Below are 72089 nucleotides of genomic sequence, written 5' to 3'. Positions count from 1 at the left end.
TAACAAAATTTAAACAGACTTTAAGCTTTTACCGCTTGCGATGTTAATAAAGTATTTGAAAAAGCAGCCGTTTTAATGGCCCACAACAACAGCAATTTTATGAGTTGCACGCAAAAGTATGTAACTCATTATGATGTGCATAAAAATTAATTAATAATATAATCAACGCATCAGCAGATTTTTATATTTTTTCACATTTTTCCAACGCAAATGGTTTATACCTGCGTAAATATGTATAGACATTTTTTATATGCACATATACTTATATGTGTAGCTATGACTATTAATTATTATTACTTGCACCTTTGTTAATAATATTCATATATTATTTATTTACATTGGCTTAAATGCTTGTACCATAAATAGCATATGTGTGGACACACACACACACACTTCCATATGTAGGTGTCTGTGCATGAAGCCGCTTGCAACTAGTTACAAAGTGGCATGTGTCTTGGTCAAATGCCATTGGCCGTCAATGAGAAGTTGTTTTAAATGAATTCATAACATCATCCATCAAGCAATCAAAAGTCAATGTAATGTGTAGTTAAGCTGCCAGCGATCAGCGTGTGCGGCCTGCATGCATCGTCCATCAATTACTTAAATAATACACGAGCATGTATTCGTACATTGTACCCTGCAGGTAAATTGTAAATTGTTGAAATTAAACGACTTTGCCAAGACGCGGGCGGCTGCTGCAATGAAAATTGAATCGCCGTAGGATAGGAAACGGAATTGGATTTTCTGATGACTGATGCGTAAAAAAATGTGCTAACATTCGATTAGTGGTTACTTGAAGTCTCGTAATAGAGGGTAAATGATTGGACAGATGCTTAAGCGGAGGCTTTCGTAAAAACTCAATCTCAAGACCACGACAGTCGGGTCTACATAACAAACGTAACGGTCCGAATTTTTCGCCCGATTAAGGACTGTCAATTCGGCAGAATTCTGCCGGTACAACAACAACATAAGGTACTGAAATAATACATGCTAAAAGGGGCTTATTTAAAGGCCACTATCTCCATTTTGAGCAGAGCTTTAATTTTATTGGTTAAATTTGGGCTTTTTTGTGAACTTCCGGGTCAATATTCTTCCATTCTTAGAAATAAAATATAACATATATGAAATAAAATATATATATAATGCGAAAAAATTTGAAATCGATATTCATCTGAAATATTGTGTTTAATATATTGGGTAGTCGAAGAAGTCTTTTCGTATTTCTAATTAAACTTGAACTTATTTTTTTATATTTATAATGAACTTTAATGACCAAAATTTATACCATTTTCGCCGACCACCTTTTGCCATTTTTTCGCTATCAGTATAAAACTTTTCTGGTTTCTCGGCGAAAAACTGCGACAAGTAATTTTCACATCCTTCTATTTAAGCCAACCTTACTCCATTAACGGAGTTCTACATTGACCGAAACCAATGGTGGTCAGATGGTCCAAGGTCAGCGCTATATGGTGGATGCATTAAATCTTCCCAGCTAAGCTCTTCCAGTTTTTTCCTAGTCATCAAAGATGTGTGTGGTCTAGCGTTGTCCTGATGAAAGACGAAGTCCTTCTGTCAATCAGTTCTGGCCATTTTTTCGATTGCATGATTCCTTTCCAATCCCACCAAACACTCAACATAACCTTTCGAGGCGCCAATCCTGGTTTTGGACCATTTTTCTCACCACCAAACACTCAATCATCAATCAGTTCTGCCATTTTTTCGATTTTGCTTCAATCTCATTTGTTTATGGTCAAATGTAAAACCAAGCTTGGACCATGTTGGATATATATATATTTCTCACATCCTGGTTTTGTTGGACCATTTGATCAACTTTTCGTCTCCTGTTACCATTCGCTTCAGAAATGGTACGATTTTATTTCGTTTAAGTAAAGAATCGAACATGTTAATACGGTCCATTAAATTTTTCACAGACAGTTCATGTGCTACCCAAACATTGAGGTTCTTTTTGTAGCCAGCCTGGTTTAAAACCATTTGATAATGAATGTTTAGTTCATGAACTTTGTCATGGCTGCTTATGTGACGGTCCTGGTCAATCTTTTCCATAATTTCATCGACTTTTTCAACGATAGGTCGACTAGAGCGAGGTTCATCTTTCACATCGAAACTTCCAGAACGGAAGCGAGCGAACCATTGTTGTGCTACACGAACTGATATAGCATCGTCTCCGTAAACTTCACAAATTTCATTGGTGGCTTGAGGGGCATTTTTCCCTTCTTTATACAAAAATTTCAATATATAGCGAATTTCTTCATTACTTTTACTCATTTTTGAACACTTTTTTTCAAGTTCCTCGAATTTTTATTTTTAGCTTAAATGAAGCTTGAAATCTCACCTTTCCAACACTATATGGTATGACACAATGTGATTGGTAGCACAGGAGATATACGACTGCAACGGCATCTATTGACAAAATAATAAATTACTTTTTCGACTATCCAATATATAAATCTATATACCATGTATGAAATTTTACTAAACCTAAAAAACTTTGGAGACCCTGTTAATACATACATAATGTATATTATTACTGAAAATGAAAAATAACATCATGTATCATAAGTGAAAAACGAGATATGTAATAGAAACCACTCATATTGAAACAAAATTTGTGTTTTGGTTATAAAATGGTTATATAACTGGTTATGTCTGAGAGCGGAAGCTTGAAATTTTATAATATTACATATACTTATAATATGATGCAGTGAATCGTAGGCAATAAAAAACGCAATTCCGATTTTTTTGATGATACGTTGTTATGCATTTCAGATGACGATATAGAAAGGATCAGCGTCAGGGGCTGAGTTGTTCTAGCCATGTCTGTCTGTCCTTTTGCCGGCTGTCTACATATAAGGCAGCAAGTCCTTCAGTTTTCGAGTTTTGAAGTTTTACACACGTCCCTTTCTCTTCAAGAAGCTGCTCACTTGTCGGAATCACCGCTCTTGGACCGCTAGATCATATAGCTGCCATACAAAAAAATGAAACCTTTGTTTCTTATTTGACAGGATCTTTTATTTGACATAGATTATTTTTGAAGATAACACCACATTTTTCAAAGAAATTGCTCAGATAGGACTACCATAGCATGCAGGCGCCATACAACGCAACCGATCGCAATCAAGGAAAATATCAAAACCGAAATGAAGATGTGTTCGTTTCCAGATTTGGATGTAATTTTACTCATTTCGCATTTATTTCTCCACAGTCGAACTACTTCATTTATTTGATATTATTATTGTTTACAAATATCCCTGCCAGGTCATATCCGACTCATTCGATTGTGTGGCCGTGTGTCTTGGCGTTCACAGGCGCTTGTAACTGACATGTTTACCAACGGCTCCGTGTCATCACTTATAAATCGTATATTTCGTTAAAAATTTGGTTTAATGGTGCACGCACACATGCATATAAATTTATATACATGCATACACATTTATGCGCTGGGAAATACCTTTTATCTCATCACCGCTGAGCCGCTACGCCGCTCGCGCCACTTAAATGCAATTTAACGTTAATTACTTAATGCGAAAAACATAAATAATAATAAACAATGCGTTGAACAATGGAAAAGTGCGCTTATTTTATTTTTTCGCTTTTATTTTGGTTCTTTATTTCCGTAATAAATTTTACAATAAATGAGCATTAAATTGCATTTACTCATCAGCGATAAAAGCTGCCAGCGGAAACATAATATATATACATATATATATGTATACAATTCTTCTTCGCATTTATATGTTGGCCATGCCTTTCACCGTTCGCTCAACACTCAATCGCTACGGTCGCCACTTGAACGATTTCGGCCACTTAGCCGCCATGGCGTATGAGTGATATTTAAGGCGCTCGCTCGTCCATAACCACCGCACCGTATGAATGCGTTTGTATTGGTGAAAATTGTAAAATTTATTCCACTGAAATATTTACCTGCGGTTTAAGATTACTGCAGGCATTTTTACTGTACGCGCACACGCTGGCGTTAATCCTCCGGCCCGCCGCCTAAGGTTGTAGCATTTAAAGTCCATGGCCAGCCGGTCTGCAGCTGCGACTGCGACTGCGACGCCAGCTACGTTTGCGGCGGCATTGAGTGCCCTCGAGCGCACGTGTGAAGTGCACATTCGTTTGGCTGTGAGCGGTTTTGCGTAAAAAACTTTACATCAGCCTCTTAAAGCTCACACACACACACACACATTTTCTCATAGAAGAGTCGTGCGTCGTTTCATGCCTTTTTGCTATTATTTATGTATTTATTTATTTATATATTTATTTTTAATGCATTTAAATCATTCTCTACTCGCACTTTGGCAGGCAGCAGAAAAAATAGTTAAGTGGAAGAATTGCTGCCTTTGGCCCTGAGCCGTCCTTTTGCACTCACTTGCGCAGCGATGCAGTGAATACACTCTCAACGACCAACGCACAAGGGCGAAACGCTCGCCTGCCAGCGTGTGTGCGGCAAGCGATTGTGCACATATGTATATGTATGTGTGCTTTAAATACTGCTGCATTTCGTCGACTGCATAATACTTTAAACTGCATAAGTTCACGTGCTTCCATAACTGTCAGTAAGATTTTCAGCAAAGCTCTAACATAGTTTAGTTTATAAGGCACCTAAATGCACACATACCTAAGTACCTAAATACCTAAATATCTACGAGCATATGCAAATGTGTTAAAATACTCACACACACTCACACATTCCTGTGTATGGTTAGTCGTGCGATCTGCTCACTGCCCTCCTTAGCTGCTGAGTCACCGCACCCATCGCTTCCTTCTTGTGTGCCTTTAATGCAAATGTTGTGAAAACATCACCTTTTACTGGGTCACATGTGCATCTGGAAATCCACTACCATTTGAATTTGCATTGTTGTTGGCATTTCATGGTCACTGCACGTTTGTATGATAATTTGCATTGCTCATACGCCCTGTACGCCGTGCGAGCACTCAAGCAGTGAACACCACAAAAGCTAAGCATCAGTGGCGAAGTAATGAGCTGTAGGGCTTATGCCTTAGAATTGATGCACTCGAAATAGAAAAATAGAGTAAATTAAATGATTTTCCTTTGTAATTTATGCTATTTCGCTGCAGAATGGATACACAGCTTTACTTTGAGGTAGTATTTAAAAAATATTTAAAGGCTTTATTTATATTTAGAGCTCTGCGGTAAGACTACAAACGGTATTTCATAACTGTATTTATGTTTCCATACTTCTGTGTATTTTATATACACACTATATACTAACTCCTCATGTAAGCAGTAGTACCCGGCAAAAGCACTCAAAACACTCTAAATTTGACAATATATTCTGGAACTTAGGAAAAAAAAGACGATTTTATTTTTTAAGCTTTATTTAAAATTTATTTGAATGTTTCAAAAATTTCATGGCGATATTTCGATATAAAATGGCTGCTAAAGGGCCTGTCTGTGGAAACAATCTTCTCCCTCACGGGCGATGGTAGTTCAGAACTTTTTAAATATAACTGTTTCTGGGGGCGCCACCTATTGGTGGGTATATGAAATAAAAAGTTTGATCTCTTGTTGACATTTCGTAAAAATTTTAAGACAATTGGATAACTACAATCGATGTTATCGATCAAAAAGTGACAGCAGCTTTTGGTCATCGCTCGTAAAATGCAAAGAGCAAATATTATATTTTGTTTTAAACTTGGGAAAACGTTTACTGAAACATTTCAAATGATGCAAAAAGTTTATGGTGATCAGTGCCTATCCCGTAGTAATGTGCATGAGTGGTTTAAGGGATTCCAAGAAGGTCGTGATTACCTCTGTGACGATCAGAAGTCGGTCGTCTTCAGAAGTCAAAAGACAATGCTGATTTGTTTTTACGATTCCGAGGGTATTGTGCACCGAGAGTTCGTCCCACCTGGCCAAACGATTAATGCTGCTTTTTACCTTGGTGTTATGAAGCGTCTTTTGTCACGCATTCGTCGTGCTCGACCACAATACCGTTAGGCAGGGTTCTGGCGCCTGTTGCACGATAATGCGCCGTGTCATTGGTCGACGCTTGTCACTGATTTTTTGACAAAAAACTCCATATTAACGTTTTGGCACCCTGTGATTTTTACCTATTTGGAAAACTTCATTTGAACATGAGAGGACACTGGTTTCAGGACATTTCAGCTATCCAAAAGGCGACGACCGATATTCTCAAGAGCATTCCGAAAAATGACCTTAAACATTCATTTAAAATGCTAATTGACCGGGCTAAACGCTGTATCGAAGCACAAGGAAACTACTTTGAATAAAAAGATATAACTTTTGAAAAATATTAATTTTTTGTTGTTTTTTTTAACAGTCCTGTTTCTTTTGCGACAGACCTTGTACTTACATAACATTTGCTATTAAAAAGAAGATAAGTGTTTAGCTTTATCTGTAATCTTTGAAAAATTAGAGCAATATCAAAACAGTTTAAATTTTGTAACGAACAAATTGGCATTATAAATGACAAACTTCGGTCGCATCGAAGCTATAATATCCTTCACAGGTGCATTTCTTATCGAAACTATAAGCAAATGGTGAGCCTTTCCAAGGTTCCCTACTTTTATAAAGAAAAAACACATACACTTCCAATTTAATGTTTATTACATTCAAAATAACATTCTTTCGCATTTATTTTTGAAGATAATCTCTTTCAAATGTTGACCGCGGCTACGTCTCAGATGCTCCATGGGCTGAGTCCAATTTTCGATGACTCGTTCGAGCAGTTCGACGAGTAAATGGCGAATGACAAACGTGATGTTTTGCTCCGAGGCCTGAAGCGAAGCGGGGCTGTCCGTATAGACTTTAGACATTTCATATCCTCACAGGAAAAAGTCTAATGGCGTGGTATCACATGATATTGGTGGCAAAACGACCGGCCCAAAGCGTGAAATTATCTACTCACCGTAGTTTCCCCTCAATAAATTCATTGGTTGATGCGATGTGTGGCAAATAGCGCTGTCTTGTTGAAACCAAATATCGCCGAGATCCCGGACTTCAATTTCAAGCATCAAATAGTTTGTTATCATAGCGCGTTAATAGTCGCCATTGACGCTTACGTTCTCATCGGCATCAGTTTTGAAGAAATATGGACCGCTGATTCCACCGGCCCACAAACCACACCAAACCGGTGCTTTTTCTGTATAAAATGGCAGCTCGTGAATCTCTTTAGTTTCCTCTTCGTCCTTAATGTAGCAAGTTTGCTTGTTTACATACACATTATGTTAGAAATGGGCCTCATTGTTGAACAAAATTTAGCTGGAAAATGTCGCATCTTTTTAGAAATTTTCAGGAGCTCATAGAGCGAAGCGATGGGAAGGTCAAGCGGCTTCAGTTCTTGAACATGCTGTATTTTGTACATTTTCAATTTAAGATCTTCATGTAAAATACGCTAAGTCGTTCCATACGTCAGTCCGAGTTGCTGCGAACGGCGCCGAATCGACTCTCCACGGTCTTCGTGTACACTCTCAGCTAAGGATGTTATATTTTCTTCAGAGCGTGCTGGACGTAGTCTATGCGGTCGAATATTATCCAATAATGAATGCTAGGTCGCAAAAAGGATGATGATGTTGCGAATGACACGCTCAGTAGGCCGATTATGTTGACCATAAGTTGAGCGAAGCGCTCGAAACACATTCTTTACAGAATCCAAGTTTTCGTAACGAAATTGGACGATTTATAAACGTTGTTCAGCCATAAATCCTTCCATGATGAAATATCAAATAATACTGAAGAAAAATAATATGACATCTTGACATGACTCCCGCGTGATCTTTCAAAAAAAGGCTATTGACAAAAATACCTCTATAAGAAAAATCTGAAAACGCATCTGACCGATGGACCGATTCAGCCAAGGAAAAGAGTTTTGCTAGTTTTTTTTTAGCCACGTTGTTTCATATAAACAACCTTCAAGTCGAATTAATGCTACTTAATAAGGAAAAAATATCTTCAATAAATATCTTTGCCTTGATACTGAGTGGTCAGTTTGAATGTTATATATATAAGCTACATATGTATGACAAAATTCACTTTTCAATATGATCACAGTAGTATTACTAGATAAAGTCACTGGCAATGTATGAAATGTAGTTTCAAGAAAAATAAGCTTTATAGTTTCACATGCTGAAGCTCTCTGTTCCAATCTTCAACACATCCGCTGTTGTGTGAACATTGACAATTTTCTTCAATCAAATCAGACTAGTCCTTGACTGGCTCAACCTCTTTAGAATAAGGCACGTACGATCGAAACTACAAGAGAAATAGGTCTAGCTCAGTCCAGCCAGACAGTTATAGCAAACATTTTTCTTCTGAACCTGAAATTTCATGTCTTCTTCCACTTCTTTGTAGGTGTTGAAAGTGTCAAAAAGGTTTCGATAGGGTGGAGAAGAAAGTAACTTGAAAATCAGCGTCTACTGTGCGTTAACAAAATTTTTTGTCGGTATAACGTCTCTGGAACAACTTAAAGCTTTAGCGAGTCACAAGAATTATTTTGCTATCAGTAACACTCTTAAATGCATACGTCACCCGCTTGCATTATAAAATTAATGAGCAAATTCACCAAACGAAGATGGTTTATGCAGCCTGCCAAAATTTCCGCTTGCACTCCCGCTTTTACACGCTGCCACCTTGCTCACAGACAAGTGTATATTGGCAAGACAATTGAGCAGTTAGTGAAGTGGCCAATCAGCGCTGACCATGCGCTGGAGTAAGAGCGGCAGTAATGCAATAGGACAATGCAGCGATGCCTGCCATAATAACTAAGTGGCAGTAATATGTGGCAGGCATCTGTTTTGGTCCGCTCATTGGCATTGGCATGCTCAACGCGCCATCGTCATCGTCATCATCATCATCATCAGTTGAAGTCATCATGCATTCGTCTGTGTCAACTCATTTGTATATGTCGACCAAATACGAGTGAATCCGAGTATAAATGCATATGCCGTTAAAATTACCGTTGCGCTTGCATACACTCAGATAAGTGCAAGTGAAGTGTATTGAGGTGAAGCATACGTGCCGTTGTCCTCTTGATATGGTAACGTCACAAACTTCAAGCAACAACACGAAGGTACACACATACATACATACAAGTATATATTGTGCATATATGTATGTGTGTTAATGCACTCATACACGTTTGCATGCCAATATGCCAAATGTGATGTAATAAAATGACAAGCGCCAGGCACTTGGCTAGCCAGCTGCCTGCCTACCGCCTGCCCGATTGTGGTCGGCTGGTGACCCGGCCAGTAAGCCAGCCAGCCTGCCATATCTGCAACTAATTTGCTACTACATTGGCTCGCTAGCTCACTAACTGCCACTGCTGCTGCTGCTAGTGCTGCTGATGCTGGTTTTTGCGGCCGAGGCAAATGTAAATTAGCATCAGTTGAGCAAATTGCACACTTCATTGTTTGAGGCGACACATACTCATACAGCTATCGCACACACAAACAAATCGAGTATTTGGTCGGACACACGACAGCGCTCTCAAGTGACTGCTGTGGGGTGTTTAATGTGCTAATGCCACACGACACTTACAAAGCAGCTCCGCCAGCTCAAGGCTTGCATGTCTGGCCAGAAAGCTCCACATGCACACACACACACATGCAAACATACGTAGAGGAGCAGGAGTGTGCACAGGCATGCACATATTTAATGAGTGCATTGGCAAAGATTATGTTAATTTTATGTAGCATAAAATTGTTGCAAGTTGCAAACAGCAATTGTATGCCGTAATGCGGAGATTTTGGCTCGTCAACTGTGTGCCAGTGTGTACAATAATTGATGATTAATTAGGCAAATGAATGACGATTTGGGCAATTACGAGTGTTGCGTGCGGCATTCTTATGCTTTTTACCGACAAACACACACACTCACACTTAAACCCACACCAAAGCGCATTTAAATAAATTTTAATTTATTAAGTAATTTCGCATTTCCAACACGAATGAACTGCGCTGTCAAGTTGTAAGACGCTTGACAAATTGATCCGTGCAAATGTGAGGGGATTAACGATTTTCATTTCAATTAATTTACTGTGGATTTGAAAGTAGAGAATTTATTCGATTGATATTGAATATGAAAATTTGTGTTTTTTGGAAAAATTAGCGCATATTAAGATTTCATAAGAAATTACTATTAAGTATTTATGTATATAATTTTTGCTTGAGCCCCCACATTCCTAATATAAAGATTTTCGAACTTCTGCATATATCAGCCAATATATGAGTTATCTCAATGAAAAGTACAAAACGTATTTAAGTCATAACAGAGTATCTTTGTGCTTAAAATAGCTAAAATTGGACGAAAACTTGACCTAGACCTCATATAACTATTACCAGGATTTTCGCACATCCACTTAACTTTGTTCTATATGATTGGTGATTGTATGTAAGGTACCTTAATGAAATCCAGGGAACATTTTTTAAATATGTGGCATATTAATAGTATGTGGGATGAGCAAAACTATATAAAATCGGGTCGGACTACCTCCCCCTCCCTCCACTTACATATACTACATATAATTATTTTCGTTTTTCTGAATAAGCTTATGCCGAATTTGTCAGTCAGTTATGAGATACTATATATATACTGTATGTAAAGTTGCTTGAATTCCGTTCCTCTGGTTGGTGTTTTACATCTGAAGGTATTTCCCTGGCTTTGATTCTTGCAAGTTACAGGAGTATGAAATGTTCGGTTGTACCCGAACTTCTTTACTTGCTTTACTATACATGTTTTTATTAGTTATTTTGTAACATTACAAGAACACAGGAAAAAAACCACGATACCAACCCTCCTAGCAATCTGAAACCAATAATTACAACTTTTTAACTGTTTTGACTGTTTTGAGTTTTTTGCACATAGCTAAATTTTAAAAAGACAGTAGAACTAGAGAAATTGTGGATATGCTTTTAGAAAAGACAGTTTGGAAAAAACACCTTTAAACTTTCAGATACGGCCGAACCAGTTTAGATGCTGGATCAGCATAACACCTACAATATCTCCGAAAATAATTTGAATTTAAAGATCCTTATATAGGCATATTTTTGATTATTTAAACTTTGAAAATAAAAAAAAAAAGATTTTTTTGGAATATTTATTTATAAAATAATCTACATAAATTTTAAGTCTAAACCTTAGGCCCGAATATAAATTTATGTAAATAAATTTACATCTACTGAAACTCGTCGTTATTTATGACCAAATTTTTAAAGTAAATTATGATTTAAGAACTATGTAGACTATAGCCTTCTAATAATAAATAACAGTAAATTACTTGATATAAAAAAAAGAAAAAAGTTAGCTTCGGTTGCGCTAAGGTTATTATACCCTTCATTCAAATTAGCAAAGATAACTTGTGAAACAAAAAAAATCATACAAGAACTAGATTATGATTATCCAATTTGTATGGTAACATAGTACTTATGTTATAATGCCCGATATCTGAGATTCAGACAAATGAGAAGCTTCTTAAGTAGAAAATAAGATGTGCAAAATTTTAGATTAATACCTCATAAAAAATTACTAGTACGCATATATACACGTAGACAGACGGACTGACATGTCTAAACCGACGCATCTCATCACGTTAAGTAAAATTTCAGAGTCTCCGACGTTTCCATATGGATGTTACAAACTTCGTGGCAAATTTATAGCTTTTTCAAAAATTCTAAAAATTATTCCGAGGAGATATTCGGAGAATCTTTACAAATATACAATATAAGAAATATCTTACCAAAACAAGCTTTTACTGTATTAGAATACACATAAGTACATATGTACTTATACTATTACTCACAATCGCCCTTGTCAAACAATTATGACAGTATAAACAGTATCCTTCACTGAAACCAAAAGTTGTTTGAGAGAATGTTCTGACGACATTCAACTGGTTTAGATAAAAAAACGAACATTGAAAAGACGTCTGAAAAAATAAAATATTATTTTCAACAAAAGTTAAACCTTTTATCAGAAAAAGTGCAAAATTTTTTAACACTACGTTTAGGTGACTTTATTATCGATGTAATAATATTAAAATCTGCGACTTAAAGCCATTATCTCATTGAAAAATATTGTTCTCCAAATTCTCGAACAAAATTCCTCAATGTTTTTTTTTTTTTAAGTTCAAAAGTTTGTGGAATAGGTAAATATTTTCTTATGTCACTTTTCAAAATGAAAATTTTAATTACTATTTTTTTTTTTGTATTAACATCCTTTTATTAAAATATTATTTCCTTAATTACAATATATATAAATTTATTACTTACTTAGGATATATAGTTATTTTCTAGAGGGCAGGATACCTTTTTTTAGGTTTCTTGAGTAACATCTAGTAAGCATACTGCCAAAGTAATACTGTGATTACTAAGTATATGGTTTATATAGTATTTAACTGAATTTTTTGGGGGAATCGGAGTGTCATTGTATATGTAAAGTGAAGTGACTTGCCAGTATTCAGTTTAACATTCCATTTTTACATTCATGTTTCTATTCCCTTCAGCTCAGGTTGGCTAAGTAAATTAGCATTAGATGAGGTTTCTCTCATCACAATAAATCACAATCAGAACCTCCCTTTGGTTGTTTGAAAGTCAGAGGTGAATATGGTATAAAGAATAAAGGAATTTCTAGAAACACTCCAGAGCAGTAGATACTTTTTATTGTCTAATGCGTCAGTAATAATATTGACAACTCGGTGACATTGCTCAATAGTTCCGTGATTTTTTCTAAACCCAAATTGGTGCTCAGATATGACATTGTTTATTTCAATAACTGATACGAGGGTGCTATATATATTCTGGCCTAGGGCAACACTAAGTGTTGCTAGGTGCAATCTGACATTTCCATTGGAAAGTTTGACATTTTTTAGCATAACAACACTCAGAACGTTTTGTCATTTAATCGTGAATTGTTTAATTTACAGGGAATTAAAAAAATTCATATCGGCCAAAAAATGGAATTAACTCGTGAACATTTCGTGCGATCATTTTTCACAACTTTCGACGTGGATTATAACGACAAGAGTGCATCGATGAACTAAAATCTTTGTATGGCTATGAAGCACCATCCTACAGCACTGTGAAAAACTGGTACAACGAATTCAATCGTGGCCGACGCTCGCTCAAAGACGAATTCCGTGAAGGTCGTCCAAAAACAGCCGTTGTGCCAGAAAACATCGATGCCATACGTGACTGATAATGCAAGACCGTCATGTAACATACCTTCAGATAGAGGCATGCCTATGCATTTCTCCCACCAGCATACATTCGATATTGCATGAACACCTGGCCGTAAAAAAGGTTTGTTCTCGTTGGATCCCGCACAATTTGACAATAGCTCAAAAAAAGGCTCGTGTGGATTGGTGTAAATAAATGCTGAAAAAATACGATCGCGGAGCTTCAAAAGACGTTTATAAGATCGTCACAGGTGACGAATTATGGATCTATGCGTATGAGCCCGAAACAAAACAGCAATCGACAAAAAAAAAAAAAAAAAAACAAAAAAAAAATAAAAAAAACATTTTCGTTGATAAATATGCCTATTTACATTATTAGGCCAGAAATATATACAGCAACCTACGTAGCATTCTTCTCAGAAGTGCTCTTTCTAATATTTTGGAAAATGTCACCAGCAAACTAATTGAGCTATATGACTTAACATCATTTACTGATTTATTAGGCTTCAATACCATTATTATCTCTGCACATTTCCACAACGTTGGAAAGTGAGAAAGACGAAAAATTGTATTGAAAAGGAACCTTCAAAATTGCGTGCATTTTCAAAAAACGCTTTGATCGTTTTTGCATCGATACCATCATATCCTGTTGCTTTCGAGTTTCTAAGTGCTTTTATTTCTTCCTCAACCTTTAATTGTGCGATCTGTTTTATTAGAAGGTCCATTTGGCAGGCAACATCTACGAATCCCACAACTTATACCTCATCTGAATGGCTGTTGAGTGGAAGCGATTTGAAAATCTATTCAGTTATTCACAAAATACTTGCGCTTTATTTGTGTCAGACTTACACCATGAACCATTAGAGTTTCTTATACATATCAAAAAAAAATATTTTTTTTTTATCTGCTAAAAATCAACACCAAATAAATGACTTTGAACACTTAGATAGCTTTTAGGTAATGACAAAAAAACCAATAAAAGTTTTCTTCATAAGGCAGACGAATGTTAAGGAAATTTAATATATTATTACGTATAGTTTTGCGTTGTAGGGATATGTTCATGCCACACGAAACGTCGTTAAAAATATATAAGGCACTTAAGATACACGATAATTGCTTTGCTCCAATTTTCTATCTGATATAAAGATACTTATGCACTTTTGCATATAAAGTGACTTATTTTTCCCCCGAACTTGCAACGTTCAGTCTGTTATTTTTGAGTTAACAGCAAGGGATTGCAGATTTTTTTCCTTAGAAAATCTGAAGAATCTTAAGAGGAAATCTGTTATTAAAACAAAAAAAAAGTACCAAAGCAATTTTTAAATAAAATAAAATTTACCATTCACTATAAGTTTTGAAAAAATATTTTCATCGTTATATTTTTAAGTTTAACATTTTGCTTGATTTATACACTCCAGGTGCATTGTTGCAGTTCAAATTGTTATTAATTAAATAAAAAGTCAGAGAGTTGTGAAATTATTCTCGTAGCACTTAATTTTGTGATTGTAAATAAAATTATCATTGATGCGCAACGAACTTCGGGGCTCGCGTTTGGCATCTACTGACAGCTGCATTCCACGGCAATTACGTGAAAGCTCTGCACACATACACACAAAACTAATAAAAAATTGATTGCTAATTAAATATTTCGTACGCCGCAAAATCTTTTATCATATTAGCACATATAGTATATTTCTAGATAAAGGCTGTACAATAAATGCAACAACAATATTTAACAAATATTATCAGCTTCACTGACTTAATTGTAATGATTTTTTTGGGCGTTTTAATAACTTTTTTTAATAATTTATTTTTTTATGTATTTTTTAATTATTTTTTTGTACGCATTCCCTGCGGACGCAACCGCTCATTAACCGAACAAGTGCAGTGATGTGTCGCTCGACAAGCTCTTAGCAACGCCAATTAATCACTTTACGCAACTAAACTTACATTACATTTACGCTGTTTTACACACACATATCTGCGCCATTACATAAGTATTAATTTGCGCGCTTTTTACGCAGCGTTTGTGTAGAAATTTCACATTTTAAAAATGTTTATTTTTTTCAAATGCTTTTCACTTTTAAATAACTTTCCACCAATCAATTCCATGCGACCGTTTTTTCGTGGCACTTTTTGCAATTAATATGTCAATAAATGTGCCGTAAAAAAGCATATTTATATTTATGTGCGTGCTTAAGTAGCATAATTAATTAAATATATTGAACTTATGCGCTTATATAAATAGTTTATATGTTTATATACACGAGTTATGCATATAGGCAGGCAGTTAGTGTGCGTGTAAAAAGCGGCAAAGCAAATATTTTTCAACCGTAAAACTACTTTACAGTTATAAATTTAAATGAAAAAGGCGAAAGTTATGCTGCAGCGCTCTTTTTTTGTAGCAATTTTTAATTAAAAAATTTATGGCGACAATCAGTATACGGTCAGTAGTGGCGCCACTTCCATTAAGCATACACACAGGCGCGCAGGCATTGAAAAAAAAAAACAAAGTGCAAGTTGTTGAGTAATCCTATTTGACAAGGCTTTGGTCATGCCTTCGCATTTAATTCGCTTAATTTTTATACGAATTTTGCAACGCATTTTTTCGAGGTCCAGCAAAAAACAGAGAAATTATGCGCTTATATACAGTGTATACGGTGTATACCTAAATATATATACTATATATGTATATGTATTAATTGTTGCCCTGTAAGAAAAGTACATATTGCATGAAAATGCGGATATCATGAAAGATAGAATAGTTATTTTGGTAACTGCGTAATTTGGTCAAAGAAAGATAGTGAGAAAAATGTTATGGAATTTTGAGTCTTGATGCGCCTAAGTGTAGGCAATGCAATTTTTTTACTTTCAATACTATAATATATAAATTATTTCATGCTTAGATATAGATATGGTCAAAAATATTTTTTTATATTATGCCGGAATGTGTGAATATAGGGATAGCTAGACGTGACAGTTATTTAAAAGACAAGCATTAAACATTTATTTATCGATCTAATTAATGAAAAAACGGTTCTTTAGAAGTCTCTTGACTATTATGATAAAGTTTTGGAACAACTTAAAATTCAAAAGTCTTCATTTATTATGAATTTGAAGTGAGCTTTTCGCGCTTTGGCGGCAGTGTTTGCATCGCTGATAGGAATTCCAACTTCTTGGCTAATTCTCTAGGAACAGTGTAGAAAGCCCTGAAATTATCGCCTGTGACGAGCATGATCGAATAAAATTCTTCATGTAGGTCATGGTCGATGGTCGCATTGACCTTTTTTACAATCAAGTTTCTTTCATTGATTGATTAATGGATTTTGTATAATATGGAGGCCATCAATACGCATTTAAATTTACTCAGATATTTCAAAATGCCATCAATATCCCGATTAGTTTCTGCCGTAAGAATAAGTTTTTCAACTTCTTTCAAAGTATTTATCAATATGAGAAGATCTTTTGCAAGTGGCTTGACTCACACTTTTTACTAGAAAGATAGTGAATTGGATATTTTGGATTTCAGAATATCAAAACGTTGTGTACTAATACTGAAAACGTTGAAAAATGTTTGAACGCCAGCAAAACAAATTAATGCAGGATAGCATTTGGTCGAGTCGGCTACAGTCAAATTCAGTTTATGGGCACCAGAGGGCAAAAGAACTGTGAAACTGTCCAACAATCTAACAAATGGCGCTCCAAAAGTGGTTCGATACCGAAAAAATCAAAACTCGCTTAAGAACATCACATTCGAGACTTACTGGCTCAGATATCTAGGCGATTATAAATAATTGTATTAAAATACGAGGCCAGAATATACCTAAGTTCCCGGTGCAATCTTCATCTATTTATCGTATTAAAATACGAAAAAAATTTTTTCAGTCCGGTTTAAATTTGATCAGTTGGTAAATTGCTTATTTAAATACTTCAAATAACTTAAATAAACTTTGTTGATATCAAAAGCCACACATTTTCCTATTGGGTAGCTTTTATTGCATTACAATGCCAGTTTTCATATTAAATGATTTTGCAGCTATTTAATTCTGATATTATATTTACGGTATGGTCGCTCATAGGCGCCAACGTTGCTGCGGTTATGGGTAAAGTTGTATAGTTAGAAAAGCATGAATTGCAAATTATTAAACGTAATTAAAATAAACCATAAATCAAAAATTTCATTATATAAATTATAAGTAGTAAATTTTTTCTTTAAAAAATATTTCAGAAAATATTAAATAGTTTTTCGGTAGAAATTTTTTAAAAAATGGCGAGAATTTATTTTAAAATCTTTAACAAAACTTATTGATACAGAATTAACACTTTAGTATCGTTTTCAAGGTGTTATTACATCTTTAATGTCTTTGAATTGTGAAATTGGAGTTTTAAGTATGAGCACACTAAGTTCGGCTCACTTCTTTCAAACTCTATCAATATAAGTTTTGCGACTAAATTTCATGACTCATTTTTATCACCAAAGTTATTTTTTGATACGTCGCTTTTTGGACGTTGCAAAGCACAAATTTCATCCATTTACAATATCAACACCCTGATTACACAAATGTAAGAGATATGTGAACTAATTTTAACAAATATCGCATTTTATATCCTGCACTGACGGATCACAGAAATATATTCTTGCCGTTACTCGATTTTTTAAAGGTCCTATGTTCATACATATACGAACATACAGTTGCAATCAAAATAAGTGATAATAATGGCAACTATTTGATTTATAGCTACATACTTTAAATTCCAGCTAACTAAGGCATGTTGTGTTTTGCCACTTAAATTCATTTAAGTGCGAGTTATCCATGCATAAGTCAACAAAGTGAAAAATTGATGTATCATAAATAAGTGAACAAGCAATATTTTTCCAATTTAAATTGTGTAAAATCAGTCCGAAGTTCGAAACAATGGTGAAACTATACACTCATTAGTAAAAACTATTCATGAATGAGAATCAAATTGCTCGAAGGAATTTCTAGAATCACATCAAAACGTGTTGATTTCAGGATTAAAAATATTTCTAAATCGAATAGGTTTTCTACCGCACTGTGGAAGGTCTTTGCCTGATTTAATAGACGCTTACACGAAGAGGATCCATGGTACCATGGAAGATTCCTTCTAAATATAAACAAGGTCAACTTGATAAAACGTATGAAATTTTATGTAGACTATGTCTTGAAACCAAAAAATTTTTGATCGGACGTATTAATGATAAGGATGAAGTTTAGTGGTGGAAAAATGTCTGTGTGACGTAAAAAAAGCGAAGCATTGACATTCAAGTATGTACTTAAAATCTACACTTAAAGAAGACAATAGAGGCGTCATGGTATCGGGCTGCATTACTGCTGAAGGAGTAGGCAAAACAGTGGTACTTGAAGGCAAAATTCATACTGAAGTGTATCTCAATTTAATGAAAGAAGTCATCATACCTGAAGACAGACGATTGATTGTGGAGGATTTTATCCTTCAACAGAACATCGCTCCTATCCATAAAGCCAAAATTGTTAGTCAATACCATGCAAACACGAGATTGCTAACCACAAATAACCGAATAAAAGAGAATGCCTCGGAGTATGGAGGAATTAAAATATTTGAAATATTTGTAATTTAGAAATATAGCCAACTTTTTCTATACAAATGTTCGCTTAATTTTGATTGCAACTGTACTACTTACTTATATACTCTAAAACAATTTTTTTGTCAGATTGAATGCAAATTTTGATGGTTTCAAGTGTCTAGATTAAGAATTTATGCATAAAATTATGAAATTGCTCTCGCTTTTATTATATAAGATATACAATCTTATGTTTTATTCGATTATCGCCTAGTTAATTATAAAATTTATTTTTCCAGTCATTATTAGGGTTCTGCGTATTTTTTTCGCACTTACAAGCATAATATGATGGCCACTCTTAGGCTCCATACCGATAATACGCGAAAAAATATTCGGTAGGTTTTAATTAAAATCATACTTGGAGATATCTAGACTTAAAGTCTATAAAATGTCCTGTTTTACTCAAAAAAAACTGTTATTGGCATGCCCTCAAAATCAGTGATGTGATCAAATTCCCAGAAATTGGCACAGTCTACCAGTGGAAGTGAATGGCAGCGTGAAATATCTACGCCAAAGTTATTAAATGTTATTTAAAGTGTGATCAAGTCAGGTATTATAAATCAATTTTTCAAAGCGGCGGACATGGAAGGATTCTGTTTTAATTACATTTATAATATATTTCCAAAGCATAGTATGGAAGAGTTGAAAGTTGGAATGCTAATAATCCTCAAATACGGCAATTATTGAAAGATACAGATGTTATCAAGATTATGACTGTTCGGAAAACTGAAGATTAGAAAACGTTTTGTGTGGGTGGGATATTTTCTATTTCCATAAAATACAAAATTATGAAGAAATTGTGAATAAGTTTTCGGATAATTTTGGAAACTACAGTGAGGAACAGAAAGAGCGGTTTTTCCAGAATCTTAAAGTGATAATGACAGAGCACTGCTAGTTCTTAAGAGTTAAAGAGACTTCCAGCTAAAAAATTATTATATATAAAATTAACATATGTTTTCGATACCTTTTTCTCTATTTACTTTAATGTATCATTTTTTTAAAGATTTAGAAATAAATGAGAGCATATCTTATAAGAATCATTGTTTTCGTGAGATGTGAACACAAATACATACATACATCTTGTGCTCATATAATTAAGTCATTCAGTACTTTTTTACAACATGTAAAAAAACAAGGTATACTACTTTATGCAACATTCCTAATATTGCGCGAGAAAAAAGTTCCGTTATTCTAAGAACGCCACCGCTTTACATCGCATTCAAGTATTTTCGTTTGGGAGAGTTTTAGTCATTTTTCGATTTGTTGTCAATAAAAGTGTGCTCACATAATTAAGTCATTCTGTTTGAAACGGGTAAATTTAAATTTTTTCCCCACAATTTACATCAATATTGTTCTTTTTTACTAAATTTGGTTATTTTTAACAAAATTTGTAGTCATCGTCGTCATGGGCAAGAATAAAAGCACAACTTCATGCGAAAGAAAGGTCATATGGTCAAAATATTGCCAAAGTTGTAGATGTTTTAGGATTTTCTCAGAGGCAAAATTAATAACGCTGTTCAATTTTATAAAAAAAAATAAGACTTTTGAAAATTTACCGCGTGAAAAGCCAAGAAAGACCACCCGCCCTGAAGATAGGGTCTTAGTAAGGCTAAGTAAGTCTGATCCATTTTTAACCTCCACAGAAATTAGGGCTCAATTAGAGGAATACCACGGCGTACAAATATCTGCGCAAACCGTACGAAGACGATTACAAGAAAATTCATTGAATGGCCGTTTAGCAAGACGAAAACCTAACGTTTCGAAAAAAAATATTGAAAAGCGAAAAGCGTTTGCTAAAGACCGTTAGCTTGGATTTTCCAGCACGATAACGACCCCAAACACTGCTCGCGGGTCGTTAAAACTTGGATACGTAGTCGAAATATTAAAATTCTGGATTGGCCAGCTCAAAGTCCGGACCTAAACCCCATAGAAAACCTATGGGGGATTATAAAAAGAGCCGTAGCTGCACGAAAACCTCGCAACAAAGATTCTTTATGGGATATAATACAGACAGAGTGGTACAAAATAAGTCCCGCTCAATGTGCTACTTTAGTCCAAACAATGCCTAAGCGATGTACTGAAGTGCTACGTAATAAAGGATATCCAACTAAGTATTAGCCTTAGGTAAGGTAAAACTGCAAAAAAATGCCGTATACTTCGAATAACTACATTTTTCTTTAGGTGACTTAATTATATGAGCACAACAACTTGGATGTGCTAAGCGATTAAACGCAAAATTTTTATTATTTTATAAGTTAAATAAAAAATAAGTATTCTGTTTTGAACTAAATTAAAATTTCTTGCATTTTTTGTAAAATTAAGTTTCATTCCTGTACCATAGGAGTTGCTTTGAATAAACTTTCGTTCTGTTACTGCCGTGACTTAATTATATGAGCACAAGTGTATATCCAATATCGATATTATATCTGGGGCAACAAAACCACTGTAGACCAGTGTAATGTATAAATATATATCAGAAATGTTATTATTATTCGAATTTTAGTATAAAAGTGCAAAAGTAAATCACATTAACCCATGTTCTCAGCCGCACAGGAAGTGTTCATACCAGTATACTTATACAAGAAGTGTATGTAAATATATTGTCAGAAATACAACAACCAATATACATACTATATGTACATACATACATAAGTAGTCGATAGAGGACAAAAACCAAATGAGCGGCGAATGATACAAAATTACATAAAGCGCAGGAAAAATAAAATTATTTAAATCTGATTGAGTAAAAGTAAATCGAATAGCGGTAAATCAGTGTGGCCAGACTGGAATTAAGAGTCTGCTGACATTGTTGTTGTTGTTATTGGAGCGGCAAAAAGAGTTGCAGTTTAACTATTCAACACATATTACACATTTACAGAGTATTTTTTGTTTTAACACTGAACAGAGCCTCAGTTCGAGCCAATCCAACAACAATAAAAATTTTGTTCTTTGAACGGTCGTCTCTTGACAGGCAATGTTAGTTTCTGAACGTAGTTCTTTCATGAAAAATCATTATAAAAATATCCGTAAACTTTTTGAAGAAAACCTATAGGTATCTCTATTTGTCAAGGCCTGACTGCCATCATCTCGTGTTAACTACAGAAGAAAGAAAGGCACGTTGAGTGTCTGTCATGTAAACGAGATACTATATTTGTACATATGTATGTATATACATAGCAAGAAACAACAATCAATCAAGCGATATTGAAATAGTTGTGTATTTTAAACATTAAAAAAAATATGAGCTCAGTAAACGAAGCAAATTTTATAAACTTAAACTTTTTACCTACATAATAAATGTATTATTCAATAAAAGAAAAATATTATTTTGCGCCCAACGTGGGGCTCGAACCCACGACCCTGAGATTAAGAGTCTCATGCTCTACCGACTGAGCTAGCCGGGCAGTTGTGTTATTTGTGTCAAATCCATTACTTCAAATGCCACTGAGCGAGAAGCAAGTTAATAATCTCAATTTAATTTTGTTGATCACTTCCATTTATAGATCAGCATTGTGCTGCCATATCGACTAAGAAGTTAACCTCAAAATATTATATATAAACACGTGAAAATAAATTAATGAAAACCTTAATATTATATGTGTTTATAAATAAATATCAAGAATAAATAAAATGACATAATATGTAGTTGTAGATATGTAGCAATAGCAACAAGCATTTATAAGATAATTTAAACTTGCAAAATTTTAAATATCTCCATCAAAAGTTACACTAAATTAGTAACCACTTCAACCCTGCTGGTTTTTCATTCGCTTTGAATGGAATATGAGCTAAGAAGTACAACTGATTTCCTGAAAATGATTAAAAAAATCTATGCAAAAATAAGATTAATTAATAAATAATTAGTAAGAGTTATAATTAGTTCCTGAATTACCAGTTTTATTTCAATTCACTTGATGCTCTGTTATACGCCCGAATATTGTCTCAATTATTGCGGCATAAACATATGTATATACAAGGATTTTACACACTTTTTAGTCAGCCTGCGATATAGACACGCCATATGTATTATTTACCAGATATGTATACGAAACCTGTTTTCTCCTTTTCAGTCGAGGTGTTTTATACGTGGCGGGTCCCAAACCCAGCGCACAATCTTGGCGACTGATGTTTTGCCTTTTCACTTTAACGCGCCTTCCCTAAACAGAAGATACTTGGTTTAAGAACTTTGCCATATATAAAATAATCGTTTTCAAGTGAATCGCGCCCAGAGAACTCCCTCTTTTCATGAACTTCTACACATGGCTCCATCTCCCACGACGATATTGACATAGTTCGGCGAATTAAGAGACAGTGGCTACTACATGGCTAGGTCATGTCGTCCAAATGGATAAAAAACACTTCAGCTCTGAGAGTAATGGACGTAGTACCCGCCGGGGGAAGCAGAAGAAGAGAAAAACCTCTACTCCGTTGGAAAAACCAGGTGGAGAAGGACCTGGCTACACTTGGAATATTCAATTAGCAGGTAAATCTGGTAAATTTGATTGTATATAACCAAGTATATTTGTGCATAAGAAATATTTTTTTTTAATATTTGATTATTCTTTTTGTAGTTGTATTCTTTATTAATTTTTAAATTCAAAACTTTACGAAATTACTAATAAATCATTAATATTACTTCATATTCACAAAATAAACCAAATATTAACAAAAGCTTAATACAACATTGTCCAAAATATTTGTTTTTATTTTTCAGTAACACCATCTGGCAACACGGCATTTCAGAATTGCGTAAACAATAATCAGCTGTTCTCATTGCGTATCCTGCAAACACGAGCATTTCATTTTAGTTGACAAAAAACATAATACTTATGTTTATTGTATAAAAGTAAATGTGAATTTTATAGTCACACACAAATAATAAGACAATGGTGCATTTGCTTAGATATACTACGAAATATTTGTTAAAAAATGCTCAACAGCTGCCAATTAAGCGAAGCATTTCTGCGCTCTATATAACCGGTGATAAGGCGAAAAAGAACTATGCACCACTTCAGCCGTACATGGATTTTGAGGCGACACTCAACCAACAAGAACCATTGGAAGAAAGCATAAAAGCACGTAAATTGCAGATAAATCTAGATGAATTAAAGACAAAATATGCGAAATTTCAAAGTATGAAAAAACAAATAAAGCAAGTGGAGGAAGAACGTGAGTCAGTATCGAAAAAACTGAAGGAGCTAAATAAAGTATGTGGAAAGCGGTATGAAAGTGTGCGCAAATTCATTAAAATATATATTTATTTTAATTTTTTTTTTCAGCTGGACACTGCCACAAAAGAAATCGAGCAATTGAAGGAGAAGGGAGTGAGTTTGCGTAATGCTTTGAAGTCACTTAAGACAGAAAATTATCCAATTGAAGAAGACTTTGTACACTCATTTCTAAATTTGCCAAACCATTTGCATCCGCGATGTCCACAAGGCAATGTTGAGAAGTTGCTTTACCGCAGTCCAACTCCACGGTGTGAAGAGCAGCGCCCCACGCATTTGGCCAATAAAGAACTCATACGTTTCTTCAACAATAATCGCTACTATATGTTAGGCACACTAGCAGAATTCGATGTATACAGCATGCAAGCGTTGACGAATTATTACGTGAAAAAAGGTGGTTTCTTACAAATGGCTAACCCGGACTTTGCGCGTCTGGTGCTTTTAGAGGCGAGTGCAACACCTTTGGAAAAATATCACTTGGTGAAAGAGGAGGATTTAATCAGTGAAGTTAACCGTGCATATTTAACCGGTGGTGCAACTTTTGAAGGTTTCTTAGCAGCTTTTGCGCGTCTGGTGGTTTTTCCTAAATCCTTACCTATACCTATGGTGGCTCCCGGTAGAAGTTACGTGAAAGTAGCAAATAAAGAAGGGCAAGTTGAAAATCTTTTCACTGCCACACAAACAAATGCTGTGCAAACGTTTGTTGCCACCAAAAGTGCAGACGAGGCAGAGGAGCAAATGGATAAGATCTTAAATTTAGCCGTAGATTTCTACAAAGAATTGGGTGTGCATTTTCGTGTTATCTATGAGGACGCGAGTGCGTTAACTAATGCCGAATGCCTACGCGCAAGCATACAAATATACTCACCGGCAGAACAACGTTACATATGTGTGGGAAATGTTAGCAACTATGGTGATTTCGTGTCGAAACGTATAATGTTTTGTATTCGTGAAAATAAAGGCTATACTTTTCCACATATAGTGAGCGGCAATGTGCTGCACGTAACGCGACTAATCGCTTTATTATTGGAAAATGGTGTGAATCTCGAGAACTGTAGGCTGCTCGGTGATCCAGATAGTGAAAAGAGAGATGTAAATGCAGCTGTCAATGAATTCAAAGATTTATTTAAATAAAAAGGTGTTGAGTAAAAACGCATTTAGTGAAGTTTTTCATGGTATATATGGTCTGTTAAGTTTTTTACCATATAGAAAATGGAAATGGTGACTAAATCATAAAATGGTGAAAGATGATGAAAGTGCTGTTTACATTCAAGTTTATTTCAAAGAAATTTATTTGATTATATAGTCGACACGCTGCGCTGATTTCCATGAAAAGTTTTTAATTTCTTTATTTTTATTATAGATTCATAATAAAACTGCCAAACTGAACTTAATAAATTAAAAAACTAATATAATTTATAATAAATTATTAAGATAAATATACGATTTGCATATAAAAAATCATTAAAAAATAATTAAATTTTTTTATTTTTAAATTAATTTTAAGAAAAATGATACAAACAAAATTATCTAAAAAAAATTTTAAACAAAATTATCAAAAAAAAATTATATTTTAAACAAAATTATAAAAAAAACAATATTTTAAACAAAATGATTTAAAAAATGTTTTAAACATAATTATTTAAACAAATATTTTAAACAAAATTTTATATTATAATTATTGTTTTCTCTTTGATGATATACCTTATTTACCAAAATGCCGTATGGCAGAGAAAAAAAACTTGTTGAAAGGCAAATCTCGGGTTCGGCTAAAATTCTCGCGAAATGCACAATTAATAACAAACACCTCACCATCACCCACTGCAACCTACACACCCTGCGCTTAATGCGCGCCTGGGAAGTTCCCAATCGCACTAGCAATGCATTCTTGTGCGCAGCAATGATTGAGAGTTGTTAAAAGTAACATACTTTTAGGCGCTCCCAAAATGCATATCACAGGGTGTGACTATGTTATTATAAAAAAAAAAATTTATATTTTTTTGTTTGTAATTAAATATTAGCATATTTATTTGAAAATGCACTTGTTTGTGGCGTCCATATTAATATTTATACTAGATAATGCTGCGCTTTAAAGTAAGTCAAATGCAGATTACATGAGGGATCCCCAGATAATTTTTTTCACGTCACGTGATCATATTAAGAAAATTTCTAGGCAATAATACCTAATTGTATATAAATATTTCTAGTATATAAGTGAGTTAGCTTCCATATGCGCTCGTGTAATATATGTAACTCCATAGCCCTCTATTAGGAAGCAAATATGCCCAAATGGCAGTCAATAGTCGTCATAGCCATAGTAATCGTCTTCTTCGCCATCGTTCAGCATATCCTTCAGCGAGGAATATTCACGTTCCGGTTCCGGCTCCACCTCAGCATCGCCGTCGGCGTCAGCATCATCGACGAACTCATCCAAGTCATCTGCGTAAAAAATTAACCGTTATTAATACATTAAAATTCAAGTAATGGCCAATTGCTCACCATTCTCGACAACCACCGGCTCCTGCTTCGTTGGTGTCGCCACTTCTTCTGCCACGGGCAGACCCATCTCTAATTTAGGCACTTTGGCTGCCGGTCCACCAATTGTGTAAGCTGGTTTTGCGCGACTGAAGAAAAATAGTTTAAAATTTCAGTAAATCAATTGCAAAATCACATTAAAAGTTCAGAACCCACCTATTCTTCTGCTTAATCGGCCCCGTTTCAATGATTGGCACATTTTTCACGTCCAAAGCTTCGTTTGCCGCAACCTCTGCGGCTGTCGTGCTGGCAGCAGTTACGCTACCTTCCGTCAGCGTACGCAAAATATCATAATTGATTTTGCTTGAGATCTTCTTTTCCTGCAGCATTTTCTCGATAGCCTCCCCTGCGCTAGTTGAGGGACCGATCGGTTTACGGCGTGGCCGTCGCTTTTTCTTCTCCGGCTTACCCTCTTCGCGTTCTTTGGCCAGACGCTCCTCCTTTTCGCGCATTTCTTTCAAATACTCGGCATTTAATGCATTCCACATGTTGTTTTTGTACTCCGCCTCTTCGTGCGTGAGTATGTAATTGTTGATTTCCTCGTCGTCTAGTCCTTCCAGGTCTAAGTCCTCCATTACATCATTCTCTTTGGCCTTTTCAACTTCCAGCAGTTCGCTCGGTGCTGGACGGCACATAGACTCGATGTCCGGCTTAAGACCGCTTAGCACAATTTTCTTTGTTTTTTGTGGTCCCATAACATCGGGGGTATCAGCGAGGCATTCTTTGATGGCCTCGAGATTGGACTCTTCAATGAAGTTCGCCGATTCGACTTCTTCGAAATTGGTGTCGGTTCCTATGTCGCCAAGACCACCAGTCAGACGTTTGATGGTGTTCTTTTGTATGCGCTTGAGATCTTTTTCGAGATGTGTATCGATTTCCTTTTGCAATTTGGATAACTCATGTTCGCCAATCTGTGAAGGATATAAGTTTTATTAGTAAGAGCAATTTATATTGGAATATATTTATACTAGAAATAGTGAGTAAATTAGAAAAAAAATATTAAAATTTAGAAAAATTAATCAAAAAATTGGATTTCGCCCAACGTGGGGCTCGAACCCACGACCCTGAGATTAAGAGTCTCATGCTCTACCGACTGAGCTAGCCGGGCACTTACACATACTTTGTCCAATATGACACATCAATGTCAGGTAATGCTTTTGAGTTTATTCTTAAGTGACACGATCATTTAGGAAAATGAGATTCATAACGGGAACCACAAATGCTCAATGTACGAAATCATAACTTTAAATAAAACTCACATCTTTAATGCGATCGCGATCCTTTTTCCGTGCCGCCTTGAAAGCGGGTGGATCTTGTTCCGCTTCCAGATCGACAGACATGAATTCATCCAAGGTGAGTGCGCTGGAGGGTGTGTCCGCGAATTCAATTAAGCGCTTACGCACTGTAGATTCGTGTATTTTCACGATGCCCACAATGTCGAGGATCGTGCGGCTGAACTCGTGCATGCGTGCGGCGATCAGCAGAGCTACAATTAAACGTAATGAAATAGTTTAGTGATTGATTGTTGAAAGATGTTTATTTAGTGCTCTTTTAGATAATTACTTTAGTCTTCATACAAGGATGTATAAGGAATTCATAAGTTTTACTTTTTACTCATAGATTTCCTACTGATTCTTTACTTTTAATTAACATTCATTTTCTATATGGGCATTTTCACAGTAACGGACGCGACATTCGTCCGTTTAAGTGCGTCCAAAACAAAGAAGACAAAGGAAAAGTTTATATATATTGACATTGTTTTGAAGGGCTGACGCAGTACTAGATTTTAATATATACGGGAAGGTTCTACTACAAATAAGTACGTAGTTATAAGCAATTATAAAGTGATACGGACGCGACAAAAAATAGAAGTTTTTTTTAGGCGCATTCAGAAATATACAAAATTCAGCAAACTAAGGATTTATATATATATAAAAATATATATATTAATAAATGCGAACAGATGTCTGTTTTTCGTAGGTTTATGAAATATGTTAATTTTCCCTTAGTTTTTTTTAATTGAGTATAGAAGAAATACGGACGCGACATAACGGACGCGACAAAATCTTCCAAGAACAAAGAAATACAATTTTTTCATTATAACACTTCAATTTTATTGAAAATTAAGCAAAACAATAACGTAAATTAAAAATTCAAGTAACATTTTAGTAAAAATGACTTAAAAAATTAAGAAGAAAGTTATTAGTTTTTAGTATGGTCTATTTTAATTATTTTCTTTAATGAATAGGCGGTCCGAGCAACTTCAATAAATTTACTGTCGAAATATGAAAACCAATGCAAACTCTTAACTCCTTTGATATTTGGAATATTTTGCCATAACTCTCACAGTTGATTACAAAAACTATCAATTTGTGTTCCAGAGATATACAAAATGTTAACTCCATGAATGTTGTTCTTAGCACATTCATAGAAGCATGAAGCATCACCGAGAACAATATTTTTTGCTTTAACGATTTGCCAGACTTTTCGTTTAACTACGGCACCTATTCCGTCTACAGCACCTTTGCCATGTGAAGTGGCAAAAAAAATTCCACTCTGAGATTCCGCAATTAAATTCAGCTGCAAGTCTTGGAATACTAGAAAGAATAAATTTATTTTTGAATTGGGAAGTGCTTCCATCAGAGAAAATATAAATGCTGGTAACTCCTTTGTACTGGTTTTGTAATATATTGATAATTTTGGAAATAAAGCAATAAACGTCGAATTTACTGTGGGTCAATCTATCACTGATAACAGCAAAAGACTTGGTTTCACCAAGAACCCAAGCTACGCACGTAAACACTGTTACTTGGCTATAACTAAAGTGGGCATCTTGAACTTCGTTTTGGAATGTCAAGCGATCATTTTCAGCAAAATCAACTTGCATAACAATTTCATTAGCTGCTACATTTTTTTTTTTAGTTTCAAAGTAATTGTGTTGGTGACGTTTAACAAAAAAATGCATTTTAAAAGCTGGTAGCTGAATCTCTATATCATGAATTAAGTCGATTAATGGACCAATAGTGTAGTTTAAAGTTATGCGATCATCTACTTTTCTCCACTGTTTCCATTTGATTTGCGTATTAAATTTATTAATAAACTGTATTGGAACTAGATCGTCTTTAATATCGCGTACACAGCTGTCACAATTATTAACCATGCACTTTTCATTCATAACGTCGCAGCAAACTGATGTAAGAAGTAATTCAGCTTTGGCAGGAATCTGCGGTATAATCTTTGCACAGCCTTCTAGTAGAAAAATAAAATTTGCATGGTACTTACAGACACACATATTGTGTCGTAAATTATTGATTAACTGAATGTAAGTTGGCTTAGAACGAATAAAAATAGTTTTGCAGACTTTTTCTTCGGTATATTCGGCTTTGAAAAGTTGATATGCTTCTGTTAAGGTCATAAGCATAAAACGTTTTGAGGCTACTTTCCCATTGATTATAATTGTATCCTTTCTCCCAGGAGCTTGAACGCTGATTCCATCTTGCAAAAAGAATTGTTCAATTAATTTTTCGCGCATCTGGCTTTTTGATGACTTGGTTGTATTTTCATTCATCGTTTCTGTTGGCTTAATATATTTATTGCATAAAGATTTGAGGATAGCTATTTTTCTATTCAGGTTTTTAGGTAGCGCAGCCTCAACTTTTTTAATTGCTTTTCCCATCGTTTGTTTACAGCTGTAAATTTCGCAATTCAAATTGTCAATATTATTTATGCTCTTTTTTTGCCGCAAAACTTGCTGTCTAACACGGTCCTTTTCTTTCTTCTTTTCTAATAAATTGCTATCACTTTTCATTTTTTGCGATAATCTTTTTCGGTACTCTTGCTTTCGTTTTGCTTCTTTCTTCTTGTATTCCTGCCATTTCTCGACGTTTTCTTTCATTTTCTCTCTATACTTCACTGTTATTACTTTTCTTGTTTCTTTTGCCGTTTTTGCCATCAATAAAATTTTAATTTTATGCAATTTCTACAACTTTATTTAATATTTAAGGTTTACGGTAACGGACGCGACGAATTTCAAACACCAATAATTTTTTTTTATCGTTTTTGCCGAGAGCCAATTATTACTTTTTTTAAGTGAAATGATGTATCTGCTTTTAGTCTGAAAGCAATTTACACTTCAACACTTTGTTCACTAATGAGAACAATAAATGATGTTTTTCGGTAACGGACGCGACATACGAATATAAGCAGAAGCAAACACAAAAAACTACCGTTATTCGATCTCCACTCAGTCTGTCTGCTTGTTGAACATTATGTTACTATCAGCAGAAGATTTTTAAATGATAAAAACATCATAGTATTACTTTGAATTAGGGAATATAACAAGGAAAAACGTTGGTATATTTGGTCAAAAAAGTCAGATTTTTGTAAATTTTGTGAATTCGTTGTATATTTCGGCTCAAAATTAGAAGAAAATAAAAATTCCTTTATATTTATAAAATAAACACATTTGAGATTTATTATTCATCAACAGAAAGTTTTCAGGAACTGTTTGAATTTTGCACGCGTGGTGGACCTTTTTGTGAAAATGCCCATATGCCTAATTGAAAGAGTTCTTCTTCTTCATCTTATATTCAATTAATAAAAAATTTGTTATCGCCCGAGCAGGGACTTGAACCCTGGACCCTTGGATTAAAAGTCCAATGCTCTACCGACTGAGCTACCCGGGCACATGTCGGCATAGGCAATTCTATTTGTTAAGAACGCGGAGTGATGAGTCATATTTAGTCATTTTTCTTGTCATTTTCATTTTGCCTAAACAATTTCAAATTTATAGAACTGCAAACTCGTGAACTACTTATAAGTATTTGGTATGAATGTGTGTCCAATTTATGAGTTTTTGTTCACACAGACATATTTTCGGCAAAATGTAATATTTACATATATTATGTATGTATATTTGCTACTACAAAATAATAGGTAGATAAAACTAAAAAATATATTTGAATGGTTTTGGCATTTTTTTGAGAAAATTTCCCATATGTATGTATGTATATGTAAGTATATCCTCACCTAAAATGCAAAATAACGTAACATCACTTTTCATAAGTTTAAAGGCGAAGGAAAAACGTTATAATAAAAACAACTCATGTTGAAACAAAATTTGAGTTTGGGTTATAGAATGGTTATATGTATATTGGTTATTATATCTGGTTGGAATGATAATAATCAATATACATATTTATTACTAATTAAAAATAAGACAACAGGAATACGTTGAAGTTTTGAAGAGCTTTGAAAACCTTCTAACTCGGGTTTATTTTTCATCATTGTACTTTTTCAACCCCATACATTTTTAGGAAAACAAATTAGTTTAACATTGACACTGATTTTCCTTTATAAGTATTATGAACTTTTACCAAGAACACCGAACGTACATATAATAAAAGCGACAAGAGAATCAATGCCAATCGATACCTATAATGATTGTTTCGTCTGAGTAGAAACGCCGGCAAGTCGCTTAACACATGAGAACCAATACACGAAAGCATAATAAAAGCGGTAATTTATTCCAAAGCTAGAAACATCATAATCAATGAAGTTGACGCGTCAACTGAACTACAGGCACTGGATTGGAACACCCATGGAAGTCTGAGAGAGGCCGCCAATAAACTACGTTGAATATAGATACTTACAAAAAGAAATCGATGAATGTGAACAAACATGGATGAAATAAAGATGCTAGCAAGGAAACAAAAAATGTATAAAAGTCATGACAATAAAATTTCTTGGGCAGGTAGATAAGTATATGTATAACGTATTGATATATTGAAAAGTTTGATTTTGAAAATTTTTGAGTTGTGTCTTCTGAAAATGATCACTTTACCGATACTCACAAGAAAAAGTCTAACAGTGTGATATCGTATGATCTTAGGCGCCAATCGACGGGCTCAAAACGTGATTTTTATCTGCTCACCGAAGAGTTCTCTCACTAAATCTATTGATTTATGCCATGTGTGAGAAGTGGGGCCCTTTTGTTCAAACCAAAGCGACGCGTCGCCGAGATCACGAGCTTCAATTTCAGGTATCAAATAGTTGGTTACGTTTTCACCGATATCATTTTTCAAGAAATATGGATCGATGATTCCACCGGCCTACAATCCACACCAAACCGTTGTTTTTCCTGGATAAAATGGCAGCTATTGAATCTTTTCAGGCTCTTCGCCCCAAATGGCGCAATTTTACTTGTTTACATAATAAGCCATAAATTCATCACTGAATAAAATTTGGCTCCAAAATGTTTTTGTACGCTTTCAATATAAGATCTCGACGTAAAATGCTCCAGGTCGTTTCATACGTCAGTCCGAGTTGCTATAATAGGCGCCGAATCGACTCTCCACGGTCTTCGTGTACACTCTCAACTACGGCTGCTATATTTCACTGATTATGTTGACCATGAGTTGAACGTGAATTTTCGTAATAATGTTGACCGATTTTTAAACGTTGTTCAGGCAAAAGTCTTTCCTTGATGAAACGCCAAACAATACTGAACAAAATCACATGACAGCTTGACACAACTCACGCGTGATCTCTCAAAAAAAGACTATTGAACAGAGTACTTCTACTTGGATCAACCGTTATAATGATTCGCGGCTTTTTGTCTTTATGCCGAATACAAACTTTTGTATTTGTCAAAAGAATTTCTTTAACGTTTTTTATAAATTTTTCTTAGAAGAAATTCAAAATTGCTATGGATACCAAGGAACTGGGAAACGTATACTGCAAAATGTGTATATGTATGTACATATGTATATGTATATACATATATCTATGTGTTGGTATGCAACCATATAAAAATATGCCCACAGTCCTATCAATCCAATTAATGGCCTTCCGCAAAACAACCGGTAAAGCAATCCAATTTAAACGCAACATGTTGCGCTATAAATAGATGAGCGACTCAAATATTTGCATACATGTATACTCTTATAGGTTAAGTATGCATAAAATCGCGATCATAAACCTACCTGCGCCACACAAACCGGTCGGTCGGCGACCCGAGTGCAACGAATCCTTCTTCATGCGTTGGACAATGCGCAAAGCGGTCATGGAGACCTCGTGGGTTTTGGCGCCGAACTGCAATTTATTGGCGAAGCGCATAATGTATAAGCAGGGATCTAGAAGAGAAAACAACAAGAAAGGAGCGTGGTTAATTGAGGAAATGAAAAATAGATTTAGAAGTTGAAAATATATACAAATGAGCGGAGAAGGAAGTAAATGCGGAAATTGATTTTTAAGGCAATAAAAAAGTTTAAAATCGATATACAAAGGCACAAAAGAAAATGCGAAAAATAAAAAAACTTAAATTCAATATAAAAGTCACAAAAGAAAATGCTATTAGTAAGCGCTATAAGAGCCATTTGAGACAAAAAAGAATAATAGAAAATATATTTGCGTTGTATAATAAGCAAATTTTACGGCAAAATGTTATAAGTCTTCTCAATATTATCTACACATATTGCAGATTTTAGTAAGTAAACAAAAAAAATCAAAATTTAACAGCTATTCACCTTAAATTTGCCGCTGTCTGTCAAACGTGTAAAAGACAAGCCGAGACAAGTAAAGAATTTGACCTTGAAATATCAACAAAAATACTCGTAGTCGTCAAGGCATTCACTCGTACGACGACACGCCGCTATGGCCGGCGGACCAACCCACCGGACAGGCCGCCTGTCAGTGAAAGAGCAACTTGCTCAAGCAAGCTGCCGTCTGTGATGACGTGCAGCAGTGCGCGGGCCGGTTTGCAGTGAACGCTTAATCCAAGCTGAGTTTGAAATTTCGCTGCCGACTCTTGGCTACAGTCGCAGCCGCTGTTGGCGACGCAAAAAGTCTTGAACCCGATCTTGAGCAAGTGCACTGTCGGCAGCCCGCCGCCGAATCAAATACGTGTGCAACAGCAAGCGAAAGGAATGCTGCAGCAACGAATACTGGTTTTGCATTTTTTCGTCTGCTGGGTGTTTTATCTTTAATATTTTTTGTTTTTGATGTTTTGTAAATTAATAGCAGCAAAATGTGTGTGTAAAAGTAGTGATTAAAATGTCAGTGATTAATTTACAGAAAAAAATATCAAAAAATTTTTAGAGGCAATGAAATAATTAATTTGAATATCGATATCGATAATAATACATATGTATATTATATAGTAATCTTTGTTTGTATATAATGTGCATGAGTCGAGCACAAAACGAAAGACTTACGCAACAAACTCGCATTCAAAGCAACCATCAAGTGATATTCAATACTCACACGCCGGCCGGTGGGAACCGCAAAAAGTCATATTTATTATTGTTTACACGAAATTTCGCAAATACGTTTTTATGCCTTTGTGTTGTTGTTGTAGATTTTTCACGGCTTCGTACTTTAATTTTCAAACTAAGTATTTGTTTTGTATGTAGTTTGAACTAAAAAATGGGACAGTAAATTTATGCAAATACGCGAATAGGATACAGGGTGCGATATCGATTATGTGGGTATAGAAATATTGAAAAACTTAATATATTTTGATATACTCTTTATGTGGACATGAAAGTTTGACATAAGCTCATTAATAGTCTGTTGATTACTAGCCTATATTTTGCTTTTAAAATAAGCCCACAAAAAGAACTCAGCGTTAGTAAAACCTGGAGATCTGTGTGACCCGTAGACGTCAGCTCTTTTTGACATCAGTCTCATTCAGAGAATTTTGTGGTAGAAATGATGGTTTCGGTGCATACATTAGCTTACTTTTTGGTTACGAAATAGCATTACATTGATTACGAATGAAGTTCTGCTCTGGGATTACTAGTGCGAAGTAGGCTCTTTGTTTAACCCTGCTATCTAAAAACAAATTTCTTTAGCGCCTCATTTCGGTTGTATTTTAATGTTTATATCCGGATATAAAAGATGACGCACTCTTTATGCACATACAAATCTAAGTTGACGCTTACGTTGAATAGGTTAGGTAGCGGTGCATGTGAGACAAGTAAAGCGTTTTAAGTCGTGAAAGAAGTAGGCGTTATGAAGTAATAAGCAATAATATAGCGGACGCGTTTTATATTTTTTTTTATAGAAGAAACAACAAAGTAATACAAAATCATATTTTAATTTGTTGGGAGTATGTGGTAAAAATATATAAGATTTATATAAATTAAAGAAAAAATATTGTAAAAAGGTCATTATTAAAGCTTGCGAAAGCTTCAAATCGAACTTCTTTGTTGTTGATAACATGATATAGCAAACATATACCGAAGAAGAAATAGTTCTGTGAATAAACCATTCATCTCATGTTCATAGATATAGATACTCGACTTTTTTTAGAATGACAAAGGCTTACTGTTTTCTACTTTTTCTCAAACGACTTATTTGAAGCTAACTATCGGTTTAATTAAGAGACTAAGGTGTTACGTGGGTTTACGTTGTTTTTTTTTTTGTCTTATTAAATTCTAAAACACCTCTAGAATATTGTCCTAAATTTTCAATATGATCCGAGTAATAGTTTCGGAGATACAGCCTTGAGAACTTGTGCGCTCGAGGCTAGCTAGGCTAAATGCGCCGACTTTAAAGGCGTTTTTCTCGAAACTATTTTTTTGTAGTCGGTTGGCAAATTTCTCGAGAACTACTCAACCGATCTTTATGAAATTTTGCACAGGTCTTTGAGATACAATTTTTAAGGCTTTGGACTCAGGATTTTTTTTCGAGTACAACTACAAATTGTCGCAAAATCGAATTTTCAGTTTCTTGTTTTTATCTTCGTCCAAGTTCTTAGTTAAGGTTTTAACTAAAACACGTTTTTTTCCCTTTAGATGATCCTGTAAGGAATTATTCTGAAATTTTTAAAAAAAAGCTGTTAACCCCTTAAATTGCAGTTACTCATTGTTTGGACTCCCTAACCGTATCACAATTTCTGTCGCCTGTTTAACAGTTTATTTGGATTCTTATATCTTAGACACATGATTTTGTAAACATTTTCATAAAATTCTGCGACATATTTTTTACATAATACATATTAAGGGGCTATAATACCAGTGTGACGCATGAAAAATTAGGCGATTTTCGTGAATTTTGAATATTTCGAACTTCTTTGAACGTAATAAGGTATACTTTCAGCTATATTTTAAGATTTTTGTTTACAAAAATGTTGAAAAATAACGAAGTTGTGGGCTGTCTTCGGAGGTGCCAAAAAAAAAGTGCCAAACTGCTGGCGTGATTCCGGCCGAATGAGTAGCTGAAACAAAAAAAATTTGAAAGTTTATTAAACTTTCGAGCGGTCGCTCTTTAGAACGCTGCCATCCAAAAACTATTCAAGATACGACCTTCCCGATTTCATAGGATATTTATGGAAATATAAGCTATCGAAAAAGCAAATAAAATAAATATTTTTTTGAAAGTGTCACACTGGTATAGCCCCTTAAGGTGGGTTAAAAAAAGTTTTTTTTCTACAAAAGTGGGAGTACTTCGATTTATAATAATTTTTTTTCCTTTGTTATAAAATTCATAAGGATTTTCCTTTATTTTATAATAATAAAATTTAAACCTATAATATATTTTAAACGGTTAGGCTTACAAAAATATCGTTGAAGACCCTTTTTGAAGAACATTCAATTTCCTACAAAATATACAAAAAATAATTTTTTTTTCAAGTAGTTGGAAGCTAGATAAAATTTTTTTATTTGATAATAAAAAAAAGTAGAAAACTTATAATTAAGAGCTAATACTTGGAGAGCCCTTCTTAAAGGTGTCTAGCTACCAATTTTTCGAAAAAAAAATTCGGGTTTTTGACCCAACCTAATGTATATACATATATTCATATATACAATACTTACATATATAAGAAGTACAATGTATATAATTCCTTATTTTATTTCAAAGAACAACAAATAACCACTCAAAGCGGAAACATTCGTTCACCTACTCGAATGTGCTTTTTCATGTTCTTGTACCAGCATCGAAAACCATAATCTAAACTGACCTTGCGCAACAATAGTACTTGATCCAATGACACACATACATACAAACATATACAACTACAGAGGCATATTGGCAGCCAATTGGTCACAGTAATAATTTTATCTCTCTTTAATGACTTTTGGTCCGCCGCAATTTGCGCTGCGCACGCACAAATTAATCCAAGCCCAAACAAAGCAAAGTTGTGCTCGATTCTAACGCGCATATATTTATTAATAAATATTTTGCTTTAATTCTTCGACTTTAGTAGCGCGTTTTAAGCAAAGAGCAGCAAACAGCGCAGCCTCCAAAGAACACAAATCTCTACCTTTGTTGTTGTTTTATTATTGGCATATTTGGCTTGCTGCGTGCGTGTCAAACTCTCATGCATATGATTGAATTTTTCAGGGTCACCCCTGTAGCCGCAGCAGCAACACAAGCAAATGTAGCAAAGAACAGTGTTGGCAGCTGATCGCTACCAGTTGGAATGCATTTGTTTCGAAAGAAATACAAAATAAATTGAAATTTGTTTTAGACAATATTTAGAAAAAAATCAACCATTTTCTGTAGATGTGTCTGCACCGCTATTATTAGTAATGTGCTTAACGGTAATTTTTTATGTAAGTTAAAATCATGTTTGGAAAAGAAGCAATTATTGAAATCCATTAGAATAACGGCGTTAAACCCGTTTCTATTAAATGTAATTATGCATAAATTTGGGCAATTGATTCACAATTGTCTTGTAAACTGGAATTTGTTTGCATTTCACTGATTTGCTTCGTTAATAATGAAGCAGATACCATAAATTTCGCTTAAATGATTATTAAACCCACACGGCGACACTTTATAAAAAAAAAACATTTATATATTTCGTTTTTTAATTTCGGTGTAATTGATTTTAAAATCAAAAACAAGATATTTTTGCGCATTCAAACCGTGTCTTTTTTTGTGTTAGAGATGCGCGTGATATTAAATAATTGACCTTGATCGTATCCATACTAAAATTTAAAGAAGTTTATGAAACATTTTAATTGGTGATTTTATCGGAATTGTATAGAAATCCCAGCCTCTTCACAAATATTTGTAGACTTTCTCAAATTCACCTAACGTAGTAGTTTCAAAACAACGCGTAAATAAGTTTCGAATATGTTTTTAGTTTCTATATATCACTCTGTTGAAGTTCCTCAGCCTGTGAATGTTCTTCAAATTATGCTAAAATCATAATTTTTTCTTCGCAAAATCTTTATAAACTATATATTATTACTAGCACTGAAAACTATGAACGATTCGAAAAGTTCCCGCAGCCTGTTCCCAAAATGCCTGACGGACATCAAGGAACACAGCAGAGCAGTAATTCTTATTTTCCATAGCATCAGCTGTAAAGCGTTCTTCCCTATTCCATTGTTCAAATGTGCCATGAAATTTTCTGAAGCAAAACTGTTGATTCGGAATAAGCAGTTTGTCTTCCTACATCGGCAAAAGCTTGCGTAAAAATATTATTTCGAATACCTTGCAGATAATTACCAGTAGATTAATTGGTCGCTAAGAATTAACCAGATGTTAAGGTTTTTCGGGTTTAGGAATATCCTCAGCACTTTTCCATTACGATGGGAAATGAAAAGTTCTGAGCATTCCGTTAAAAAAATAATAATAATAATACTGTGGAAATCATTATTGGAAATAATGTGCTCTTATTCTTTTTATTATTTTATTGAAAAAAAAACGAAACAAAACATTATTTTAATTAATTTTAATTTTGATATTAAAAATATTATATGATTTATGAGTTGACAAGAAAAACTCATTGAATTAATAATACAAATTATTTACAAAGCCGTTAACTGGCAATAAAATTATATCTATATTTTCTAACTAACGCTTTCAACAATACAAATTAAAAATTGATTGAGTTTTAGTAGAAAGTAAATCTCACAGTAGAAAGGTGGAATATTGCGCGTAAAGACAAAATAGTTTTTTCATATTTTTTCGTCTCAAAAATATTTGTTTTTTGCAATATTCAGTAAAAGTAGGCAATATCTTTTAACCTAAAAATTTCTAAACAATTTTTCGCACATTTATTCGCCAAAAATCAATGTGTTAAACTTATTGCTGCTTAATTAAAAAGTCATAAAATTATCGGCATAAGCTGAAGTCAGTGATGCAATCGTTGCAACTTAGCATTTGATGAAATAAAAAATTGTGACGTAATGAAGAAGTGCTGACGGAGAACGAGGAGGTGTTGCGCTGACGAAGTGAAGATGAGGTGGCATTAAAAAGCCATTAGTAAATATGGCACTTCGAACAGCATTTGAAATGTCATCATATTAGCACATACATACAAACAAATGTATGTATATATATTTTTTATTTATGTATATAATGAATATTGATGCATATTAATTGCAATGATTGAGCATTATAAAACAAAAAAATTTCTTTTTGCCTGAATTTATTAAAGTTAATAAATATTTAGAATTTAAAAAAGAAATTTTATTGAAGAAATGCAGTCACAAATATTTGGAAGGAAAGCGAAGCGTACGGAACCTAGGAAAGTAAGCGCGCTCGCAAGTTCATTTTAGATCAACAGCTGCCACGGACAGGCTGACCGAACAACGCAAGGAAATGTTCGCTACTTGAATACTTATCGAATTAGCGCGTACTGAGTTGTACTAAAATGCAGAAAGTTCAACGACAGCATCAATGTCAGCAGCAGTCGCCGTTGCAGCTGCAGCAGGAAGAGCCAGTGGCAACACTAGCTTTTTTGTGAGCTAACTAAATGAGCGTTTGAGCGCCTCAAAGTATGTCAAGCATTTGACGGGCTTTTTGGCAAGCGCAGCCGCTACTTGAAGCATTCGCTGACAAGCGTTCAACGCTAAACGCCTGCCACAATTACACTTAACTCAGCAATATGTAAGTACATAAGCAGGTATATACATATATATCCAAGTATATAAAATGCAAGCCGGCGGATACTGCGCACAGCTTTAGTTAGACTTCAACTTCGTTTGTTTAGTTGGTGAATGTGCGCATGCGTTGCTCATTTAGACAGGCAGCGGTCAGTCAGCCACTCAACCAGCCAGCAGCAAGCACCACCCTGCTGTGCCATTGGCAATAAATGAATTTACTCATTTGAACTTTTGGCGCTAAGTGAGCTGAAGTGCCCAGCAGGCGCCGTCAGCCATCAACATCATTTGCAGTTACATCAAGTTGCAACAATCCAAAGTGGCAGTGGCAATATGTTTTCACCAGCGCGCTGCACACAAGCACAAATCCAGCAAACTTACTGCAGAGCACTGCAACACACACTTTCGTGCTCGTCGTCAACTTCGCTTCTTTCTTTGGGAAGCGTTGTGGCGGAAAAAGTTTCTAGCTTTTTTTACTGCTAATTCGTTGCAACAAAAATGCGCGGAGCTTGTAAGCAGTTAACAGTTTTGTTGCAAATTGATTGCAGCCATTGTAAATTGAATGTTGTAAACAAGCAGCACAAGTCAACTCAGCCAGCAATTTATAGTTTATGGTGGGGGGTTTGTGTAGGATATTAGCTGAGTGGCAACAAATTTGCAAACAATTTGTTGAGGGAGAACTCAAATTAAGCAGAGCTCAGAAATGGCAAGTTATGACCCAGTTTTTTCGACTCCCTTGTATTTGTGTAAATTTTTACTATGCCAGCAGTTCAATTATTTCGATTTCTTTTGATTGAAACCGAAAAGTTAGTTGAATTTAGTGCAAGTTCAAGTAGCAAAATTTTGGATTTCCTAATTAGGCTACCATTGAAGGAATAACTCTATTTGATATTTGCGAACTTTTTAATAAATATTCTTTGCATTGAGTTTTCAAGGTTAGTGTTGAATTATGATTTCTACTGAAAAACGCTTGGGAAGAAATAAATATACGTTTGTCTTTCTGAAGTACATTCGGCGATTTTTACTATGAGAGAAATTATTCAACAAAGAAGTTCCATTAAATTTTGTGTGCGGATTCAAATTTCCGCAGTTAGAGAATGCCTTCGGTGATAATTTTTTGTCGCCAGCAAGTGTTTTTGATTGGTACAAATTATTCAAAACAGGTCGAGAACGCGTTGACGAAGAATCAACTGATGATCAATACATCAATAAAATAAAGGAATTGGTGCTTGAGAATCGAGGATTAACAGTCAGAGAACTTACTGGCATCGCTGGAATATCGAAAGGATGAGTGAAAACCATTTGGAAGATCATTTGGGTCTAAAAAAAGTGTAAGCACAACTGGTTCCAAAATCACTAAATTTTTTCGAAAAACAGCGTGGCGTTAACGGCTTTAAAACAATGCTTTAAGACTACTAGGATGTCATAAAACATATTATTACTAGCGATGAGTATTCGTTCTATGCTTATGATTTGGAAACACCCGATCAATCGACCGAAAATCGTGGCAAAGGTGAGCCGAAACTGAAAAAACCACTTCAAAGCAGGTCAAAATCAAGGTTATGTTGACAGCTTTCTTCAATTATCGAAGTGTAGTGCACCCCGAATTCCATTCGACCGACCAAACTGTCAACAAGGAATACTCTTTCGGGGGTTTGTGTTGTTTGCGCGAAGCTTTTTGTAAAGAGAGTCCGGAATTATGGGCCAAAAACTTTTGGTTTTTGCACCAGGATAATGCACCGTCGACTACTGCATTGATTCTTCGTGAGTTTTTCGCCGAATTTTTAATCAATAGCGCGCCGCAATCACCGTATTCGCCTGATTTAGCTCCGTGCGTTTTCTGATTATTCAGCAAACCCAAACGACCGCTCCGGGAAAACCGTTTTGAGTCAATTAAAGACATGAATGTGAATCACTATTCCGGAAAATGACATTAACAACTGTTTCGAGGATTGGAAAAAACGTTGGCGCAAGTGTGTTGGGACCTAATGGGATTACCACACTTTGAGAGAGACGTTATAGATTTTGAAGAATAAATTAAAAATTTAAAAATTATGAACAAAGTCTTCCTATTTTTGGCTCATAGTAGTATTAAGCTTGGCACGAAGTTTGTAACACTCAAAAAGAAACATTCGAGACCTTACAAGGTATATACAGTGAGTTCAAAAAGTGTTCACCTAATGCACATTTTACTTTTCTCATTGAAATTCATCCAAATATGGCAACGTTTAAAGAAATATCTTTTGCTGTTATACTTGTATATCATCGATATTATAGTTTTCAAGTCCACTGTAGTTGATTTCCAGGATTAAATAAGTTTAAAAAATACTTTGAAAATCCATAAGGCCACCTGAGCAATAGAGGTAAAGTGGCAATTGAAGTTTAATAATTAATAAATTGTGGGGCCTTCTTTAGCTTTTATGACTGCTTTTATACAGTCAGGCATACAGTTAATCAGATGATTAGTTCAATTAGATTATAAAATCTCGGGAAAAGCTGTTCGAAACTAGTTCAAATTGAGTCTAGTGTTCACTTATTACGGCAATTAACCATTTTTTTTACAATCACCCATAAACTTCGGATGGGATTCATATCAAATTTAAATTCCCATAAATTCATATCGTGTGACCACTCCATAATCCCAATCTCGTTATTTTACAAACAAGATGCGGGCGCGATGTTTAAGACCATTGTCTTGCATGTAAAATAAATCAACCTAGAAAGCCAATATGGCCCGTAGCCCTCATTATTCCATTGATTCGACGTAGTTTTCCTTCCACACCGCCACAGAAGCAATCTCACACCATAAGTGAACCAACTCCGAATTTAAATGTGTCCTATCCTATCCGTAGGATCGCATCGCTTGTCATTCCATATTCAAATGCGTCCATCTGAAATAATACGATTAATTTTCGTTTCGTCGAACCAAATTTCTTTTTTCAGCTGTTTGCTTTTCCAGTTCTTGTGTCCTTTCGCAAATTTCTATCTAAGAGTCTGCGTATTTATCGAAACTGACGATATCGGGCGACTATTGCATATAGCTGACATATAAACTGAACGATCGGCATCAAGTGCCTGTGTGAAAAACTTTTTTATTTGATGAGGATTTCACGAAATTCGGCACGAAGACCTAAACAGTGTTTAGAAATGTAGCAAAAACAAACAAACTTGAACAAACTAATTGGAGGGGTTTTAACTAGTCATCGTCTAATCGTATCAGTGTCCTTGCGCGATGCTTAGAAATCTTACTGGACGTCAGTTAAAGAGTCCTAAACATTATTGAGATGATTCCAAAAGGCTTTATCGATGCATGAGACGCTTATAAGTTTTTTTGGCTTCAAAAAGAACTGGGTTTTTTTCATGCCAAGTCTCTCCAAAATCTCCAAGCAATTTAAGTGGCCTAGGTTAGTTTAACGTAACATTACTTAAAGAAAAACGACTAATAATTGCTGATTATAATTAAATTTATTCCTCCCATTAAACCAAAATTATAGCAATATGCAAATTATTTAGTTTAATAAGGTAGGCTTAAAATATAAAACCAATAAATACGGGCATAAGTGATAAACCCAATTACCAATTTGTAGAGTTAATTGTGCGGACTTTAGTTGGTTTATATGCAAGTAAATATCAAGGTTTCAATTAATAGCAAAGATTATCGCATTCGACATGCATTTGAACATGTTTTACACCTTCGAAGATAGTGTAGCGGAGCGTGAATCAAAGAGAGGTGGTAGAGAAGCAGTGAACGTTGCCAAAGGCAGCCCGGCAAAAGGTAAATTATGTAAAACGCTAAAGATAGGTGGAGATGTGCTAATTTGACTAAGTAATCATTAGTAATGATAGCAGAAACTGAAAATTTTATGGGCAATGAAACAAAAACAACAACGTGGAGGAAAGTAAACAAACGTTGAGACGCAGCGGAAATGTTCGGATGTAGGTATATACAAATGTATTTAATGGGCTTGCTGGGTGATTGGTAAACAGTAGCTTAGGAGTGTAGACAGCAGAGGTGGTGCAGCGTAACGTATGCGTGTCGTCGCGTCTACAATCAGCTGTGAAATGGACAGTGTTGCCAAGTAAATATTATATACCATTTGCATCGTATTTTTTATTACTTATTTTTACCTTTTTGGAGATAAAAAGAAGCTTACCAAGTTTTTGGTTTTCTATAAAATAAATCTGATTTACTAAATACTAATATTTAAAAAATAATACACTCGTAACTATTTCGACTAGTCCAAATCTACATAATTTCGGACAATTAGATGTTTTATCAACTTAAAAATATTTTCTATTAAAAATTTTTTTTTTTCTAAAAAATCAAATATTTAAATAAATTTTTTCAATATTTTTATTAAATTAAATCGGCTCAGAAAATTTAAAATGCTTAATCCGTAATTTAAAGGTCTTTTATACAAAGACATTAAGCCATATTGTCAAAAGAATAAAAAAAATTATTTTTTCTAAAAGAAAAAATATTTTAATTAAAATTTTTTCTATTTTTTAACAATTTAATAAAGGTACTCACTTAATAAATTCACTTTTGAGTAAGGGTAATTAATAAATTATTAAAAAAATTATTTCTAAAATATAAAAATCTTTCTTTATTATTTTTAAAATTTTCTTGAACTTCTAAGAAAATAATTATTGTTTATATTTTTTATAAAATTTTTCAAAACATTTATAAATAAAAACATTTTTTTTTAATACGGCAACGCTGTTGCTAAACACACACTGCTCACACTCCATTTCTGAGCTCAGCATAATTTCGTGCTCAAGGCGAAACCACAACTCAGGCACAACAACAATAACAACAACAGTGACCAACTTCAAAGTCACGACGACGATCGCAGCGACAACGCAAAAGTCAGCAACATTTTGCTGTTGTCTCAGCATTGTTCATAACGCAAACGTACGTTGACTCGAGCGAGTCGTTGTTTGGGCGATCGGTGGATGGCGCGCGCAAATCAATCGCTTTAAAAACGAAATTCGCTGTGAACACTGTGGCGAAGTGTTTAAGTGCGAAACAAATAATAAAAGATAAAATTAATTTTAACAAAAAAAAAAAGTGTTAAATAGCAGCAAAGCAAAGCGCCAATTCGCGCACAGCTGACTTGTATGCGCCGGTGCGAGCGAGTTTGAAACGAAAAGTAAATAACAAAAGCAAATTAGTGTCGAATCGGGTTGAGTGCGTGTGCGCATGCGTACCTATGCATTGTAGTAGACGTGGTCAAGTGCGTGAAGTGCAGCGCCAATACGACAGACTGTCGGCCGAACGGTCGATTTGGCAGCCAATTGCTTAAATAGATATACAAAGCGATATTGATACGATTTTTACGCGTGCATAGAGTCAATGCTACACGGAACGAACGGGTTAGTTGGTGTGATGATTACGTAGTGTTTGCATTTCTATATTTGTTTATAAGTCATTTGATATGTATGTCTGTATGTATACTTCTATGTGTGTTTTTCGAGCAATATTGATTTGAGTGTGGTGTTGTTGTTACAATGCCTTGGCATGTGGTGCTAAACGTAACAAAAATAATAAGTGTCATATTGCTTATATAATAAAAACACAATATTATGATGATGCTTATTAACGGTTAAAAACATATACAAATTATATAAAACGGTGAATTAAAGAAAATATGCATGTAATACATTAATTAAATGCCTTACAAATGAGTGAAAAATATTATTCGTAAATTTCGTTAACCTTTTTACAGGATATAAACATAAAATTGTGAGAAAATTTCACTATACAAAATACGCTTAGTAATTAAAATTAAATTTCACTATACAAATGCTTTTAATAAATAAAATTTATATTAAGTAATAAATTAATATAAATTTTTAAAAAATGTATGTTCATATGTATATTAATTAAAAAACAAATTAAAAAAAAAAAAAAATAACAACAAAAAAAAAAAAAATTTAATTAAAAAAAAATAAAATAAAAAAATTCAAAAAAATAAAATATAAAAAAAAATTAAATAAAAAATTAAATAACAATAACAATATTAAAAAAAATAGTTACATACAAAAATGAAATAAAAATAATAATAATTGAACACTAAAGCTATAGAGCAGCCACTATACAAAAAAATTAACCTCTTTTGATAAGCACATTGAAGCAGCAGGGAAGTCCCAAAAAACCAGTTTGAAAGAGTAGAGTGAATTACCAATGAAATATAAACGCTGATTGTTGATTATATTTGAAGCAGTAAAGTGATTGTGAATTAAAAAAAAAAATATGATGACAGTCGGCAAAAGAATCCTTTTTATGTGGCGCCCAAAATGAGTTTTTAAAATTTTTTTCAAATCGCTTTCCATTTTATCTTTTCAGTATTAAAGTGGAATATATCATTAACTATAAGCAAAAAAAATGACACATACATTGAATGTTTCTGTAGAAGAAGTGAAGTGAGTATCCTAAGTGGAAATTGTTTTATTTGCAGATCAAACTTCCGCTTCGCCGTATAAAATGTAGTTATATGAATATATTTGTATTTTGTTTCTAATTATTAGTCAGTATAAATGCAACAACAACATAGTATGTTTGCAAAATAAATCAGAAGGTGTTAATTGGTGTGCAATTAGTGTAGCAATCTCACATTTAAGTAGTTCTGTATGTAGTAAAAACGTGTTTTCATATGCGCCGTTCCTTCAAACGGTAAATAAATTATAGAACATTGTACAAGCGAAGCTATTTAAAATTAAAAAAATACATGGAGAATTTAAAAAGAGAGTTCGCAAGCAATTTGACACCAGGTACAAATTATTTAATAGAGAAAAGAATCGTTGAAGATTTTAGAAAATTAACTCTAAATCGAGGCACACCACAAGTAGTAATATCAAAGACCATTAAGTCGATAAACACGTGTTTAAGGTTACATTTTGAAATGATTTCGCAAATCACATCGTTTTTTTAAGATTAAACGGGCATATTTTATGATAATTTGGAGTAGTAACTCTGTTATTATCATTACAGGGTAAAAGCCCTATAAAGGATTTGGTGTACTTAAAAATGTTACTACCAAGCACCCGTATTGCTTAGCAATACAAGCTAATTTTAGTTCGTGAAGCATTAAAGCGTAGCCAATCGAACAAACTGTGCCACACATTCAAGAAGCTGCTACTCTAAAGGATGACCAATCTCCACGTTCCCTACTTTTTTAAAGAAAAAACCCAGAAACTTCAAATTTAATGAGGAGTTGTTATTACCATTCCAAAAAATATTCTTCGGCATTTATTTTTTTGAAGATTATCTCTTTCAAATTTGACCGCGGCTACGTCTCAGATGGTCCATCCGATAACCAATTTTCTATGACTCTTTCCAGCATTTCGACTGGTTACTGGCGAATGAAACGCGTTTTGCTCCAATACCTGAATCGAAGCAGAATAGTCCGCATAGACTTTAGACGTTACATGTCCCCACAGGGAACAGTATAACGGTATGATATCACACTATCTTGTTGGCCAATGACCGGCCCAAAATGTGAAATTATCTACTAACCGAAGTTTTGTCTCAATAAATCCATTTATTGATGCGATGTACGGTCGCCATTGACGGTAACGTTTTCACCGGCATCATTTTTTAAGAAATATGTACCGATGATTTCACCGTTGTTTTTTCTGAATGAAAGTACAGCTTTTGAATCTCTTCAGGTTGCTCTTCATCACAAATGCGGCAATTTTGCCTGTTTACATACCCATTGAATCAGAAATGGGCCTCATCGCTGAACTTTTCAAGAGCCCATAGAGCGAAGCGATGTCGCTTGGGAAGGTCGAGCGGCTTCAGTGCTTGCACAAGCAGTTCTTGTACGCTTTTAATTTAAAGTCTCGAAATACGTCAAGTCGTTCTTTACGTCAGCCCGAGATGCTGCGAATGGCGCCGAATCGACTCTCCACGGTTTGCGTTTCCACTCTCAGCTCCGGCTGATATATTTTCTTCACTGCGTGCTGCTGGATTCTTCTTCTTTAATGGCGTAGACACCGCTTACGTGATTATAGTTGAGTTAACAACAGCGCGCCAGTCGTTTTTTCTTTTCGCTACGTGGCGCCAATTGGATATTCCAAGCGAAGCCAGGTCCTTCTCCACCTGGTCCTTCCATCGGAGTGGAGGTCTTCCTTCTCCTCTGCTCCCGGCGGGTACTGCGTCGAATACTTTCAGAGCTGGAGTGTTTTCGTTCGACGTGGTCTAGACTATTCAAAAAAGTACATCTACTTTAATCACCATTTATATTCAGTTTTATGATTTTTTCTCTGGAATGCTATGTTCAAACTCTTTGCTTTTGTTTACAAATATTTTCTAGATCTTGACTTTCCTTTCACTGTTAGGTATTGTATTTATTATATAAAAAGTAAATAAATGATATTGTACATATATATGTATGTGACTAAAAATACTTTAGGCCACTAAAAATCTATTTAAATTGTAAACAAAGAAATAAAATCCAGTTTAAAAGCTAGAAAAAGCTTAATTTTGGGAAAATTTGTGGTTAGAAAAAAAATGTATGCAAAAAGAGACAAAATATTAGAATTAGAAGTAGAGTTTATAAGCGATTCTCTTCAATATTTGTATAAAGCTCTCGTTTGTCAAAGCTAAATTTTATCAAATCGAAGCGACTAACTTAATAACAAATAAATATATACTTATAGTAATATACATATAATATAAATATATACATATGTATAAGTATTTCAGTAACTAAATCGATAAACGTTCAATGGTATACTATAAATAAAAACCGGCAAAGTCAAGGTGAGTACAAGCAGGTTTTATTTTCTAGCAATCAACTACCTCAGCTTCTTCATGAGACTCGTGCAGCAAACACCATTTTTGGCGATGAGTTAAAGGTCTTCGTGCGTTGTCTTTCTTTTCAAAATACGTTGACAAAATCACGTGGCAATTTACCACATCAAATATGAGTATACATATTTATATTTGGTTGAAGGTAACTGTGCTTATACATATGTATGTGAGCCCTTGAGCTATGTTTTGGACTATGGTGTGTGTATATATTTGGAATTAATGAATTAATTAAGAATTGGAAAAGGTTAAAGACGTTTAACATATGCGCATAAATTAGGTGGCAGCATTTTTTTACGTATATGGTAGAATTCACCAAATACTGATTATGCAGATAACGAACTATTTATGTAACCAGAGAAATTTCAATACGTATATGGACATTTGTACATATGTTTTACAATGTAGAAAGAGTTCTTGAAGTTCAGAAAAATATAAACAAACACAAATGTTGAATATTTAATAGGTTAACGGTGTGTTGCAGTTGTGAAGTGCAAGAGATTCAAAACCTTGGACTTTTACCGTTATTATCATGCGTAGAACTTGAAGTTCTCAAAATCGAAAGAAGCAGTTACAATTTTTCAGAAATCGTATATAAGCGACGTAAATTATGCATTAATACTGCTGTGTAAGCTGTCTTCGTTTCGCCAAACGTTAAAAAGTGGCGAATCGAACGCACTACAACAGCTTTTGTAACAGATTGACAGCGTTAGCCATGTACATGATGGGCTGACATATCCTCTTACATATGCACGATTGGGTTGCGTTTCATTCTTTCCGCGCTAAATAACATTTTGTAAACTCCCTGTATTCCAGCAGTGTGAATGTCTTAAATTTTTTATAAACACTTATGTTTTTTTCTGTCTCAAGGTTTTAAAAAAAATTTTATTTTAATTTTTATCATTTAATATTGTATAGGCAAACTCTCTCATATAGAACCCAAATAGCTAATTTTATTATTGCTCACAAAAAGAAATTTCAAACAAAAGAGCAGAAACTAAGGATACCGAGGGGAGAAATGGTGAATCAATAAGGTTTAGGTCATATGATCAAAATTGACCCGGACTGGCACTACATTACATTTTCATATATTTTACATACAAATCTTTATTATCGGAGAATTGACAAGGGTTATGACATATGATCAAAAATGACCCGGACTGACACTACATATTCATGTATTTTACAAATCTATAATATCGCCTTTCAATATAAGAGAAAATACAAGGATATCAAAGCTTAATCAAATTTCGCACACATTTTTTATAAGCCTCAATCATTAACAGAGGTGGATAGACGACTCACATAAGACAAGTTTTCGATGACTTCACGGCCTTCATTGAATACTTTGTGCCGCTCAAATACTTGTATTCGTGATAAAGTAGACTCCCTAAAACAATTCTGCAACATTTTCAACGATTTTGTACACATGATTTCATTGAAAACACATAATTTCAAGCAAACTTGTTGTTCAATTTTTTTTTTTATGACAAACTTTTCGCATCGTAAACAAACAGCTGCCTAACATGCACCAACTGACATTGGTGTTTGAACTTCGCAAGAACATAAAAAAGGTGGTACCAATCTAGGAAAAAATATTTGTAAAATTTTAACAAATTATACGGTTTGCGCGAAGCAGTTCAAATAGAATAGTCTGGATCAAATTTTGATATACATATAACGAAAACTATGAGAATGAATAAATAAATAAATTCTTATCTAAATTGCAAAATAACGTATGATCAAAAAAATCGATATTGAGTTTTTTATTGCTTATGATTTACTAAATCATATTACAGAAAGGTAGCATAAAATTATTAGCTTCCGCTGTCAGATATAACCAATATATAACCATTTCATAACCAAAACTCAAATTTTGTTCCTACGAGTGTTTTCTATTCTATCGTTTTTCCTGCGTCTGTAAATTTATGAAAAGTGATGTTACGTTATTTTGAATTTGAGGTGACGAAATATTCCTACTTGAACACTATTTTCCGAACATTTTCAATTAGAGAACCTTCACTTTACAAATATTTCCCATACAAATATTTATTCACACACACACTCATAAGTGATAAATTAATTTAGTAAACACAATATGTAACGTTAAATAGTATGAGTTTTAGCAAATCATTAATTTTGTTGCAACATGACTTTAAGAAAAATCGACAATCAACACTTTAATCACATGATCACATGTGCCAGCGAGTTCGAGTGCAAGTGTGAGCAAAAAATGGTGTATGTTAGGCAATGAACGGCGTGAAAATGCAAAGGGCCCATTCGACAGCTGTGATTAAGCAAAAATTTAACGGTTTTCTAATATGTTCTGCAGTTTTTGCGGCGTTCGGGCGCCAAATTACTCAATGTCGTTGCGGCACTCCAAGTCAAATCGATCAAATGATTTGGGTTGTGGACAAAAATTGTAACTGCTATTGGCGCAAATTAATCGCTCAAGTGTAAAGCGCAACTATAAAAATTACAAATACAAATACAACAAAAATATAAATGAAAAAACTCACTTAAAACACAGTAAACACTGGTAATAGTTTAACGACAGTCTAAGTATGCATGTTTGTATGTGTGCAAGGTTTGAGTTTAGTACCCTATAAATAAGATATATACGATGAAATAGTTGTTATGATGCTTTAGGTTCAGAAATTGATGTTGAGTGTGCATTAAGTCATAAACAAGTCACGCTTAGTAATATTTCATAATGGAATTGCTGTTATGAACAAGAAAAGGAACATGCTTTAGTGGGTGTGAAATTGTTAAGAAAAATATGTTCTTTTCTAATTAAAAACTTGTAATATATTTCAAAATTAATATGAATTAATAATTCGAAAGAGTTAGTAATGTGCGACATTGTAAATCGGTTGATTTACTGACATTTAGGTCGAACAACTTGTTGTACTATAACTTAGATTACGTTATGTTAGGTTAGAGGGCTGATCGATGATCGCACGTGGACTGGTACATGAAGCCATAGAAAGAAATAACTCCTGTGTTCAAACTTACAGATTGGCTTCCATTCCCACCAGCTCGGTGGGATGTCTGAAGGTATGCGCTCCTAAGTGTTTAAGTCTTGCTAATAGGGCAATGGCCTGTTAAAAGCCCCACAGCTAGAGAGATGCTATTGATAGCGAGGTTAGGCACTCCTCGACCAACCCTGAACGCCGCTCTGCTATCTGAGTGAATGGTCACTTCACTAAAGGGGGCTTCACTCCTGAGCAGCAGATCTATTGCTACCTCAATGGCTGCAACCTCGGCTTGGAAAACATATATATACTATAACTTACTAAAAGGTGTTTTCTATAAACAATATTAAACTAATATTATTAGTAGTAGGTGGGGTGAGAGAACCAGAATCCATAACATATTATGGTATATGAAAATTATAAATGAGGTTAGTTCTTTCGGGCTGATTTGCTCTTCTCGTCCATATATTTGTACATTTGAGCCAAAACTAGACCATAACCATAGACCTTTACTAATTATTTATCAGGGACTGCCAGGTCAGAAAATTATATATAATAATATTATATATGACTCTCAAGCTGTTATTTTTACTATTGTTGTGTATGATCGATGAAATTGCTTGAAGTTTTGAGTTTCTAACGTAATCCCAGCTACGGAGTCGTTGAAAATGTTTCAGACGTATTTGATGGAGTCGACTTCATCTTGAACACAAGTATTTGACGGGCAAAAAGTATTCAGGAAAGGTTGTTAAGTAATCTAAAATCGGCTTATGCGAGTCCACATCTTTTAATAACGATAGCATCGAAACTGTGCTTGATAATCGTCGCGTATGCATCAGAGTAACTGCAGAGGACTCGCTTATGGATTGACTCAACACATTCTCACTATTTTTTTCGGTATGAAGAGTGTTTTCTGGACTCGGACCAGAAGAACGAAGTTGAGTAAAGGTCGCAAAAGCGATGTTTCAGGACGTAGCTGAAGATACTACATACATTCATCACTACTGGAGACAAAATGTTGGTTTATGAATAGGACCTCCTCGTCCTATTTAATAATCTAGCGATTTGTGATCCAAAGAATGAAATGGGCGGAAACCGAAAAACCACAATTCGCTAAAAGCAATAAAAGTTACCCCAGCCGAGGCTAACAACTTCTATCTTCTTCTTTACTGACGTAGACACGGCTTACGCGGTTATAGCCGTAAGCTCAAGCAGCGGGTTGTGCGCTGACTTTGCGACCTGTCATGTAAAAAACGCCCCCCAATGAAAAGCAATAAACAGCTTCGGAAGCTAACAACCTGTGTGTGAAAATTGGGATTAAACGTGGGCAAGCTGAATTGGATAAGGAACTTATTTTTACAAAAAATTGTATAAAAATACGTGAAAATTTGGTTGATTTTTTTAGGAAGTTCAAAGGTCTTTTTTGTATCACAAATGAGTCTTCCAACAGATCTTTATGTATATAATGGAAGATAGAAGAGACAGTACTTCAAGGGTGTTTTTGAATTACTCCCACCGCTGCATTAGCTGTAGAAATGCAAATAAATAATGTCAACAGTGCAACGACAGTTGTAATACGCCAATTGTGCGACCGGTATGTGGGTCGTACGTTTTACAACAACACTTAAATCGACTGCAGAAAGCAAAAACAAAAACGCCACAAACGGCCAAAACATCAATTAGCAATTAGGTAATGGCCAAGAGGACAGGTGACGAAATGGTGTTATGGTCAACATTTTGCATGAAAATCAAAGCATGAGAGCAAAAACGAGAAAGGGCGCCAAGTGAAGACAACAACAATAACAAAGCTGCAAATGCAGGTTTATTTTCAGTAGGAAATTTCGAGATTGCGAGCAAGTTTGCATGTAATTATAGCAATAAAATAAGAGAAGAGATGAATTTATATGTAATTAAATGGGAAAATGCGAAAAAGAGGAAATAAAAAAGTAATAATTCATAGACGAAATTTATAGTTTACAAATGGAGTACAAATGCAGCTGGGTGAATTTTTGTTGGTCACACTTGCTGCTGTGCTTTGTGTCATTAAATAATATTAAATAATCATCAAAGTCGTATGAAATGATTACTGTAGGCTTTTTTGCTATTTTTATTATTATTTTATATTTAAATATATATATGTATGTATATTTTTACTTTTCATTTGCGCGGCGTGCACCTTTAATGAGCGAGATGACGCGCTGTAATTAGCGTTGGCGACTCTTAGACACCGGCTACATCTTCATTTAATTTCTACACGTTAACTAGCTGTACGTAATCAACGAAATTTATGTGAATAAATATTTGTACACACATACCAATAAACATGAGTGCTTATATAAGCATGAATTTCAGTCAACGGATTATACAATTGAATCGGATAATAAATGGCAAACAAAAAATTGGTTAATGGGTATGCCGGTAGGGCGTTAGCAGTTAATACCACTGCTGATATGTTTGTATGTGGGATAAAACCGTAAAAAAAACAAATAATTACAATTGCGCATGCGTACCAGGGCGCGTACGGACAGCGCGCGATTTAAACGATTCAAAAACAAAAAAGTACGCACAAATTCACAAATTTAAAGCTAAAAGCGTTTATGTGTTACTCCATAACAACAAAATGCAAAAAAAAAAATGATTGCCGGAAACTAAGTTGGCATACCAATAACATCTTCTTAGCAACACTGCCACTGCCGTTCGACTACTAATCAGGCCTCTGCATATGCATTTAATGTATTTCAAGCACATACATATGTACACAGATACATACATATACATATATATAGTTGTGTAAAGACAGGCGAAATGGGCGGAGAGGTGAGCGTGAAATTGCACGCGCCTGGCATTATAATTCGATTGGAAAAAAATAAAGAAATAATAAAAAAATTATTTGCGACTATTTGCTAGGCAAAAAATACGGAATGGCAAGCAGCAAACGGGAGTGCAAAATGTACGCAGATAAATAAAAACAAAATAAATCAAATTAAAAAATAAAACAATATTAGAAAAACAAGAAAAACGTTACCTTCGGATCCACTGAATCCATATACCCTTCACAGGTGAATTTTTTATAGCATAAGAAGATATAAAAATATCGGTCAGTTGTATGGCTGCTGTATGATATAGTTGTCCGATATCGGTGGTTCCGACAAATGAGCAGCTTATTGAGAAAGAAAAGGGCTTGTGGAAATTTTCCGATCTATATGTCAAAAACTGAGTGGCTATTTCGTGTATACATATGTATGTTTACAGGCAGGTAAACACTTATACTATATATACTTTATAGGGTCTTTGACTTTTTCTTTTGGGTGTTAAAAATATAGTGGAAATCTAAAAAAAATCTTAATATACCCTGTTCAGGGTATAAGTATTAAAAACAAAAAATATATTATATTATATTATAAAAAAAAAAAATAAAAAAAATAAAATTAAAAAAAAATAAAAAAATTAAAATAAAAAAACAAAATTTTTCTTGCGTCACAACCATCGCTGCCGCCACACACTCGATGACGAAGAATAATGATGGCTTTGGGCCACTGAAATGTGATGACGTTTTTGTTAATGCCCGCAAATTCACATTCCCTTTGCATTTTCTTTTCATTCACACTTTGTTACTACAATTGGTGCTATTGTTTCGGCCCCACGCTGCTCTCAGTACCGTATAGTCATGGCGAAAAAATCATTTTGCAGACACATTTATAAACGTACATATGCAGAAATGCGAGAAAAAGTTGGAAGGCGTTGCATAATTCATATGTGCAAGCGCCAGCATCAACGCTGCTTCTTGCCGTCATGAGGACGGACATTAGCAACGGCGGCTGTGGCTGTGTCAAGCCACCAGCAGTGCCATCCATGGCACATCGCTTCGGCAAACAATAAAACCTTTTTGTATAACAGTAATAGAGCTTTTGCATGTACTTTGCGACACTTGCTGTTGCTATTGTTTGTGTTGGTGTTGGCTACCGCTGCTGCTTGAGATGACGTTGAAAACGTTGGTACCGTATTTATATATGAAAATATTGAAATGAGGACGAAAAAGTGCAGATAATAAATAAGGTGAATAGAGGTGTATTTTTTTTTTAATTTTTCTTAACTTCTACGCTTTTTTCTTTAGTGCTCAACACTAACTACTATTTTTATTTTAGTGTCTTATTTATTTTTTGTCAAAAAAAGTGCAATTTTTTACAAAAATCACTAAGCGACACTATGATTAAACTATTTTACAGTAATTTAACGACTGTGATGTTAGAGGCTTTTTTTTGCTAGTTTTGGGATGCTAAAACCAAAAAAAAAAATCCTAACACGTAGGATTTTTTGTGTTATAATCAAGAGGTGTGTGGTCTAACAACCACCATTTACTAAAATGACGAATATAGAGCTGTACGTGATGGAAGGTTTTTGAACTCAAATTCGTAATCAAGACACCTCAAATACGCCACAAACCTCTTGGCACATCCGTAGCAAATTTTTCCTTCAGTTTTGTTGAGTAGTGTTATCTTTAGAAGAGGAGTGGTCCGGCTGCAATCTCTATCAAGAAATGTTAATTGGATACCTTAAGGGACGGTCTGAATAGTCTGCATAACCATCACAGTTGAGTATAAGTACACCGACCGAGCTCGAAATTATGTATATCTGACCAAGCAATTGACTGGAAGTATGGTAGGGAATACTTTATGATGACGCGACAATTAATATTTCCTTATTTATTTTTCGATTCACGTTTAATGTCTTCAATTGACTCAAAACGGTTTTCCCCAAGCGGTCGTTTGAGTTTGCTAAATAGACAGAAGATATTGGTTGAAAATTTGGCAGAAATCTCACGAAAAATCAATGCAGTATGCGACGGTGCATTAGCGTGGTGCAGAAACCAAGAGTTGTCGCCCAATAATTCCGGCCTCTTTTTACGTATAGCTTCACGCAAACGACACATAAAACTAAAATAGTATTCCTTGCTGACATTTTGACCAGATGGAAGGATTACGTAGTCTAGCACATCTTGATAATCGAAGAAAAATGTCAACATAATCTTGATTTTTGACCTGCTTTGACGTGCTTTTTTCGGCTTCAGCTCACCTTTCCTACTATATTCGGCCGATTGATCGTCTGTTTCCGGGTCGTAAGCATAGATCCACGATTTATCGCCAATAATACTATGTTTCGTGACATCCTAACAGTCGGAAAGAATTGTTTCACAGACGTTAACGCGATGCAGTTTTTCGAAAAAATTGAGTGATTTTGGAACCAATCGTGCTTTCATTACTCTCAGGCCCAAATGATCGTCCAAATGGTATCCACTGATCCTTCTGATATTCCAACGATGCCAGAAAGATATCTGATTGCGTCGATTTTCAATCATTATTTGCTTTATTTTATTGGCGTGTTGATCACGAGTTGATGTTTATGGCCGTACTGGGCGTGGTTTGTCATCAACTTGTCCTCGACCTTCTTTTAATAATTTGTACCAATCAAAACATTTGCTCGCGACAAACAATTATCACCGAAGGCCACCTCCAACATTCTGAACGTTTCGGCACCAGAAATTTGATTCCGCAGACAAAATTTAATGGAACTTCTTGATAACTTTACTCATCTTAAAAATCGCCTGCATATGCATTTGGCACAGATATCACTGACAGTCATGCCAACCTAGAAAAAAATATTTTGACGAATTGATTTTCGCCCAAAATTTAAGTTAAAAAGTCTTACTATTTTTTGCTAACATTCATTTTTTGTCATAACTTTGATAATCAATTTAGATTCTCTTTGGAAATGTTTTTTCTGCATTCCCATATTTATGGTAAGTTTTTGATAATAAACAGTAAACGCTTCAAAAGTAAGTAAACTTAATAAGTTTAGTAATTTAGTAATAATTATATACGAAAACAATGCAATTTACGATAATGCTTTAATAATGATTGTTATATAAAGATGGTTTAATTACATTCAAAGCCAATTACTGATACTAAGCGAATGAAGTTGTAATTGAATGTTTATTTCAATATTTTTATTTACCCATCACCTTTCTATATGTATTCTAAATAGTTTCTGACTTACAATAGCAAAAAAACAAGCTTCTTTTAAATCATTGTTTTTTAAACTATTAGACACCCACGCAAATTGGCAGCATTAAATGGAATTTAAATAAAAGTTTGTAACGAATTAATTTTTTTTTCGTATACAATCAGTTCCTTAAAACGTATCATTACTGGTGGGAGCTGGGTTTATGAATTTGATGTCGAAACTGTTCAACAATCTAGCGTATAGCGCTAAATAAATGAGCCGAGGCACTTAAGATCATCACATCCGAGGCTTATACTCGTATGAAGTGTGTAGAAAATTAGATTTAGCATTGGCATGATTTCATTGGCTTCGAAGCAGCCTATTTTCAAGACGATAATAAACATTTTTATTAAAATATGTTTTTTTTTGTCAGTTCGTTTCAAATTTGATCAGATGATACAAGCAGTTGAAGGTTTGCCGCACCAAAAAGGCTTCTCTCAAAACAGTGTTTTTCAAATATTTATCCATAAAATACCGTACTACATATGAATCATACGATCATTTGACTTGCAAATTTTATTGTAAACTAAAATGTTTAAAAGTGTTCTGAATAAAATGAAATTTGAAAAAAAAAAATTTTTTAATAAAAAAAATTTTAAAATTTTTTATTTCTATTTTTGACCAATTTTCATTATATTTTCCAGTAAACAGTAAAGCTAAACAAATTTTACCGTTATCTTAAAAAGCTTCAAAGATAATTTGGTTCTGCCTTCGTTATATCAATATCTACCAAGAAAGCTCGACATTAACTTTTGTTTGTTTGCAGCAGAAATTAGTTGACACAGATATAAAAACTCCGAAAAAAGTTTAATGTTCACATAAATTATTTAATTAATTTTCCTTATTTGCTCCCATTTTCGGCGTCGGTTGCGTAAAAAGAAGTGTGAAGACCACGAAAGAAAATATAAATTATTTTACATTACTATTTTACACTTGAAAATACAAGTACAACACAATAAATGCGGAAGAGAGAAGAAACAGGCGAAAAATGTGCATGGTAATGAAATACCAAGCAATACAAATTGTAAATAACGAATGCAATGAGTACGGCTAAACAAAACCAAAATACAAATATCATCATATCGGATATAAGATTCATACTAAGTAGTCAACGTATGCAATGTAATCGCATATGTATGTATGTAAGCACGCAACTTCCTGCAACAAGAAAAGCCAAAGCGAGGTGAGGTGAAAGTGGCCGAAAATGGATTTGAGAAAACATGAAACTACGGTCAAAAATTGGCGTATCGATGCAGTACCAAGCGTTTATATGTATATATATTTAAAATAAATTCATGTATATATTATATATAGTATAAATATACATATGTATATATAGTATATTATATACGCAGAGAATGCGGGAATGTGAAATGGAAAACATAATAGCGGAAAATATGATCAAAACAAACAATGAAATGATATGTAAGCAAGAAACAAAACAAAAAAAAAAGCAATACAACCAAAAAATATTATAAAACAAAACAAAAATAAAAAAATTTAATTAAAGCAAAAAAAAAGTAAGAAAGGAAACCGAACATTTCATACTCTTATTTGCAACAATTAAAGTCGAGTCGGCGTGGTTTTAGTCCGATTTCACTCAATTTCAAACTGTAACATAGAAGAGTCAAAGGAATGTTATGTGCCGAATTTGGTTGAAATCGGTTTGGTCGGGTCCCGAAGTATGTGATTTCACGAAAAAGTAGGCGGTGCCACGCCCATCGTTTAATTTTGATTCCGGCTCCTTTAAAACTCTCTTATACCAAAGCGTAGGTTAAATTTAGTATCTTGAGATAAAATGACCGTTATGTTATCGCTTGCGCGGACGGACAGAAAGACAGTCACTCGGAATTCAACTCGGCTTATCATCCTGATCATTTATATATATTATACATAACTCGATATCTATCTCGATATGTTTTAGGTGCAGCAACATGTTGCGAGAATATAAAAAAAAACAAAAAAAATAATAAAACATGTTAATATATACATATGTATGTAAAACTATAAAATAATAAATAATACCACTAAATGTGAAAAAATCAACCAAAGAAAATTTCAAATCAAACAAAATACTGCAATGTCACCCATGAACTTAAAGAACAAGTAATTTGTTTCAAAACTAAAATCAATACCATAATATACATACAAACAAGCACACATACACTTGTATTTTTTGATTATACTAAAACACACCAATTTAACACTCAAAATGTATCTCTTTTCTGCTTTCAGATCGCTTTTGAATATATTCTCACACACATCCACACATACTCGCCTACCCACTAGGAACAAAACACAAGCACAACTGCCAAGCTTCAAACAAATCGTGATATATAAATTAGAAAATTATGCAATTTAGTTTTATAATGTCGACGACGCTTGTCTGCGGTGCAGCGCGTAGAAGATGATCGAAGCCTTTGCCAATAGTTTGGGTAGTCATTTGGGGCGGCATCTATTCTACTGGGCAGCGTCCCAACCGGAAGTGAACGGTCTCAACCTGCGTCTCACCGAGCTAATCAACAAATTCCACGGTCCACTTGAACGTGGCGTTCAAGTACTGGACCACCTGCTAACACTCGAGGAGGAGGACTTCAACGGCCACTGGGGCAGCGCGTATCGGCACAGTTATGAGCCCGAATATGCGAGTGACGATGGCAATCAGGAAGTGCTTCAATACTCAGCCAATAGTCGTGAAATGCTGTTACCGGTCGCAACAACAACAACGACTACAGCTGGTGTGTTAGCAGTGCCAAGTGGAAATAATGTAACAAATAACAACCGCATCTCCACCTCAAATCCAAATAGTGAGTTCAATGAAATTTCATATACATACATACATACATATAGGCAAAGTGTGAAATTAACAAGTTTGTGAACCTTGGATTAGTTGCTTGTGTGTTTATGGAAGTAAAATATCGAAAATTCAAAGTTAGCACATTTAAAGTTTCAATGTGCAGACAAATATATTTATTTCACTATATACACTCATAAATATCTGCATGTTTATTTATTTGTTTGTAGATATATGCATATGTATGTGTGTTTGTGTTATCGGAAATTGGTAATGAAATTGCTAGAGGTCAACAACTTTTTTGACAGCGTTTAGCCCAATATTTAGCGTCTTCATACTAGAAAAGCTTAGTAGTCAAAGTGGCCATCGAAGATGACGGTAATAAAGAACTTAAAACTATTAATGAAAAATGTAAGCAAGCCTTGGAAAAAGTTATAATAATATTAGTAAACCAAAAGCAGTTAACACAGTATTTTTCCAGGTTCAATTTTATGCCGAAGTTTATAATATAAAATATTAATAAAAATGAATTAAAAAAAAAATTAAAAATTAAAAAAAAAAAATTAAATTTAAAAATTAAAAAAATTATTTAAAATTAAAAAAAAGAACAATTATTAAAAAAAATTTAAAACTTTTAATTCATCAATAATTATTATAAATTCAATACAGGTGAGAAAAAGTAGTTTGCCATGTGTCTTTTTTTGGGAGAATTAATTTTTTTTATTATTTTTTTCAAACACACAAAAGTGCGAAAATTTGAAAAAAAAAATTTTAATCTTATGAGAACTTTATATTAATAGTTACAAAAGTTCATAATTAAGTAAAAAAAACGCAACAATTTTTAATTATCCATGATTCGTTAAAAACAAAAATTTAATAAAAAAAATTGTTTATAAAAATTTAATATAAACCCAAATTTTTTTCACAAGTAATGCCGGATCCCTTCTATCTCTATCGCATAGAACAGCTTTATACATTAAAATATTGTGAAAATGTGCTGTAGATGTACATACATACATACATACTTTTTGTTGTAATCTTATTAATTTTTTTTTATTTGGTTTAATTAATTAATCTTTATTTCTTTTTATTTATTTACTTTAATCAATTATTCTTTAATCTTTATTTAATTTTCTGTTTTTTCTTAATTATTCTTTATTTTTTTAATTTAGTTTTTTTTCTGTAAAAAAACACATGAAGCAATTTTTTCGAATCTGTTGTGGCCATTGTTTAACTTTTGAAGCAAATCAGAGCGATGATCTAATCGGTAGTATAATCAGTTTGTTGTAATCTTAGGAAATATTTTTTAATTTGGTTTTATTTATTTTCTTTCGATATTTTATTTTAATCAAGCTTTCGTTATGTTTCTTTTTAGTTTAATATTTTTTTATAATTAATTTTTTTTTTATTTTTCATATTTACTTTTATTTAATTTTCTTTGCTTGTCTTCTGAGACATTTTCTTTTTTTAAATCTGTTAATAAGATCAATTAATAATCTTCCACCTACAAGTCTTCAAGAACATGCATACAGCCTACAATATTCTCCGGTGTGATGGCGTGGAGCACTGAAGGCCATAAATACAAAAATGTTAATTATTTATTACTATCTTAGCAAATTAAATAATCAAATGGATAATTTTGAATATAAACATGATCTGACAATGAAAAGCGAGCGATTTTTTCCAAATAAGGAAATAAATGCGTAACAAAAAAGACTGTAAAAAACTCATCGAGAAGTCTCTTCAGACACATTAAATGCATTATTTGCTTTTAAACACTCAAGCATTCAAACTAAAACACTTTGAATGTCAATGGACTACAAGTGGTTAAATTGTGTTGAATTGACAATAGTAAATGATAGTTAAGAGTCGTTAACAACAGTTAATTCATTACAAAATTTAATTTCATATAGCTAAATTAATTTTATTTTCCTTTGAATGCTTAAAACAATAATTAAAAAGAAGTAAAGTTAAATTGTGACGTAGCCTTTAGTTGGATATTCAAAATTGAACAATAAAAATTGAGCAGAAAAATTGATGGAATCAATTGATAAAATTAAATTAATCACATTAAAAAATTTATAGTAAAATTTTGTAATTTCAATGTTGTAACTGTTTGAATGTATGTATGTATATTGTCTGATTAAACAAATAACTGTCAAATTGCTTATTACTGCAATAGACATTGTTCTTTTTAAGTTCCGAACGGAAGGCACGTAATATGCGGATATGGAAAGTCCATATATATACATATACTAAATGATGAACACAATGTGAACATTTACAAACATACATATTCATAAAAATGTACATATATCAAAATTTACATGCATGCGTATGAGACAATATAAAACATTAGAAAATCAAGCCTCAGGAATTGAAAGCGAACCTCGAAAACGTTTAATAAGGCGACTTGACAGAGTATATACATATATACGATTTTTGTCGTGTTTGTAACAACAACAAAAGTTGCAAAAAATATTAATTTTAAATTATATGCTTTATATTACAATATGCCATCAATATAATACATACAATTTTAAATAATTTTCAAAACTTACTATTACCGACTTAAGACCTCAATAGCAATAGTTAATCTAAAATATTTATTTGAAAACAGCATGCAACTCTTAAAACTGACAATAATGTTTTCTCTTTCATACACATGCGACTCCAGTACGTAAAGAAAACACAGTTTAGCAACGTTGCCATGTCGTCAAAATAACTTATAAGCAATTATTTCAAGCATTTCAAAACACATCGCCACAAAACTAGCGCAAGCAAAACTTATTTATTGACAAGTGGCATCACTTAAGCTCCAATTGCCTTTTCTCTCAACCACCAAATTCGCAGAACAGAAATGCAACCTAAATGCAAGGGAAAATTTATATTGAAGTGATATGAAAATGGCAGCTATGAAAATCAAGGAAAAAAGTGTCGATAAATGAATTTTAAATTGTAAAAACACAACAGAATTGTTGTAAAGTACCAGGAAAGACTGTGGTGCTTTGAATTATTATGTTAAATAGTATTTTGTGCGTGTTTTAGCTGCTCTAGTGCATACTTGTGAAACTTTTTTCAAGTTTTTGTGTATACTTTTGTTCGCCACAACCAATCATATTGCAAGTCCTTGAGCGCAGCAATATTTTCAATGGCGAATAACAATAGACTTTCGCTAAAGTCGATTAATAAGCGTAACCAGGAGGCGATGTCGCATTCACAAATGAATGCTTGGATAAATGGTATGTGTATGTAATTGTTGGACAGGCTCTTATGAATACTTCCTTTCTAAAAATAACTACCAAAATGTTTTTGTTTCTTTATTGTCTTGCGTGCTGGTGGAGTAGCGGATATTAAGTGTGCATATTGATTTTTTTTATTAATCCTTTGCAGTTTTCCGTTTTTAACTGATCAAATGTGCATTTTTTAATAAAAAAAAGTGCAGGTGATATAATAGGTTAAGTTTATAAGTAAATCGTATGCAGAAGGTTTTGGTTTTAAATGTATACAAAACATCTAAAGATTAAAAAAATAATGAGGCAATCGGGAGCATGCCGTGCGGTCTGGTTAATAATATTTCTATAAGCTACAATATCTATTGCCTTGCAATAATTCTTAAAAAGTACTTGATAAAAGTATGTATTGAAAAGTTCTAAAACAAAAACCAGCAAAATGTGCGAAATTTAGCACTATTGTTGGCTTCTCTGCAATTTACAACTTATACAATTCTTAGAACAAACCGTCGATAACGGAACAATCGGGTTAAAACTATTCTTAAACTTTTAATAAGAATAAAATCAGTAACCATTTTATTTCCAATTTCAATCCACAAATAACTGCGTATGTGGTCAACTTTCACTGATAAGAAGTTACATTATTTTTCACCACAATGCAATTTTACTCTTTCTCCAAAATCAGAATAAAAGTCAAGTCGCCTTCTAGAAATACGTCAAACATTTCAAGTATCTCGTATCCGTCACAACAAAATAAAGGAGAGCGAACATTTTTTGAAATAATAATGAAAATTCAGTGATATAAATAGTTAGAAGATAGTGAAGTTAGCATATTTATTTAAATATATATAGTCATATACACGTAAATACATACATACATATGTTTGTATTATGATGAGCAGAAACGCAAACAAGTCACTGACGACGGGTAACAAATCGGCAAGAGGGAATTTCGATTTTCGAAAATTATTTCGCACTAATACGACTAAATCAAATTGTAAACATGCACGCGTGTTATCTACATTTCAAGTTCACTAATCTATATACTCTACACAACTTTGTTTACAAATATTGTGTTTACAGTGGAAACACTAAACAATGGTAATGGGCTATTGCTATCGCCGCCACACAACAATTCTGCAAATAATCACCATCAACAGCAACAACAACGAAGCGCCATTGCAGCTGCAGGTGCCGGCGCAGCAACGGGAGGTGGCGTCGGCAGCAGCGGCGGAGGTGGCCCTACCAGCGGCAGCGGTACCGCAACTGGCGGTGGTGAGCATAATATACAAATAACCCAACCAATCAGCGCACCATCATCGCCCCTAGCGTCGCCTGGTGTTATTACCAGCTCGGCGCTTTTCTGTTTGCCATCGAGTTCCTCAGGTGTTACGTCAGGCGGTAGTAGCAGCAGCAGTGGCGGCGGTAGTGGCAGTGGTTCGTATGTGTGTTCAGCCGGTGCTGCAAATCAAATAAGTAATGCAGCTATGAATGCAGTCGACACAGCTGATCCCAACTGGCAGGCCACCAAAGCGACGGTGCTGGAGCGGAATGCGGCTATGTTTAACAATGAATTGATGTCGGATGTCAAATTTGTTGTGGGGGGGGAATTCGGTATGTCTTGAGCATTATTTTGTTTAACATTTCAAAAAGTTCATGTGTTTTTTTAAATTATTTACATCAGCAGATTGTGTACAAACAATACCGGCACACAAGTACATCTTGGCCACGGGTAGTTCGGTGTTTTACGCTATGTTTTATGGCGGTCTGGCCGAGAATAAACAGGAAATTAAAGTGCCTGATGTGGAGCCATCGGCGTTTCTAACGCTGTTAAGGTAATGCTGAGTAACGAATTGCGAAGTTCAAAGGAAAAATTAATATTTTTTTATATTCATGCAGATACCTATATTGTGATGAGATTCAATTGGAACCTGATAACATATTGGCCACTTTGTATGCAGCCAAAAAGTATATAGTGCCACATTTAGCGCGCGCCTGCGTCAATTATTTAGAAGTCAAATTGACGGCAAAAAACGCCTGTCTACTTCTCAGTCAATCGCGTCTTTTCGAAGAGCCCGAGCTGATGCAGCGTTGCTGGGAAGTAATCGATGCACAAGTGCGTAACGTAACCTGAATTATTACTATACTAATCTCACTAACTGTATTCTATTTGTTGTTGTTAGGCCGAAATGGCGATTAAATCTGAAGACTTTGTCGACATCGACCTCAAGACATTCGAGTCGATATTGTCGCGTGAGACGCTCAACTGCAAGGAGATACATCTCTTTGAGGCAGCGCTCAATTGGGCTCTGAATGCTTGCCAGAAGATGGGCGTTGACGTGACGGCACCGAATAAGCGCAGCATGTTGGGTCAAGCATTGCATTTAATACGCATACCGACCATGACGCTGGAAGAGTTCGCGAACGGCGTCGCACAGACGGGCATACTCACATCACAAGAGACTATTGATATATTTTTGCATTTTACCGCACAATCAAAACCGCATTTAAGTTTTCCTACACGTGCGCGTGCAGGGCTCAAGACACAAGTATGCCATCGCTTTCAGTCGTGCGCTTATCGCTCCAATCAATGGCGTTATCGCGGCCGTTGCGATTCCATACAATTCTCTGTGGATCGCAGGTTTGTACTGGTTACTAAAGTAACGACTATTATGTGCATTAAAAATTACATTTTGTTTGCAGAATCTTCATTGTTGGCTTCGGCCTATACGGTTCCTCGACCGGTGCTGCTAATTATAATGTAAAAATTGAATTGAAACGTCTGGGACGCACGCTCGCAGAAAACGATACCAAATTCTTTTCGGATGGCTCAAGCAACACATTCCACGTATTTTTCGAGAATCCCATACAAATTGAACCCGAGTGCTATTACACCGCATCCGTCATACTTGACGGCAACGAACTGAGCTTCTTCGGCCAGGAGGGCATGTCCGAAGTGTGCATGGGCAATGTAACTTTCCAGTTCCAATGCTCTTCGGAGAGCACAAACGGCACCGGTGTGCAGGGCGGTCAAATACCAGAACTGATATTTTACGGGCCAACAACTGTAACGGCATTAAGCTCACCAACTAACTCACTGTGTCCCACACCAATCGGTGCGGGCAGCAGCGGCAGTGGCGGCGGCACCGGTGGTGGCGTTTCGAATAGCGGTGGCTTACATGTAAATTGTGATGACTTATTGGGTAGCGGTAGCAGTGACGGTGGCGGTAGTGGTGCATTGAGCGCATGAGAAATGTTCGAAATTTGCAAGAGCGATGATGCGGAACTCTTTTGAGCAGTGCGTGCGTAACAAATAATGGCAATCTATGGTTTTTCAATGTGAAATTTACAAAGAAACTATAATGATTAAATAGTTTATACATAAATACATACATATAAATATATATGTAGTAGTGGCAAGTGAGCGAACCGACAACCAAATACAATTAAATACAGGCAATATTTACAAATACATACATACAATGAAAGGAATGCAAGCAATGCCAAAATGTAGGTCATTGCAGGCAAATTGTTTTCCGCAGAAACTAAAGTTAAAGTTGGACATGTATAGTAATGCAATTGAAAGTCATAAAACGTATGTATGTGTAGGGAACGCACTTCCTTCGTTTGTTGGAGATAAGGTTAGGGGAAAAGGCAATCAAATTTGATTAAACAAATTCTAAAGGCACAAAAAATACTAACAAAATCTGTAACTAATATTACACACGATTTTCAAAGACTTGTAGAATGTAGAATTTTTGAGAAGAAAACGTACACAATAACCTGGGAAATGAAGTAAACAAAAAAGCAATTGCATATTACAGACATACCTACATACATATACGAATTCATACATAAAAAAAAAACGAAAACAAAAAGAAAATCAAAAACAAAAGAGAATTTTACAAAACAAAAAAGGAAGTTATGTATTTATCTAAAATATATCCTGTTGTATAACGGCACAGGGTCAGGCTATTAGGGCGAAAATGTTTAAAAAGTTTACATGCATACAAATTAACACATACACATACTATATACAATTACATGAAAACATATACATACATATATAAATGCATACAAGGCATATATTAGTACTTTTTCCACTAGTTTTTTCATATACCCAAAAGAAATGCGAGAAACAAAAGTATACTTATACTATATTCATACTATATACGCAACTATAATGCAAAAGTAATGATATTACAACTCTTTTTGCCTAAATAACATTACATATTGTAGTAATAATGAGTTGAATTTGCGAGTAATTACGAGTTTCATTAGTAATGCAATACATTTACGAAAATACATAGTACATTGAAAAGGGTTTGCACGCATCACAGTCGAAATAATCAATTAGTATTCACGTAGCATATTAGCGTTTGTCCTGTATACATGGACATAATCATTATGAATATTGGAATATTTTATGCTTTTTACTATGATAGTTAACGCTTTATGGATTGTTTAAATGTATTTCCTTTCAACGCCTTGCATTTGTGCGAAATATTTTTCAAGCGCCTTTTTTTGTTCTCATTTTCCGTGGTTGTGTTGCGTTTTAGCATTAAGAGAAGAGGCGAATGGCCAGTAATGAGTTAACGCAGCAGTTTGGTGGAGTGTTGGACTTATGTATATTGCAACTGCTATTTGGCTGAACTATTTGTGCTTTTTTGATTTTAAAGATAAGTTATGACTTTTTGTACTATTATCTATATAAAGGTATGTACTTTTTTAGATTTTTCACTGCTAAGGTTTAGTTTTTTTATCTACTACAATCTGTCGATATTACCTTTGAATAATATTTAATAAAAATCTTTAAGATTACTTTAAAATATGTGTTTTTGATTTATTGTGGAAAATTTTTGAAGGGTTGGCATCCTGAAAAAAACTAAAAACCTGAAATAATTGAAACCAGAGCTATAATATGACTAAAGGCTATCAATATGAAATCCAGAAAAAAAATTAACGCTTTTTTATAGAAAAAAGAAAAACATTAAGTTCAGAAGCTATAATATTTTCAAAATAAAAAAGTTTACATATAAGAACTTGACTTAGATCAGTCAGTTTGTATAGCAACTATATGCACAGTAATCGCATCTGAACAATAATTTGTTCCAAATTTCGTAAGGTATCTTCACGAAAGTCAAATAAAGAATATAACCTTACAAAGACTTGAGCTTGACCAATCAGTTCATATGACAGCTATGTTTATGCTATAATAGGTTGTTGTTGTTTTTTCTGTAGCGATAGAAATCTTTCGAGTTGGCAGTTCTTGGCCGGATAAAGTCAGGGTTCGTTGCGGTTACGTAGACACGAATGTCGTGGGAAGGGTGCTGTTATGGGTCAATGTCGGCGGTTCCGATAAATGAACAACTTTTTAGAGACAAAATTATACACACATAAAAGAGACGGACCGGTGAACATAGCTAAGTTGACTCAGCTCATCATGCTGATGATTTATATATGTATTCTATGAGATCTCCAAGACTTCTTTTGGATGTTAAAAAGTTTATGGTAAGCTTAATATACCCCGTTCAGGATAAAAAATATTGGTAAATCACCGCCTATGTATAAAAAAATTGTGACGAAAAAACGTTACTTGTTTTCGTTTAGGAAGCTAAGCAGAACACCTAATATACCTTTACACTCTGTACTACTAAATTTCTAAAATAAAAATATGTTTAAAAGACTCACCGACAGATGGAATGTTGATGCATAGTGCATTAGATAGCTTCAGATAAGTACGACCCAATTCATAGGAGCAAATTTGTTGCACATCACTGATGTCAATCAGCAAATCTATAGCGAACAATAAAAATTAAAACACAAAAAGTCCATAGTACGGCATTCGAATTTGTGTACTTACGAGATGTGCCCTCCGTGCGGCAGGTGATGTAGACACAGGCGGCATAAATGTGCGTGCTCTTGCGTCCACGCGTTAAATGCCGTGCTAAAGCCATTTTAAAGAAATTCAATGCCGTATCAATATAATGCTGCGTTAATTGTAGTTGCTGACACAAATGAGTTATTTCTTTTTTTGCTTTTTTAATGGTCACTTCACGAGATTCGGTGCCGGAGCCGACTTGAAATTTACCATAACCGTAATTTGTCGCACCGCCGTTCGATTCCGCGGACACAAATTGACCAATCGCCGCCGCACCATGGCCAATTTCTTCGAATTGTATTTCGGATACAATGAGTGAATCTTCTAACACCGAACCGCAATTGGTACAAACGGCATCGCCACGCGCATTGTCTTCCTCGATATCGGTAGAACCACAATTGCGACACTTTAAACCAGACGACATTTTATTGTACCGTGCTTGTGGATTTCGTTATTTGTGAAATGATTAAAGCTTTAGTATTTATAACACAAGTTTATTTATACTTTTACTTTTTATTTTAATAAAATTGATTGTAATATATGCTTACATCAAGCAAAAGCTTTTGAATATCGAGGCCTGTTTCACTACATTAATTTGAGTATTACGTGTTCATACAAAACTTTATTTCATATATGATTCGCTTTAAATTAACTTTTGTTTATATATTTTACACAAAATATGCATTTCAAATGCACTTTTAATCAATTGTACACATTCCAACGTTTACCAAGTTGAAGGATTGAAATTTGTCAAAACATTGTGGGGCATTGTTATTCACATTTGTTGTTGTGGGCATTATTTACATGTGATGTTTCTTCAGGGTTGCATTTTTCAGATTGTTATAGATTTATTGTGAATACTAATGGATTTTGTATTCTAATATATACATATATTTTTATTATTTGAAGTTATAAAATAATAAAAATATTATTATTTTTTTCAAGTAGCTTAATAATGTAAAGCGAAAATTCGATTAAGCAATCGATAAATAGTTTATTAAATAAGGCACATTATAATTTTAAGCCAAATCATAATAAAAATTCTCACTCACTGAAGGACATATTCGGGATATGGTACTCGTATGCTTGAATAATGATTATTTGTAGTATTTGAGAGCTGAAGTATTTAGTGTACGGATTTCACACCTATACATATATAGTATTATATATACAATAGTAAACATTGACCTAATAGCTACAAAACTAATTGGTATAAAATATTTTTATACCAGGTATATGGAAGTAAGTGGAAGTATTGATACGATATCCCAAATTTCTGTAATAATGGTATATTATTATTAGAAAAACTTGATCTATGAATTATAATGGTCCGATTTCTACAATGTCTAGACGTGATATACATACCTTGAAGGCAGTATATGTAAACATTTTTATTTCGATATATTCATGCTTGATTTAGGTACGTTAAGTGATATAAAGTGCGCGGCTATCATCAGATTTTACATTTTTCCACTGTATAAGTGAAGGCATTAGAAAGAGTCAGCAAATTTTAAAATTTTTTGAACCTAGATACTTTCCTTTCCATACCAAATTAGTAATCTCAATCTTCTTATAATGCCAAGGAACATGCCTTCCACGTTCCATCAAGATATCGCAATTTTTACTGAAGTTAAGTGAGGATTTCAACTCAACTCGTCATCATTGTAAAACGTAAAACTAGTCGGTACAGATCTAGAATTATATACATAGTTATATATTGGCACAAAATATAACAGTTTTTAAGTGAACAAAACTATAATATTCTGTGGCAGCATGTTGCAAAAGTCAAATAAACGAGCTTAGTAGTGCTCCAAGGATAAACGATATCCATTCCAGGTATTTGTAATCAAAAGTAAAAATTCAAAAATTCAAATTGGTATCGAAAGCAAACGAACTAGACCAAATGACTTTTGATGCTTCTTTTTC

At 34.2% G+C, this 72089-nt stretch overlaps 3 protein-coding genes and 3 non-coding genes across 11 annotated transcripts; 2 read left to right on the top strand and 4 right to left on the bottom strand.

Moving 5' to 3' along the window:
* Window positions 1-22132: 22132 nt before the first annotated feature.
* On the bottom strand, window positions 22133-22205 carry Trnak-cuu (transfer RNA lysine (anticodon CUU)). Its single transcript has one exon. It is a non-coding gene; the product is annotated as a tRNA-Lys (tRNA).
* Window positions 22206-23555: 1350 nt separating this feature from the next.
* LOC126765195 (serine--tRNA synthetase-like protein Slimp) lies at window positions 23556-25185 on the top strand. Its single transcript, XM_050482801.1, has 2 exons — window positions 23556-24008; window positions 24081-25185. Exons 1-2 carry the CDS (start codon window positions 23688-23690, stop codon window positions 25161-25163), a joined length of 1404 nt encoding a protein of 467 aa, XP_050338758.1. The 5' UTR covers window positions 23556-23687; the 3' UTR covers window positions 25164-25185.
* A 901-nt stretch (window positions 25186-26086) lies between these two features.
* Window positions 26087-70906, bottom strand: LOC126751637 (transcription factor IIIB 90 kDa subunit). The gene is made up of 7 exons (XM_050462051.1): window positions 70146-70906; window positions 69974-70078; window positions 33548-33697; window positions 27824-28050; window positions 26721-27475; window positions 26529-26653; window positions 26087-26468 (listed from the first exon to the last, which is right to left on the bottom strand). The coding sequence occupies exons 1-7, from the start codon at window positions 70585-70587 to the stop codon at window positions 26326-26328; spliced, it is 1947 nt and encodes a 648-aa protein (XP_050318008.1). The 5' UTR covers window positions 70588-70906; the 3' UTR covers window positions 26087-26325.
* Trnak-cuu (transfer RNA lysine (anticodon CUU)) lies at window positions 27600-27672 on the bottom strand. The gene has a single exon. It is a non-coding gene; the product is annotated as a tRNA-Lys (tRNA).
* On the bottom strand, window positions 31177-31249 carry Trnak-uuu (transfer RNA lysine (anticodon UUU)). Its single transcript has one exon. It is a non-coding gene; the product is annotated as a tRNA-Lys (tRNA).
* Window positions 45327-68547, top strand: LOC126751635 (BTB/POZ domain-containing protein 6-B). 6 transcript variants are annotated; one of them, XM_050462046.1, is made up of 7 exons: window positions 45327-45781; window positions 60491-61062; window positions 65366-65896; window positions 65970-66117; window positions 66182-66398; window positions 66466-66923; window positions 66986-68547. In XM_050462046.1, the coding sequence occupies exons 2-7, from the start codon at window positions 60663-60665 to the stop codon at window positions 67530-67532; spliced, it is 2301 nt and encodes a 766-aa protein (XP_050318003.1). In that variant the 5' UTR covers window positions 45327-45781; window positions 60491-60662; the 3' UTR covers window positions 67533-68547. The 6 variants fall into 6 exon arrangements, with proteins under 6 accessions (XP_050318003.1, XP_050318002.1, XP_050318007.1 ...); XM_050462045.1 differs by having other exon boundaries at window positions 45328-45781; window positions 65967-66117; XM_050462050.1 differs by lacking the exons at window positions 45327-45781; window positions 60491-61062 and adding an exon at window positions 63885-64291.
* Window positions 70907-72089: the final 1183 nt, after the last annotated feature.

Source organism: Bactrocera neohumeralis, chromosome 2, assembly GCF_024586455.1.
Source record: "Bactrocera neohumeralis isolate Rockhampton chromosome 2, APGP_CSIRO_Bneo_wtdbg2-racon-allhic-juicebox.fasta_v2, whole genome shotgun sequence".
In the NCBI taxonomy this organism is placed as follows: domain Eukaryota; kingdom Metazoa; phylum Arthropoda; class Insecta; order Diptera; family Tephritidae; genus Bactrocera; species Bactrocera neohumeralis.
The sequence above is the reverse complement of the archived record's forward strand: the minus strand, read 5'-3'. Positions and strand labels throughout refer to the sequence as shown.

Bases quoted from the DNA above. Each gene is read 5' to 3' on its own strand.
- LOC126765195 (XM_050482801.1), top strand. From the start codon at position 23,688: ATGGTGCATTTGCTTAGATATACTACGAAATATTTGTTAAAAAATGCT. The intron at 24,009-24,080 runs GTATGTGGAAAG...TTTTTTTTTCAG, and splicing joins AACTGAAGGAGCTAAATAAA to CTGGACACTGCCACAAAAGA.
- LOC126751635 (XM_050462045.1), top strand. From the start codon at position 60,663: ATGATCGAAGCCTTTGCCAATAGTTTGGGTAGTCATTTGGGGCGGCAT. The intron at 61,063-65,365 runs GTGAGTTCAATG...TTGTGTTTACAG, and splicing joins CTCCACCTCAAATCCAAATA to TGGAAACACTAAACAATGGT. The intron at 65,897-65,966 runs GTATGTCTTGAG...TATTTACATCAG, and splicing joins TGTTGTGGGGGGGGAATTCG to CAGATTGTGTACAAACAATA.
- LOC126751637 (XM_050462051.1), bottom strand. From the start codon at position 70,587: ATGTCGTCTGGTTTAAAGTGTCGCAATTGTGGTTCTACCGATATCGAG. The intron at 33,698-69,973 runs GTGAGTCTTTTA...TTTCTCTTCTAG, and splicing joins CATCAACATTCCATCTGTCG to ATCCCTGCTTATACATTATG. The intron at 27,476-27,823 runs GTGAGTTTTATT...TATCCTTCACAG, and splicing joins ATCGCGATCGCATTAAAGAT to ATTGGCGAACATGAGTTATC.